Source organism: Ylistrum balloti, unplaced genomic scaffold, assembly GCF_031769215.1.
Source record: "Ylistrum balloti isolate Yb309-2 unplaced genomic scaffold, AGI_CSIRO_Ybal_v1 Utg372094, whole genome shotgun sequence".
NCBI lineage: Eukaryota > Metazoa > Mollusca > Bivalvia > Pectinida > Pectinidae > Ylistrum > Ylistrum balloti.
In genome coordinates, this window is record NW_026783006.1 from 1 (window position 1) to 50987 (window position 50987).

The following is a 50987-nucleotide window of genomic DNA, read 5'->3' on the forward strand; positions in this document are numbered from 1 at the left end:
TATATCTAACAACGTTGATCAGTCAACAATATCACTCTGTATATCTAACAACGTCTCAGTCATCAATATCACTCTGTATATCTAACAACGTCTATCAGTCATCAATATCAGTCTATATAGCTTACAACGTCTATCAGTCATCAATACCACTCTATATATCTAAGAACGTCTATCAGTCATCAATATCACTATATATATTAAACAACATCTATCAGTCATCAATATCACTCTATATATCTAACAACGCCCATCAGTCATCAATATCACTCTAAATATCTTACACCGTGTATCAGTCATCAATATCACTCTATATATCTTACAACGTCTATCAGTCATCAATATCACTCTATATATCTAGCAACGTTGATCGGTCATCAATATCACTCTATATATCTAACAACGTCTATCAGTCATCAATATCACTCTATATATCTTACAACGTCTATCAGTCATCAATATCACTCTGTATATCTAACAACGTGTATAAGTCATCAATATCACTCTATATATCTAACAACGTGAAACAGTCATCAATATCACTCTATATATCTAAGAACGTCTATCAGTCATCAATATCACTCTATATATCTAACAACGTCTATCAGTCATCAATATCACTCTATATATCTAACAACGTCTATCAGTCATCAATATCACTCTATATATCTAACAACGTCTATCAGTCATCAATATCACTCTATATATCTTACAACGTCTATCAGTCATCAATATCACTCTGTATATCTAACAACGTGTATAAGTCATCAATATCACTCTATATATCTAACAACGTGAAACAGTCATCAATATCACTCTATATATCAAACAACGTCTATCAGTCATCAATACCACTCTATATATCTAAGAACGTCTATCAGTCATCAATATCACTCTATATATCTAACAACGTCTATCAGTCATCAATATCACTCTATATATCTAACAACGTCTATCAGTCATCAATACCACTCTATATATCTAACAACGTCTATCTCATCAATATCATCTATATATCACTTATATATATCTCTATATATCTACAACGTCTATCAGTCATCAATATCACTCCGTATATCTAACAACGTCCATCAGTCATCAATATCACTCTATATATCTTACAACGTCTATCAGTCATCATTATCACTCTATATATCTCAAAAATTTCACTCTATATATCTATAAACGTCTATCAGTCATCAATATCAATCTATATATCTAACAACGTCTATCAGTCATCGAAGTCACTATATATAGCCAACAACGTCTATCAGTCATCAATACCACTCTATATATCTAACAACGTTGATCAGTCATCAATATCACTCTATATATCTTACAACGTCTATCAGTCATCAATATCACTCTATATATCTAACAACGTCTATCAGTCATCAATATCACTCCATATATCTAACAACGTCCATCAGTCATCAATATCACTCTATATATCATACAACGTCTATCAGTCATCAATATCACTCTATATATCTAACAACGTTGATCAGTCATCAATATCACTCTATATATCTAACAACGTCTATCAGTCATCAATATCACTCTATATATCTAACAACGTCTATCAGTCATCAATATCACTCTATATATCTAAGAACGTCTATCAGTCATCAATATCACTATATATATCATCAGTCATCAATATCACTCTATATATCTTACAACGTCTATCAGTCATCAATATCACTCTATATATCTAACAACGTTGATCAGTCATCAATATCACTCTGTATATCTAACAACGTCTATCAGTCATCAATATCACTCTGTATATCTAACAACGTCTATCAGTCATCAATATCAGTCTATATAGCTAACAACGTCTATCAGTCATCAATACCACTCTATATATCTAAGAACGTCTATCAGTCATCAATATCACTCTATATATCTTTAAATGTCTATCAGTCATCAATATCACTCTATATATCTAACAACGTCTATCAGTCATCAATATCACTCTATATATCTAACAACGTCTATCAGTCATCAATATCACTCTATATATCTATGAACGTCTATCAGTCATCAATATCACTCTATATATCTATAAACGTCTATCAGTCATCAATATCACTCTATATATCATACAACGTCTATCAGTCATCAATATCAATCTATATATCTAACAACGTCTATCAGTCATCAATATCACTCTATATATCTAAGAACGTCTATCAGTCATCAATATCACTCTATATATCTAGCAAAGTTGATCGGTCATCAATATCAATCTATATATCTAACAACGTCTATCAGTCATCAATATCACTATATATTTCTAGGCACGTCTAGCAGTCATCATTATCAATTTTTATGTCTAACAACGAAAACAGTCATCATTATCACTCTATATATCACTCTGTATATCTAACAACGTGTATCAGTCATCAATATCACTCCACATATCTAACAACGTCCATCAGTCATCAATATCACTCTATATATCTAAGAACGTCTATCATTCATTAATATCACTCTATATATCTATAAACGTCTATCAGTCATCAATATCACTCCGTATATCTACAACGTCCATCAGTCATCAATATCACTCTAAATATCTTACAACGTCTATCAGTCATCAATATCATTCTATATATCTAACAACGTTGATCAGTCATCAATATCACTCTATATATCTAACAACGTCTATCATTCATCAATATCACTCTATATGTTTTACAGCGTCTATCAGTCATCAATATCATTCTATATATCTAGCAACGTTTATCGGTCATCAATATCACTCTGTATATCTAACAACGTCTATCTGTCATCAATACCACTCTATATATCTAAGAACGTCTATCAGTCATCAATATCACTCTATATATCTAACAATGCCTATCAGTCATCAATATCACTCTATATATCTTATAATGTCTATCAGTCATCAATATCACTCTATATATCTAATAACGTCTATCAGTCATCAATATCACTCTATATATCTAACAACGTCTATCAGTCATCAATATCTCTCCATATATGTAACAACGTCTATCAGTCATCAATATCACTCTATATATCTAACAACGTCTATCAGTCATCAACATCACTCCATATATCTAACAACGCCTATCAGTCATCAATATCACTCTATATATCTTACAACGTCTATCAGTCATCAATATCACTCTATATATCAAACAACGTCTATCAGTCATCAATATCACTCTGTATATCTAACAATGTCTATCAGTCATGAATATCAGTCAATATAGCTAACAACGTCTATCAGTCATCAATATCAATCTATATATATAACAACATCTATCAATCATCAATACCACTTTATATATCTAGCAACGTTGATCGGTCATTAATATCACTCTATATGTCTTACAACGTCTATCAGTCATCAATATCACTCCATATAACTAACAACGACCATCAGACATCAATAACACTCTATAGAACTAACAACGACTATCAGTCATCAATATCACTCTGTATATATAACGTCTATCAGTCACCAATATCACTCTATATATCGAAGAACGTCTATCATTCATCAATATCACACTATATTTCTATAAACGTCTATCAGTCATCAATATCACTTTATATATCTAACAACGTCTATCAGTCATCAATATCACTTTATATGTCTTACAGCGTCTATCAGTCATCAATATCACTATTTATTTCTAGAAACGTCTAACAGTCATCATTATCACTCTATATATCTAACAACGTCTATCAGTCATCAATATCACTCTATATGTCTAACAACGTGAAACAGTCATCAATATCACTCTATATATCAAACAACATCTATCAGTCATCAATACCACTCTATATATCTAGCAAAGTTGTTCGGTCATCAGTATCAATCTATATATCTTACAACGTCTATCAGTCATTAATATCACTCTATATATCTAGCAAAGTTGGTCGGTCATCAATATCAATCTATATATCTAACAACGTCTATCAGTCATCAATATCACTCTATATATCTAACAACGTCTATAAGTCATCAATATCACTCTATATATCTAACAACGTCTATCAGTCATCAATATCACTCTATATATCTAACAACGTTATCAGTCATCAATATCACTCTATATATCTAACAACGTCTATCAGTCATCAATATCACTCTATATATCTAACAACGTCTATCAGTCATCAATATCACTCTATATATCTAACAACGTTGATCAGTCATCAATATCACTCTATATATCTAAGAACGTCTATCATTCATTAATATCACTCTATATATCTATAAACGTCTATCAGTCATCAATATCACTCTATATATCTAACAACGTCTATCAGTCATCAATATCACTCTATATATCTAACAACGTCTATCAGTCATCAATATCACTCTATATATCTAACAATGTCTATCAGTCATCAATATCACTCTATATATCTAACAACGTCTATCAGTCATCAATATCACTCTATATATCTAACAACGTCTATCAGTCATCAATATCACTCTATATATCTATAAACGTCTATCAGTCATCAATATCACTCTATATATCTAACAACGTCTATCAGTCATCAATATCACTCTATATATCTTACAACGTCTATCAGTCATCAATATCACTCTATATATCTAACAACGTCTATCAGTCATCAATATCATCTATATATATCATATCTATATCAATATCTTTATATATCTAACAACGTCTATGAGTCATCAATATCACTATATATTTCTAGGCACGTCTAACAGTCATCATTATCACTCTATATATCAAACAACGTCCATCAGTCATCAATATCACTATATATATTTAACAACGTCTATCAGTCATCAATATCACTCTAAATATCTAACAACGTCTATCAGTCATCAATATCACTTTATATATCAAACAACGTCTATCAGTCATGAATATCACTCTATATATCTAGATACGTTTATCGGTCATCAATATCAATCTATATATCTAACAACGTTGATCAGTCATCAATATCACTCTATATATCTAACAACGTCTATCAGTCATCAATATCAGTCTATATAGCTAACAACGTCTATCAGTCATCAATACCACTCTATATATCTAAGAACGTCTATCAGTCATCAATATCACTCTATATATCTTTAAATGTCTATCAGTCATCAATATCACTCTATATATCTAACAACGTCAATTAGTCATCAATGTCACTCTGTATATCTAACAACGTCTATCAGTCATGAATATCACTCTGTATATCTAACAACGTCTATCAGTCATCAATATCACTCTATATATCATACAACGTCTATCAGTCATCAATATCACTCTGTATATCTAACACCTTGTATAAGTCATCAATATCACTCTATATATCTAACAACGTCTATCAGTCATCAATACCACTCTATATATCTATGAACGTCTATCAGTCATCAATATCACTCTATATATCTATCAACGTCTATCAGTCATCAATATCACTCTATATATCTAACAACGTCTATCAGTCATCAATATCACTCTATATATCTAGAAACGTCTATCAGTCATCAATATCATCTATATATCACGTTATCAGTCATCAATATATCTATATCTAACAACGTCTATCAGTCATCAATATCACTCAATATATCTAAGAACGTCTATCAGTCATCAATATCACTCTATATATCTAACAACGTCTATCAGTCATCAATATCACTCCATATATCTAACAACGTCCATCAGTCATCAATATCACTCTATATATCTTACAACGTCTATCAGTCATCAATATCACTCTGTATATCTAACAACGTGTATAAGTCATCAATATCACTCTATATATCTAACAACGTGAAACAGTCATCAATATCACTCTATATATCTATAAACGTCTATCAGTTAACAATATCACTCTATATATCTAAAAACGTTGATCTGTCATCAATATCAATCTATATATCTTACAATGTTGATCAGTCATCAATATCACTCTATATATCTTACAACGTGTGGCAGTCTTCAATATCACTCTATATATCTAACAACGCCCATCAGTCATCAATATCACTCTAAATATCTTACACCGTCTATCAGTCATCAATATCACTCTATATATGTAGCAACGTTGATCGGTCATCAATATCACTCTATATATCTATAAACGTCTATCAGTCATCAATATTACTTTATATAGCTAACAACGTCTATCAGTCATCAATATCACTCTATATATCTAGCAAAGTTGATCGATCATCAATATCAATCTATATATCTTACAACGTCTATCAGTCATCAATATCACTCTGTATATCTAACAATGTGTATCAGTCATCAATATCACTCTATATATCAAACAACATCTATCAGTCATCAATACCACTCTATATATCTAAGAACGTCTATCAGTCATCAATATCACTCTATATATCTAACAACGTCTATCAGTCATCAATATCACTCTATATATCTAACAACGTCTATCAGTCATCATTATCACTCTATATATCTAACAACGTCTATCAGTCATCAATATCACTCTATATATCTAACAACGTCTATCAGTCATCAATATCACTCTATATATCTATAAACGTCTATCAGTCATCAATATCAATCTATATATCTAACAACGTCTATCAGTCATCAATATCACTATATATATCTAACAACGTTGATCAGTCATCAATATCACTCTATATATCTAACAACGTCTATCAGTCATCAATATCACTCTATATATCTAACAACGTGAATCAGTCATCAATATCACTCTATATATCTAACAACGTCTATCAGTCATCAATATCACTCTATATATCTAACAACGTCTATCAGTCATCAATATCACTCTATATATCTAACAACGTCTATCAGTCATCAATATCACTCTATATATCTAACAACGTCTATCAGTCATCAATATCACTCTATATATCTAACAACGTCCATCAGTCATCAATATCACTCTATATATCTAACAACGTCTATCAGTCATCAATATCACTCTATATATCTAACAACGTCTATCAGTCATCAATATCACTCCATATATCTAACAACGTCCATCAGTCATCAATATCACTCTATATATCATACAACGTCTATCAGTCATCAATATCACTCTATATATCTAACAACGTCTATCAGTCATCAATATCACTCTATATATCTAACAACGTCTATCAGTCATCAATATCACTCTATATATCTTACAACGTCTATCAGTCATCAATATCATTCTATATATCTAACAACGTTGATCAGTCATCAATATCACTCTATATATCTTACAACGTCTATCATTCATCAATATCACTCTATATGTCTTACAACGTCTATCAGTCATCAATGTCACTCTATATATCTATGAACGTCTATCAGTCATCAATACCACTCTTTATATCTAACATCGTCTATCAGTCATCAATGTCACTCTATATATCTATAAACGTCTATCAGTCATCAATATCACTCTATATATCTATAAACGTCTAACAGTCATCATTATCACCCAATATATCTATAAACGTCTCTCAGTCATCAATATCACTCTATATATCTAACAAAGTGTATCAATCATCAATATCACTCTATATATCTAACAATGTTGATCAGTGATCAATATCACTCTATATATCTAACAACGTCTATCAGTCATCAATAACACTCTATATATCTAAGAACGTCTATCAGTCATCAATATCACTCTATATATCTAACAACGTCTATCAGTCATCAATATCACTCTATATATCTAACAACGTCTATCAGTCATCAATATCACTCTATATATTTAACACGTCTATCAGTCATCAATACCACTCTATATATCTATGAACGTCTATCAGTCATCAATATCACTCTATATATCTAACAACGTCTATCAGTCATCAATACCACTCTATATATCTATGAACGTCTATCAGTCATCAATATCACTCTATATATCATACAACGTCTACCAGTCATCAATATCACTCTGTATATCTAACACCGTCTATCAGTCATCAATATCACTTTATATATCTTTAAACGTCTATCAGTCATCAATATCACTCTATATATCTAACAACGCGTATCAGTCATCAATATCACTATATATATCTAACAACGTCTATCAGGCATCAATATTACTCTATATATAACAATGTCTATCAGTCATCAATATCACTCTATATATCTAACAACGTCTATCAGTCATCAATATCACTCTATATATCTAACAACGTTATCAGTCATCAATATCAACAACGTTATATATATCACTCTATATATCTAACAACGTCTATCAGTCATCAATACCACGTTATATATCTATAAACGTCTATCAGTCATCAATATCACTCCATATATCTAACAACGTCCATCAGTCATCAATATCACTCTAAATATCTTACAACGTCTATCAGTCATCAATATCATTCTATATATCTAACAACGTCTATCAGTCATCAATATCACTCTATATATCTAACAACGTCTATCAGTCATCAATATCACTCTATATATCTAAGAACGTCTATCAGTCATCAATATCACTCTATATATCTTTAAATGTCTATCAGTCATCAATATCACTCTATATATCGAGCAAAGTTGATCGGTCATAAATATCACTCTATATATCTAACAACGTCTATCAGTCATCAATATCACTCTATATATCTTTAAATGTCTATCAGTCATCAATATCACTCTATATATCGAGCAAAGTTGATCGGTCATCAATATCAATATATATATCTAACAACGTCTATCAGTCATCAATATTACTATATATATCTAGCAACGTGAAACAGTCATCAATATCACTCTATATATCTAACAACGTCTATCAGTCATCAATATCACTCTATATATCTAACAACGTCTATCAGTCATCAATATCACTCTATATATCTTACAACGTTGATCAGTCATCAATATCACTCTATATATCTAACAACGTGAAACATTTATCAATATCACTCTATATATGAAAAACCGTCTATCAGTCATCAATACCACTCTATATTTCTAGGAACGTCTAACAGTCTTCATTATCACTCTATATATCTAAGAACGTCTATCAGTCATCAATATCACTCTATATATCTAACAACGTCTATCAGTCATCAATATCACTCCATATATCTAACAACGTCTATCAGTCATCAATATCACTCTATATATCTAACAACGTCTATGAGTCATCAATATCACTCTATATATCTATAAACGTCTATGAGTCATCAATATCAATCTATATATCTATAAACGTCTATCAGCCATCAATATCACTCAATATATCTTAGAACGTCTATCAGTTATCAATATCACTCTATATATCTAACACCGTCTATCAGTCATCAATATCACTCTATATATCTAACAACGTTGATCAGTGATCAATATCACTCTATATCTAACAACATCTATCAGTCATCAAAATCACTTTATATATCTAATAACGTTGATCAGTCATCAATATTAATCTATATATCTTACAATGTCTATCATTCATCAATATCACTCTATATATCTAAGAACGTCTATCAGTCATCAATATCACTCTATATATCTATAAACGTCTATCAGTCATCAATATCACTCTATATATCTATAAACGTCTATCAGTCATCAATATCACTCTGTATATCTAACAACGTGTATCAGTCAGCAATATCAGTCTATATATCTAACAACGTCAATCAGTCATCAATGTCACTCTGTATATCTAACAACGTCTATCAGTCATCAATATCACTCTATATATCTAAGAACGTCTATCAGTCATCAATATCACTCTATATATCTATAAACGTCTATCAGCCACCAATATCACTCTATATATCTAACACCGTTTATCGGTCATCAATATCACTCTATATATCTAACAACGTCTATCAGTTATCAATATCACTCTATATATCTTATTCCGTCTATCAGTCATCAATATCACTCTATATATCTAACAACGTCTATCAGTCATCAATATCACTCTATATATCTATAAACGTCTATCAGTCATCAATATCACTATATATATCTAGCAATGTTGATCGGTCATCAATATCACTCTATATATCTAAGAACGTCTATCAGTCATCAATATCACTCTATATATCTTACAACGTCTATCAGTCATCAATATCACTCTATATATCTAACAACGTCTATCAGTCATCAATATCACTCTATATATCTAACAACGTCTATCAGTCATCAATATCACTCTATATATCTAACAACGTCTATCAGTCATCAATATCACTCTATATATCTAACAACGTCTATCAGTCATCAATATCACTCTATATATCTAACAACGTCTATCAGTCATCAATATCACTCTATATATCTAACAACGTCTATCAGTCATCAATACCACTCTATATATCTAAGAACGTCTATCAGTCATCAATATCACTCTATATATCTAGCAACGTTGATCGGTCATCAATATCAATCTATATATCTAACAACGTCTATCAGTCATCAATACCACTCTATATATCTAAGAACGTCTATCAGTCATCAATATCACTCTATATATCTAACAACGTCTATCAGTCATCAATATCACTCTATGTGTCTTACAACGTCTATCAGTCATCAATATCACTATTTATTTCCAGAAACGTCTAACAGTCATCATTATCACTCTATATATCTATCAACGTCTATCAGTCATCAATATCACTCTATATATCTGAACAACGTCTGGCAGTCAACATTACCACTCTATATATCTAACAACGTCTATCAGTCATCAATATCACTCTATATATCTAACAACGTCTATCAGTCATCAATATCACTCTATATATCTAACAACGTCTATCAGTCATCAATATCACTCTATATATAACAACGTTATCAGTCATCAATATCACTCTATATATCTAACAACGTCTATCAGTCATCAATATCACTCTATATATCTAACAACGTCCATCAGTCATCAATATCACTCTATATATCTTACAACGTCTATCAGTCATCAATATCACTCTGTATATCTAACAACGTGTATCAGTCATCAATATCACTCTATATATCTAACAACGTCTATCAGTCATCAATATCACTCAGTCATATATATCTATATACAACGTCTATCAGTCATCAATATCACTCTATATGTCTTACAACTTCGGTCAGTCATCATTATCACTATATATTTTTAAGAACGTCTATCAGTCATCAATATCACTCTATATATCTAACAACGTTGATCAGTCAACATTATCACTCTATATATCTAAGAACTTCTATCATTCATTAATATCACTCTATATATTTATAAACGTCTATCAGTCATCAATATCACTCTATATATCTATAAACGTCTATCAGTCATCAATATCACTCTATATATCTAACAACGTGAAACAGTCATCAATATCACTCTATATATCTAACAACGTCTATCAGTCATCAATACCACTCTATATATCTAAGAACGTCTATCAGTCATCAATATCACTCTATATATCTTTAAATGTCTATCAGTCATCAATATCACTCTATATATCACTCAATATATCTAAGAACGTCTATCAGTCATCAATATCACTCTATATATCTAACAACGTCTATCAGTCATCAATATCACTCTATATATCTAACAACGTCTATCAGTCATCAATACCACTCTATATATCTAAGAACGTCTATCAGTCATCAATATCACTCTATATATCTATAAACGTCTATCAGTCATTAATATCACTCTATATATCAAGCTAATTTGAAATCATCAGTCATCAATATACATGTATATGTCATGCAGTTCACAAAAGCAACACATTATTGTCATAATTATCCACACTATGTTTATTAGCAAAGAATTAGAAAATGGAAGGGTGAAATAAAATAAAAGAACAAGATAAGAATTACATCTACACAAACGATTCTTTTTGTGAAATTCAAATTGAAACCCATAGTATTTCGAATTTTTTAGAGCTGTAACATTCACCATTTCATCCGGTAAATAATATCCATGTTATGTTTGTTTCATTAACAGTGACGCAGAGCGCCAGACTCTGTGAAGTGCATACGGTTGTGAAGACAGACTAAAAGAACCTTACTGGAAAGACATTAAAGTTGTCGTGAGTGCAGAAACATTAAGGTTTATGTTTGGTTATCGCCTATTGATCCCCTTGAAAGCATGTAAGTGCGTGTCGCACTTTGTTTAAAGCTTCCACTGACGGAAAACCAGCTAATTGTTTAACAACAGTCTGGTTACCGATCGTTTTCGTTGATATGTCATGTCAAAATATAATTATTCAAGTGCAAATAACTTCATCTAAATACATGTTTATAGAATAGAAAAAATACTTTTAAATTTTCTGATGAGTTTTTGATCTCTTTAAATTTTCTTTGACTGTTTAAAATAAATGAAAAGTATCGCAATTTAGAGTATTTCTTTTGGTACTGATTTACGACAATGAATATTACATCAATTTGATACATATGCATTACGACTATTTACAGTATTCAAATATTCGTCATCTGATAGATGTTTACTATATTGTGGTAGGTAGGGGATCAGAAAAAAGGAAACATGTTTGCTAAATTGTGGTGTGCATGGGATAAGATATAACGTGGCTATTTACAAGATTTTAGTTTGTATTGAATAAGAAACAGGGTAGATTTTAACTAGGGCGTTGAATGTAGGGGTCAAGAAATAGAGCAGATGTTAAATTGACAACGGTGCAAATAGGGTAAGAACCGAGACTGATGTTTAATAGATTGTCATGTTTATAAGGTAAGAAATAGGACGGATGGTTACTTGATTGTGGTAGGTATGGGATTAGAAATAGGATGGATGTTTACTAGATTATGGTATGTATTGGATTAAAATAGAACGGATGTTTACTAGATTGTGGTAGATATGAGATTAGAAATAGGACGGATGTTTACTAAATTATGGTAGGTATGAGATTAGAAATAGGACTGATGTTTACTTGATTGTGGTAGGTATGGGATTAGAAACAGGATGGATGTTTACTAGATTATGGTATGTATTGGATTAAAATAGGACGGATGTTTACTAGATTGTGGTAGATATGAGATTAGAAATAGGACGGATGTTTACTAAATTATGGTAGGTATGAGATTAGAAATAGGACTGATGTTTACTAGATTGTGGTAGGTATGAGATTAGAAATAGGACACATGTTTACTAGATTGTGGTAGGTATGAGATTAGAAATAGGACGGATGTTTACTAGATTGTGGTAGGTATGAGATTAGAAATAGGACTGATGTTTACTTGATTGTGGTAGGTATGGGATTAGAAACAGGATGGATGTTTACTAGATTATGGTATGTATTGGATTAAAATGATGTTTACTAGATTGTGGTAGATATGAGATTAGAAATAGGACGGATGTTTACTAAATTATGGTAGGTATGAGATTAGAAATAGGACTGATGTTTACTAGATTGTGGTAGGTATGAGATTAGAAAAAGGACGTATGTTTACTAGATTGTGGTAGGTATGAGATTAGAAATAGGACGGATGTTTACTAGATTGTGGTAGGTATGAGATTAGAAATAGGACGGATGTTTACTAGATTGTGGTAGGTATGAGATTAGAAATAGGACGAATGTTTACTAGATTGTGGTAGGTATGGAATTAGAAATAGGACGGATGTTTACTAGATTGTGGTAGGTATGGGATTAGAAATAGGATGTTTAATGGATTGTGGTAGGTATGAGATTAGAAATAGGACTGATGTTTACTAGATTGTGGTAGGTATGGGATTAGAAATAGGACGGATGTTTACTAGATTGTGGTAGGTATGGGATTAGAAATAGGAAGGATGTTTAATGGATTGTGGTAGGTATGATATTAGAAATAGGACTGATGTTTACTAGATTGTGGTAGGTATGAGATTAGAAATAGGACGCATGTTTACTAGATTATGGTAGGTATGGGATTAGAAATAGGACGGATGTTTACTAGATTGTGGTAGGTATGAGATTATAAGAAGGATGAAAGTGTGATGTTTGATTGTTAATGATAAAAAACAATAAACCTATCGTTGTGTCATTTATTAGTGCAACTAATTGCACAATTGTCATCCATTGACGATAGGTTTGTGCGCTTGAAATCATGCCAAGTTAATTTTCCCGCCATTAGAGTAATCGTCTGCTATCCGCTTCATGAATGGTATTTGATGGAGGATGTGTGGAATAATGTTAACACTTGATAAGACTTATCTCTTGGGTTTTGACTGATGACTAGCATAATTATAAACAGGTATGACGTGTTGATACACCCACCTAACAAGATCCGTCGGGATACAGGCGGTAAACGTATTCAGGAGTCATTGACTTTCCCTGTGATACCAAAGAAGCTCTGTACCAACCAGGGAACAACAGCACGAATAATAAAATGTAAACACTTAATTAACAAAATTCGACTCTCTTGTCTCAAACCTCAGTCTTAAATAAATATGTCACAAGTGACCAGCACTCTTGAAAGATATAAAAATGTCAAATGCACTAGTGAAATATATGACCGAAGACACTATTGAATATTCTATTTATCACATTTTCACAAGCATAGAACAGCTGTACAACGAGGAAGCTGACAAGGCGTTCTGAGGACACTGCTCACTCATTGTAACTAAGCAATAGGCGACAGAACATAGTCTATTTTCTAAAATTGTTATACATATGTAGACATAAAATATGTTCAATGTTAATTTAGTTTTCTATTCAAATAGAAAATTACTTATTTATTCATGTATATAACAATCAAATTTTGTTGTAAAACGTTCAGAGTTCATGAGACAAGTTAATACGCCTTAATATCACCTTGAAACGTCTAACGTGTTAGCTGCATATTCAAGACGTTCAGTTGGAGATTTGGTTTGATCTCTGATAAGGCGTTGCATAGTTTGCTAAATTCATGGAAATGAAAGTAAACCATGGGATTAAATATCGTATTAATAGTAAACAACCCCTTCAGGTTTATGGGTTTGGTTTGTACCGAGCTTTATGATTAGTTAATCTCATTTTTGTGTTCTCTCTTTTCATTGGCGTTAGTCTGCAAAAGTGATGGAAAATAACACTATGAGATAATTCTTTGTATTTCACTTTATGATAAATCAACCACGGTGAAAGACAGATATTATCCGAATGTGTCTATCATGGTATGAGGATGAGACCATCAGAAAGGTATCTACCATGTACGGTGGATGATATCTGAAAGGACACTGTCGTGGTATCAAGTGGATGACGTCCGAAATGTGCCTGTCATGGTATAAGGTGGATGACGTCCGAGAAGAATCTATCATAGTATCAGGTGGATGACGTCCGAGAGGAATCTATCATGGTATCAGGTGGATGACGTCTGAAAGTTGCCTGTCATGGTATCAGGTGGAAGACGTCCGAAAGGTGCCTGTCATGGTATCAGGTGGATGACCTCTGAGAGGAATCTATTATGGTATCAGGTGGATTACGTCCACGTGGCGTATACGCATGACATCGGAAGGTATTTATCATGGTATATGACAGAAGACATCCGAAATAAATGCCAACATGGCAACATAATCATAATTCAAACTCAGATCTCATAAAACTAGGGCAAAATAGCAACAAAAGAAATATTTTACATGGAAACTCCTGAAATAGTCCAAGGAGAATAAGACCAGGTGTGTCGGAAGAGTAGGCGTTTTCTGCTTCATCGACGACACCCGAAAGGCATCTATCAGCGAAAGTGGATGATTTATCATAGTGTGATGTTGATGGCATTACATATTAGAACAATCTCTGGTGACTATTTTTACACATTCTACACTGACTTTAACCTTACATATGGCAATGCATATAACCAGGGAACGTTTGCGAGTCATATGACGCGTTTTCATCAGATACTTTTACGCACTATCCTATTGAAGGTTGTGTAAACAAATGTTTTACCGTCTGGGAATTTATTTCAAGGTTGAAATCTAACAAGTTGGAATTTTCGTCTGTAGCCTTTTCACTATCGTTTTGGATAATCGTCTTCAATTAAATTTTGTTATTTATCGGTGTAAAACGCTTGCAGACGATGTCTGCATGTGTTAAAGCGACCATGATAAATCAAATTTAGCAATTGAAATAATATAACTGCATAATTTTGTTTTAGAATAACAAAATATAAGAAAAGTCTAGATTGCTAAATTTTATTTAGAATTATTTTTTCGGTGAAAAACAAATGTAGGCAAGTAGTTTTATCTTTATCCAAAATTAGAAAATCCGGTGCAGTGGTCAGTGGTTTTGAGGCCTGGTGAGGGAGAGATTTTAGTTAAGGGTTTCGAGTCTCGGCGAGGGAGAGATTATTGTTAAGGGTTTAGGGTCTCGGTGAGGGAGAGACTTTAGTTAAGTGTTTCGGGGCTCGGTGAGGGAGAGATTATTGTTAAGGATTTCGGGGCTCATTGAGGGAGATATTATTGTTAAGTGTTTCGCGTCTCGATGAGGGGAAGATTTTTGTTAAGGGTTTCAGGGTTCGGTGAGGGAAAGGCTTTTGTTAAGGGTTTCGGGGCTCATTGAGGGAGAGATTATTGTGAAGGGTTTCGGGTCTCGGTGAGGGAGAGACTTTAGTTAAGGGTTTCGAGGCTCGGCGAGGGAGAGATTATTGTTAAGGATTTCGGGTCTCGGTGAGGGAGAGACTTTAGTTAAGTGTTTCGGGGCTCGGTGAGGGAGAGGCTTTTGTTAAGGGTTTCGGGGCTCATTGAGGGAGAGATTATTGTTAAGGGTTTCGGGTCTCGGTGAGGAAGAGACTTTAGTTAAGGGTTTCGAGGCTCGGTGAGGGAGATATTATTGTTAAGGATTTCGGGGCTCATTGAGGGAGAGGTTATTGTTAAGGGTTTGGGGTCTCGATGAGGGAGAAATTTTTGTTAAGGGTTTCAGGGTTCGGTGAGGGAAAGGCTTTTGTTAAGGGTTTCGGGGCTCATTGAGGGAGATATTATTGTTAAGGGTTTCGGGTCTCGGTGAGGGAGAGACTTTAGTTAAGGGTTTCGGGTCTCGGTGAGGGAGAGACTTTAGTTAAGGGTTTCGGGGCTCATTGAGGGAGAGATTATTGTTAAGGGTTTCGGGTCTCGATGAGGGAGAGATTTTTGTTAAGTGTTTCGGGTCTCGGTGAGGGAGAGGCTTTTGTTAAGGGTTTCGGGGCTCATTGAGGGAGAGACTTTAGTTAAGGGTTTCGAGGCTCGGCGAGAGAGAGATTGTTGTTAAGTGTTTCGGGTCTCGGTGAGGGAGATACTTTAGTTAAAGGTTTCGAGGCTCGGCGAGAGTAAGACTTTAGTGAAGGGTTGTTAAAGGGTGTCCAGTAGTGGATAATCAAGCGAGGTAGTGTTGAAGACTTAGCGTAGAAACGGTTTTTAGTAGCGGATAAGCCTGTGAGCTACCGTTGAAGTCTCGACGTTGGAGGGATTTCTAGTAATAGTTAATCAAGTGAGGTAGTGTCGAAAGCACGAAATGTTAAGGGTTTCTAGAAGTGAAGTATCTTTGAGGCTCAAGAGATTTATTGTAGTAGATAAACCAGAGAGTTAGTGTTGAATGTTCGACGTTAGAGGTATTTCTAGAAGTGGATACTCACGTGTTGAATTCTTTCAAACGTGGAATGATTTCTAGTTTTGAATTATCCAGTGAGGTAGTGTTCAAGATTAGACGTTGATGGAATTTATAATCGTCGATAATTCATTGAGGTAGCGTTCAAGGCTCGACGTGGGGGGGGATTATTAGTAGTGAATAATCAAGTGAAGGTTCGACATGGAAGGGCTCTCTAGATAATCAAATGGGATCTTGTTGAAGGCTCGAAGTGGTAGGGATTTCTTGTAGTGAATAATCCAGTGAAGAAGTGTTGAAATCTTGGCGTGGAATGGATTTCTAGTAGTGGCTAATGAAATAAAGTAGTGTTGAAGGCATGTCATGGGAGGTGTTTCTGTTAGAAGATAATCAACTAATGTAGTGATGAAAACTCGGCGTTGAAGAGATTCCTTGTATTAATAGATGAAGAGAAGAAGTGTTGAATGTGAAAGGGAATGGGATTTCTATCTAGAAGTGGATATTGAAGTGAAGGTAGCATTGAAGGCTCGGCGTGAAAGGGATTTCTAGAAGTGGATAATGAAGTGAAGCTATGTCGAAGACTCGGTGTGAAACGGATTTCTTGTAGTGGATAATGATATGAGGTAGTGTTGAAGATTTGGTGTGAAAGGAATGCGCAATGAAGTAGTTATAATGTTTAATTAGTATTTCTAGAACTGTCTAGTATTTTTGAGTTAAAGGGCAAAGGAAAGATGTCGAGAAATAAATAATGTCGAGAAATAAATAATGCGGTGAAGTATTTACTATTTGTACAAATGGTTGTTATGGCTGTTCAGGACCGGTGGTAGTTACAAACATAACACGCGTTTCAGCCTCCAATAGTAATATGTTCACGCCACGGGAAACAACATGACCTTTGACCTACAGAGTATTAATTCATAAACACCCCGAGCTTTGAGGTAGGTCAATAGACTAGGGCTCGCAGATAGCAATGTACCGTTAAATAGTGAGCACAGCGAAGTGTTTTACTCCTTGTGTACAAAGACTGACGGTCACAACAAATTATTTACCGTTTAACAGAGATTACTAAAGAGAATAACGTTTGGAAAAAGAAAAACGGAAACCATTTTCTCACAGGCAGCTTATTAATACTTATACTTATTTTGCTTCAAAATTATTAGTGTATTGGAGAGGATAATTAGTTACCAACATTCCACAAATGAACTGAAATTAAGACAAAACGTGTGATCTATTAAAAACCTGAATTCAAGTGTTTCAGTGTCCATAAGTGAACAGTCGTCATGCTTGGACTAAGTAACACATGCGTCTTACAACTTGTGTGTGTTCACTTGCTTGTGTGTTACAGTGATCCGCCAATGACCACACCTATGGTCGATCTTGGAGTAACTGACCAGCCAACTACACCACCAGTAACAGCCAGCACTTCTCCACGTATTGACCTAGCTCAGCGCCGTCTCTACATGTTTGTATTTCTAAAGTAGCTTAATAATACGTTCCATTTCAGTGATTAATCAAGTCAAGCAGATAAATATGCATCCATTTATTAAGCTAAGACATTTTTGATGTACCTCAACCAAATCGGTTTCAGAAGTTGGGCATTGAAGTTATTTCTCAGTGGGAAATCGATCCTAAATCGATATAGGAAACTTTGGTTTTCTTTAAATAGGAAATTTATATTACTTAAAGGAACATTAATGCTATTTCTTACTGGGAAATTACTGTTTTAGTTCAGTGGAAAATTTAGGGTCTCTCCATAGCAAATTGATATTACGTATCCTTTGGAAACTGATGTCATGGCGCAATAGGAAATTGGTGTTTTAGTGAAACTGTAATGAATAAAATTGTGCAGCTGGAAATTAATATCAATACTTTAGTGGGATATTTATTTTTAGTGTAGTGTGAACTGATGTTTTAGGGAAATTGAAATGAATGTTTATTGTGCAGCTGAAAATTAATATCATGGATTAGCGGGATATTTATTTTTTAGTGTGAACTGATGATTTAGTGCAATTTGAACTTGATATCTCAGTGGTGTGGAAAGTGGATGGTTTAGCGTCATTGGAAATTGATGACATGGCTTAGTAGAATATTGATGAAAATTCAATAATCTTGCAATCATAAAAAATCATTTTTATCTCGCAGTGGGATATTGATTTCATATCAGTGGAAAATTAATGTCATGGTGCGATAGAAAAAAATGGTGTTTTAGCGTAGTAGGGACGTGATATCAAGGTGCAAAAAGAAATCGGCGTTTTAGTGTAGTAACGATTTGATGTCAAGGTGCTATAGCAAATTGGTGTTTTAGCGTAGTAGCCATTTGATGATATGGTGCAATAGGAAATTGGTGTTTTAGCGTAGCAGCGACGTGATGTGATGATGCAATATGAAATGGGTATTATAGCGTAGTAGCAATTTGAGGTCATGGTGCAATCGGATATTGGTGTTTAACGTAGTAGGGACGTGTTGTCATATTGCAACAAGAAAATGATGTTTTAGCTTGGTAGCAATTTGATATTATGATGAAATAGGAAATTAAAGTTTTAGAATAGTAGGTACGTGATGACATGTTGCAAATGGCAATTTGTATTTTAGCGTAATAGCAATTTGATGTCATGGTGCAAAAGGAAATTGGTGTTTTAGCATAGTTACGATTTGATGTCATGGGGCAATAGGAAATTGGTGTTTTATCGTAGTATGAAAGTGATGTCAAGGTGCAATAGGAAATTGGTGTTTTCAGCAAAATAGCGATTTGATGTCGTGGTGCAATAGGATATTCGTGTTTAAGCATAGTAGGGACGTGTTGCCATGATGCAATATGAAATTAGCGGTTTAGCGCAGTAGCGTTTGATGTCATGGTGCAATAGGATATTCGTGTTTAAGCGTAGTAATCATTGGATGTCATGTTGAAATAGGAAATTGGTGTTTGAGCGTAGTATGAATGTGATGTCACGTTGCAATAAGAAATTAGTGTTTTAGCGTAGTAGCTAATTGATGTCATGATGCCAGAGAAAATTGGTATTTTAGCGTAGTAGTGACTTAATGTTATGGTGCAATAGGAAATTGATGTTTTAGTGTAGTAAGGATTTGATGTAAATGTGCAATTGGAAGTTAGAGTTTTAGCAAAATAGCGAGTTGATGTCATGGTGAAATAGGAAATTGGTGTTTTAGTATAGTAGCCATTTAATGTCACGATACAATAGGAAATTGGTGTTTTGTCGTAGTATGAGCGTGATGTCAATATGCAAATGGAAATCGGTGTTTTAGCGTAACAGCGACTTGATGTCATGATAAAAGAGGACATTGGTGTTTTAACGTAGCAGCGATTTAATGTCATGGTGAAATAGGAAATTGGTGTTTTATCGTAGCATGAACGTGATGACAATGTGCAAATGGAAATCGGTGTTTTAGCGTTGCAGCGACTTCATAACATGGTACAATAGGAAATTAGTGCTTTAGCGTAGTAACGATTTGATGTCATAATGCAATAGGAAATTGGTGTTTTAGCGTAGTAACTATTTGATGTCATATTGCAATAAGAAATTGGTGTCTTAGTGTAGTAGCGATTGATGTCATGATGCAATAGGAAATTGATATTTTAACGTATCGGCCTCTTGATGTCACGATGCAATATGATATTGATGTTTAGCGTAGTAGGTACGTAATGTCAAGGTGTAATAGGAAATTAGTATTTTAACGTAGCAACGATTTGATGTCATGATGCAATAGGAAATTGGTGTTTTAGCGTGGTACCCATTTGATGTCATTGTGCAATAGGAAATTGGTGTTTTGGCATATTAGTCATTTGATGTGACGATGCAATATGAAATTGGTCTTTTATGATAGTATGAACGTGATGTCAAGTTGCAATAGGAAATTGGTGTTTTAGCGTGGTACCCATTTGATGTCATTGTGCAATAGGAAATTTGTTTTTTGGCATATCAGTCATTTGATGTGACGATGCAATATGAAATTGGTGTTTTAACATAGTATGAACGTGATGTCAAGTTGCAATAGGAAAATGGTGTTTTAGCGTTGCAGCGACTTGATGTCATGGTGCAGTAGGAAATTGGTGCTTTTGGCGTGGTAGCCATTTATGTCATGGTGCAATAGGAAACTGATGTCTTAACGAAGAAACAATTTGATATTATGATGAAATCGGAAATCGATGTTTTAGGGTAGTAAGAACGTGCTGTCATGATGCAATAGGAAATTAGTGGTTTAGTGTAGTAGCGATTTGATGTCACGATGTAATAGTAAATTGGTGCTTAAGCGTAGTAACCACTTGATATTATGGTGCAATAGGACATTGATGTTTCAACGTAGTATAGACGTGATGTCATATTGCAATAGGAAATTGATGTTTCAACGTAGTATGAACGTGATATGAAGATGCAATAGGAACTTAGCATTTTAGCGTAGCAACGACTTGATGTCAGGATGCAATAGGATATCGTTGTTTTAGTGTAGTAAGAATTTGATGTAAATATGCAATAGGAAATTTGTGTTTTAAAGAAATAGCGAGTTGATGTTATGGTGCAATATGAAATTGATGTTTTAGCGTAGTAAGGACGTAATGTCAAGGTATAAAAGGAAATTGGTGTTTTCGCTTAGTAGCGATTTGATGTCGTGGTGCAATAGGAAATTGGTGTTTTAGCGAAGTAGCCATTTGATGTCAGGGTGTAATAGGAAATTGGTGTTTTAACGAAGATGCAATTTGATATTATGTTGAAATAGGAAATTGATATTTTAGTGTTGCAGCGACTTGATGTCATGGTGCAATAGCAATTGGTGTTTCAACGTAGTAGCGATTTGATGTCACGATGCAGTAATAAATTGGTGTTTAAGCGTAGTAATCATTTGATATCATGGTGCAAGAGGGAATTAGTGTTTTAGCTTAGGAACGACTTGATATCAAGATGCAATAGGAAATTGGTGTTTTAGCGTATCAGCCTTTTGATGTCACGATGCATTTGGAAACTGGTGTTTTAGTGTAGTAAGGATATGATGTCATGATATCAAAATTAATGTGTTAGTGTAGTAACGATTTAATGTAAGTGTGAATTGGAAATTTGTGTTTCCTATTGCATCTTGACATCACGTCCCTACTACGCTAAAACCATGAACCATGACATCAAATTTCTACTATGCTCAAACACATATTTCCCTTTGCACCTTGACATCAAATCGCTACTACTCTAAAACACCAATTTCATATTGCATCTTGACATCAAATTTCTACAACGCTGAAACACATATTTCCCTTTGCACCTTGATATCGAATCGCTATTACGCTTAAACACCAGTTTCCTATTGCACCTTGTCATCACGTTCCTAATATGCTAAAACACCAGTTTAACATTGCATCATCAAATCGCTACTACGCCAAAACATCAATTTCTTATTGCACCTTGACATTACTACCTACTACGGTAAAACACCGATTTCCTATTGCACCATGACATCAAGTCGTGGCAACGCTAAAGCACCAATTTCCTATTCCACCTTGACATTACATTCATACTACGCTAAAAGACCAATTTCCTATTACACCATGACATTAAATTACTACTTTGTTAAAACACCAATTATCTTTTGCACCGTGACATCGAATTGCTACTAAGCTAAAACACCAATTTCCAATTGCACGATTACATCAAATCCTTAGTACACTAAAACAACAATTTCCTATTGCACCATGAGATCAAATCGCTGCTACACAAAACACCAATTTCCTATTTCACCATGACATCATATCGCTACTTCGCAAAAACACAACTTTCCTCTCTTTCATCTTGAAATCAAATGGCTACTACGCTAAAACTCCAATGTCCTATTGCACCGTGACAGCAAATTGCTACTACCAAGAAACACCAATTTCCTATTGCATCATGACATCAAATGGCAACTACGATAAAACGCCAATTTCCAAATGCGCCATGACATCAAAACGTTACTAAGCTAAAACACAAATTTCCTATTACACATTTAAATCAAATCCTTAATACACAAAAATATCAATTTCTTATTGCACCATGACATCAAGTCGCTACTACGTTGAAACAGCAATTTTTATTGCATCGAGACATCAAATGGCTATATTGCTAAAACACCAATTTCTTATTGCACCATGACATCTTATGGCTACTACGCTAAAACATCCATTTCCTATTGCACCATGACATCAAGTCGCTGCAACGCTAAAACACCAATTTTCAATTTTTATCATATTATCAAATTGTTTCTTCGTTAAAACACCATTATTCTATTACACCCTGACAACAAACGGCTACAACAATAAAACACCAATTCTCTATTGCATCATGACATCAAATCGTTACTACGCTAAAACACCAATTTCCTGTTTTACCATGATATCAAATCGCTACTACGTAAAAACACCCATTTCTTATTGAACCTTGACATCAAATCGCTACTACGCTAAAACATCAATTTCCTATTGCATCATGATATCAAGTCTCAACTACACTAAACACCAAATTCCTCTTGCACCCTGACATCAAATGGCTACTAGCTAAAACACCAATTTCCTATTGCATCGTGACATCAAATCGTTACTACGGTAAAACACCAATTTCCAATTTGCATCATGATATCAAATCGTTACTACGCTAAAACACCAATTTCCTATTGCACATTGACATCAAATCGCTACTACGCTAAAACACCAATTTCCTATTGCATCATCACAAGAAGTCGCTACTATGCTTAAACACCAACTTCCAATTGCATCATATCATGTTGCTACTACTCTAAGATACCAATTTAATATTGCAACTTGGCATCACGTCCCTACTACGATAAAACATCAATTTCCTATTTCATCAAAATATCAAATTACAACTACGTTTAAAGACCAATTTCCTATTGCACTATGACATCAAATGGTTACTACGCTTAAACACCAATTTACTATTACATCGTGACATCAAATGGAAACTGCACTAAAACACCAATTTCCTATTGCACCATGACATCAAATCGCTACTACGCTAAAACACCAATTTCCTATTGCATCGTGATATCGAATGGCTACTACACTAAATCATCAATTTTCAATTGCACCTTGACATCAAATGGTTACTACGCTAAGATACAAATTTCCTATTTCATCATGACATCAAGTCGCTACTACGCTAAAACACCTATTTCCTTTTGCAACATTACATGAAATGGTTACTACGCTAAAACACCAATTTCCTATTGCACCATGACATCTTATGGCTACTACGCTAAAACATCAAATTCCTATTGCACCATGACATCTTATGGCTACTACGCTAAAACATCAAATTCCTGTTGCACCATGACATCTTACGGCTACTACGCTAAAACATCAATTTCCTATTGCACCATGACATCAAGTCGCTGCAACGCTAAAACACCAATTTCCAATTTTTATCATAATATCAAATTGTTTCTTCGTTAAAACACCAATATTCTATTACACCCTGACAACAAACGGCTACTACAACAAAACAACAATTTCCTATTGCATCATGACATCAAATCGTTACTACGTTGAAACACCAATTTTCAATTTGCACCATGATATCAAATCGTTACTACGGTAAAACACCAATTTCCAATTTGCATGATGACATCAAATCGTTACTTCGCTAAAACACCAATTTCCTATTGCACATTTACATCAAATCCTAACTACACTAAAACATCAAATTGCTACTACTCTAAGATACCAATTTAATATTGCAACTTGGCATCACGTCCCTACTACGCTAAAACATCAATTTCCTATTGCATCATGATATCAAATGGCTACTGCGCTAAAACACCAATGTCCTATTGCTCCGTAAGATCAAATCGTTATTAGGCTTAAAAACTAATTTCCTCTTGCAACATGGCATCAAATCGCTACTACGCTAAAACACCAATTTCCTATTGCACCAAGACACCAAATTGCAACTACGTTAAAACACCAATTTCCTAATGCATCATGACATGAAGTCGCAACTATGCTAAAACACCAATTTCCAATTGCATCATGATATCAAATCGTTACTACGCTAAAACACCAATTTCCTATTGCACATTTACATCAAATCCTTACTACACTAAAACATCAAATGGCTACTCCGCTAAAACACCAATTTCCTATTGCATCATGACATCAAATCGTTACTACGGTAAAAAACCAATTTCCTATTGCACCATGACATCAAGTCGCTGCAACGCTAAAACACCATTTTCCTATTGCAACTTGACATCACCTTCATACTTCGTTGAAACATCATTTTCCTATTCCAATATGACATCACTTCCTTGCTACCTTGAAATATGAATTTCCTATTGCCCCATGACATGAAATGGTCACTACGCTTAAACACCAATTTCCTTTTGCACCATGACATCAAATCGCTACTATGTTGAAACACAAATTTCCTATTGCACCATGACATCAAGTCGCTGCAACGCTAAAACATCAATTTCAGATTTTATCATAATATCAAAATGCTACTACGCTAAAACAGCAATTATCTATTGCACCATGATATCAAATCGCTACTACGCGAAAATAGCAATTGCCTTTACATCTTTGCAACATGTGAATACTACAAATAAACACCAATTTCCGTGACATCAAATGGCTATTACACTAAAACATCAATTTCCTATTGCATCGTGACATCAAGTCGCTACTACGCTTAAACACCAAATTCCTATTGCACCATGACATCAAATGGCTACTGCGCTAAAACATCCATTTCCTATTGCACCATGACATCAAGTCGCTGCAACGCTAAAACACCAATTTCCAATTTATATCATAATATCAAATTGCTTCTTCGTTAAAACACCATTATCCTATTACACCCTGACAACAAACGGCTACTTCAATAAAACAACAATCTCCTATTGCATCATGATATCAATCGCCACTACGCTAAAACACCAATTTCTTATTGCACCTTGACATCAAATGGCTAATACGCGAAAACAGCAATTTCCTATTACTCCATCACATCACGTACCTACTACGCTAAAACACCATTTTCCTATTCCACCATGACATGAATTCGCTACTACGATAAAACATCAATTTCCTATTGCACATGACATCAAATGCTACTACGCTAAAACACAATTTCCTCTTGCAACATGACATCAAATGGCTAATACGCTAAAACACAAATTTCCTATTTCAACATGACATCAAATCGCAACTACGCTAAAACATCAATTTCCAATTACATCATGATATCAAATGGCAACTACGTTAAAACACCATTGTCCTATTGCACCATGACATGAAATGATTACTACGCTAAAACACCAATTTCCTATTGCACATTTAAAACATCAAATCCATCAAACTATTGCTACGCTAAAACATCAATTTCCTATTGCATGACATCAAACGCTGCTACGCTAAAACAACTATTTCCTGTTGCAACATGACATCAAATCGCCGCTACGCTAAAACACCAATATCCTATAGCAATATGACATCAAATACTACGCTAAAACACCAATTTCCTACTATGTTTAAACACCAATTTCAAATCGCTACTACGCTAAAACACACCATGCTATCAAATGGCTCCTACGCTAAAACACCAATTTCCTATTGCATCATGACATGAAGTCGCTACTACGCTAACACACCAATTTTCTATTGCATCATGACATCAAATCGCTACTACGCTAACACACCAATTTCCTATTGCACCATGACATCAAATCGCTACTACGCGAAAACACCCATTTCCTATTCCATCTTGACATTACTTCTCCCTTACCCTAAAACACCAATTTCCTATTGCATCATGATATCAAATACGCTAAAACACAATACGCTGAAAACAAACAACAATTTCCTATTGCACCACGACATCAAATGACTACTGCGATAAAACACAATTTCCTATTGCACCATGAAATCAAATGGCAACTACGTTAAAACACCAATGTCGTATTGCATCATGCTTTCGAATGGCTACTACGCTAAAACACCAATTTCCTATTGCATCATGACATCAAGTCGCTACTACGCTAAAACACCAATTTCCTATTGCACCATGACATCAAATGGTTACTACGCGAAAACACCAATTTCCTATTGCACCTTGACATCAAATTGCTCTTATGCTAAAACAACAATTTCATATTGCATCATGACATGAAGTTGATATTATGCTAAAACACAAATTTCATATTGCATCATGATATCAAATTGCTACTACGCTAAAACACCAATTTCCTATTGCACCATAACATCAAATCGCTACTACGCTAAAATACCAATTTCCTATTTCACCGTGATATCAAATAGCCACTACGCTAAAACACTAATTTCCTATTGCAGCATGACATCAAATCGTTACTACACTAAAACACCAATTTCATATTGCACCATGACGTCAAATCGCTACTACGCTAAAACACAAATTTCCTATTTCAACATGACATCAAATCGCAACTACGCTAAAACACCAATTTCCTATTGCATTATGACATGAAGTCGCTACTACGCTAAAACAACAATTTCATATTGCATCATGACATCAAATCGCTACTACGCTAAAACACCAATTTCCTATTTCATCGTGATATCGAATGGTTACTGCGCTAAATCATCAATTTCCTATTGCACTATGACATCAAATGGTTACTACGCTTAAACACCAATTTACTATTGCATCGTGACATCAAATCGCTACTACGCTGAAACACTAATTTCCTATTAAACCATGACATCAAATGGCTACTCCGCTAAAACACCAATTTCCTATTGCATCATGACATCATGATTATCAATTTCCTATTGCATACATGACATCAAATCGCTACTACGCTAAAACAGCAATTTCCTATAGCACCGTGATATCAAATGGCTACTACGCTAAAACACAAATTTTCTATTGCATCATGAAATCACATCGATACTACGCTAAAACACCAATTTCCTATTGCATCATGATATCAAATGGCTACTACGCTAAAAGACAAATTTCCAATTGCATCTCAACATCGAATCGCTGCAACGCTAAAACACCAAATTCCTATTGCACCATGACATCAAATCGCTACTACGCTAAAACACCAATTTCCTATTGCATCATGACATCAAATCGTTACTACGGTAAAGAAATAATTTCCTATTGCACCATGACATAAAGTCGCTGCAACGCTAAAACACCAATTTCCTATTGCACCATGACATCAAATCGCTACTACGCTAAAACACCAATTTCCTATTGCACCATGACATCAAATAGTCTGTACGCTAAATCATTAATTTCCTATTGCATCTTGACATCAAATGACTACTATGCTAAAACATCAATATCCCATTGCACCAAGCCATCAAATTGCTACTACGGTCGAACATCAATTTCCTATTGCACCACGACATCAAATCGTTACTATACTAACACACCAATTTCCTATTGCATCATGACATCAAATGACTACTGCGATAAAACACAATTTCCTATTGCACCAAGAAATCAAATTGCAACTACGTTAAAACACCAATGTCCTATTGCATCATGCTTTCGAATGGCTACTACGCTAAAACACCAATTTCCTATTGCACCATGACATCAAATCGCTACTACGCTAAAACACCAATTTCCTATTGCATCATGATATCAAATGGCTACTACGCTAAAAGACAAATTTCCAATTGCATTATGACATGAAGTCGCTACTACGCTAAAACATCAATTTCCTATTGCACCATGACATCAAATCGTTACTACGCTAAAACACCAATTTCCTATTGCACCATGACATCAAATCGTCACTACGCTAAAACACCAATTTCCTATTGCATCATAATATCAAATTTCTACTACGCTAAAACACCAAAAACATGACATCAAATCGCAATTACGCTAAAACACCAATTTCATATTGCACAATGACATCAAATCGCTACTACGCGAAAACACCCATTTCCTATTCCATCTTGACATTACTCCCCCCTTACCCTAAAACACCAATGTCCTATTGCATCATGATATCAAATCGCTACTACGCTAAAACACCAATACCCTATAGCAATATGACATCAAATCGTTACTATGTTAAAATACCAATTTCCTATTGCAATATGACATCAAGTCGCTAGTACGATAAAACACCAATTTCCAATTGCATCATAATATCAAATCGCTACTACGCTAAAACACCAATTTCCTATTTCATCGTGATATCGAATGGTTACTACGCTAAATCATCAATTTCCTATTGCACCATGACATCACGAACCTACTATGCTAAAACACCAATTTCCCATTGCATCGTAATATCGAATGGCTTCTACGCTAAAACACCTATTTTCTATTTCACCGTGACATCAAATGGCTACCACGTCTAAAACACCAATTTGCTATTGCACCGTGACATCAAATTGCTACTAAGCTAAAACACCAATTTCCTATTGCACCATGACATCAAATGGCTACTACGCTAAAACACCAATTTCCTATTGCACCATGACATCAAATCGCTACTACGCTAAAACACCAATTTCCTATTGCATCTTGACATCAAATCGTTACTACGCTAAAACACCAATTTCCTATTGCACCATGAAATCAAATCGCTACTACGTTAAAACACCAATTTCCTATTGCACCTTGACATCAAATTGCTCTTACGCTGAAACACCAATTTCCTATTGCATCATGATATCAAATGGTTACTACGCTTAAACACCAATATTCTATTGCACCATGACATCAAATCGCTACTACGCTAAAACACCAATTTCCTATTTCATCGTGATATCGAATGGTTACTACCGTAAATCATCAATTTCCTATTGCACCATGACATCACGAACCTACTACGCTAAAACACCAATTTCCTATTGCTATATGATATCAGGTCGCTACTACGTTTAAACACCAATTTCCTATTGCACCATGACATCAAATGGCTACTACGCTAAAACACCAATTTCCTATTGCATCATGACATCATATCGCTTCTATGCATAAACACCAAAATCCTATTACATCATGACATCAATTCGCTACTCTGCTAACACACCAATTTTCTATTGTACCATGACATCAAATCGATACTACGCTTAAACAACAATTTCCTATTGCATCATGACATCAAGTCGCTACTACGCTAAAACACCAATTTCTTATTTTACCTTGACATCAAATGGCTACTGCGATAAAACACAATTTCCTATTGCACCATGACATCAAATGGCTACAACGCTAAAACACAAATTTCCTATTTGACATGCATCATGACATAAATCGCTACTACGCTGAAACACAATTTCCTATTGCAACATGATAGCAAATGGCTACTACGCTAAAATACAAATTTCCTATTGCACCTTGAGATCACGTCCCTATTACGCAAAATCACCAATTTCCTATTATATCATGACATCAAATGGCTTCTACGCTAAAACACCAATTAATTATTGCACCTTGACATCACGCCCCTACTACGCTAAAGCACCAACTTCCTATTACATCACGACATCAAATCGCTACTACGTTAAAACACCAATTTCCTATTGCACCGTGATATCGAATGGTTACTACGCTAAATCATCAATTTCTCATTGCACCTTGACGTCACGTCTCTACTACGCTAAAACAACAATTTCCTATTACATCATGCTATCAAATGGCTACTACGCTAATACACCATTTTCTTATTGCATCATGACATGAAGTCGCTACTATGTTAAAACACCAATTTCATATTGCATCATGATATCAAATCGCTACTACGCTAAAACACCAATTTCCTAATGCATCATGACATGAAGTCGCAACTATGCTAAAACACCAATTTCCAATTGCATCATGATATCATTTCTATACTACGCTAAAACACCAATTTTCTATTTCACCATGAAATCAAATGGCGACTACACTAAAACACCCAATTGCTATTGCATCTTGACATTACGCTCTCTTACGCTAAAACACCAATGCTTTCGAATGGCTACTACGCTAAAACACCAATTTCCTATTGCATCGTGATATCGAATGGCTTCTACGCTAAATCATCAATTTCCCATTGCATCGTGATATCGAATGGTCACTACGCTTAAACACCAATTTCCTATTGCACCATGACATCTAGTCGCTACTACGCTAAAACACCAATTTCCTATTGCATCATGACATCAAATCGTTACTACAGTAAAAAAACAATTTCCTATTGCACCATGACATCAAGTCGCTACTACGCTAAAACATCAATTTCCTATTGCATCATGACATCAAATCGTCACTACGCTATAACACCAATTTCCTATTGCACCATGACATCAAATCGTCAGTACGCTAAAACACCAATTTCCTATTGCATCGTGATATCAAATGCCTACCACGCTAAAACACCAATTTCCTATTGCACCATGACATCAAATCGCTACTACGCTAAAACACCAATTTCCTATGGCATCATGACATCAAATCGTTACTACGGTAAACAAATAATTTCCTATTGCACCATGACATCAAGTCGCTGCAACGCTAAAACACCAATTTCCTAGTACACCATGACATCAAATCGCTACTACGCTAAAACACCAATTTCCAATTATTGACATCAAATGGCTACTACGCTAAAATCAAATTTCCTATTCCATGACATGAAATCCCTACTACGCTAACACACCAATTTCCTATTGCACCGTGATATCGAATGGTTTCTACGTTAAATCATCAATTTCCTATTGCACATTGACATGAAATGGCTACTACGCTAAAACACCAATTTTCTATTGCACCGTGACAGCAAATTGCTACTACCAAGAAACACCAATCTCCTATTGCACCCTGACATCAAATTGCTACTAGCTAAAGCACCAATTTCCTATTGCAAGGTGACATCAAATCGTTACTTCGCTAAAACACCAATTTCCTCTAGCAACATGACATCAAATTGCTACTACGCTAAAACACGAATTTCCTATTGCATCAACATCACTACTACGCTAAAACACCAATTTCCTATACTACGCATGATATAAATGGCTACTACGCTAAAACATCAATTTCATATTGCATCATGATATCAAATTCCTTATATGCTAAAACACCAATTTCCAATTGCACCATACATCAACTCGCTACTACGCTAAAACACCAATTTCCTATTGCACCAATGCTTCAAATCGCTAATACGCTAAAACACAATTTCCTATTGCTGCAATAGGAAATTGTGTTTTAGCGTAGTAGCGATTTGATGTCATGTGCAATAGGAAAATTTGATGTCAAGGTGAAATAGGAAATTGTGTTTTATCGTAGTAGCGACTTGATGTCATATTGCAATAGGAAATTGTGTTTTACCGTAGTAGCGATTTGATGTCATGGTGAAATAGGAAATTTGTGTTTTAGCGTAGTTACCATTTGATGTCAAGGTGCTATAAGAAATTGTTGGTTTAGCGTAGTAGCGATTTGATGTCATGGTGCAACAGGAAATTGATGTTTTAGGATATTAGCGACTTCATGTCATGATGCAAAAGGAAATAGGTGTTTTATCGTAGTAGCGACTTGATGTCATATTGCAATAGGAAATTGTGTTTTAGCGTAGTAGCGACTTCATGTCATAATGCAATTGGAAATTTGTCTTTTAGCGTATAGGGAATTGGTGTTTTAGCGTAGTATCGATGTGATGTCATGATGCAATAGGAAATTGATGTTTTAGCGTAGTAGCGATTTGATGTCATGGTGCAATAGGAAATTGTGTTTTATCGCAGTAGTCATTTGATATCAAGGTAAAATGAGAAATTGGTGTTTTAGCATAGTAGCGAATTCCTGTCATAATGCAATAGGAAATTGGTGTTTTAGCGTAGTAGCCATTCGAAAGCATGATGCAATAGGAAATTGGTGTTTTAGCGTAATAGCCATTTGATGTGATGGTGCAATAGGAAATTTGTGTTTTAGCTTAGTAGCGACTTCATGTCCTGATGCAAAAGGAAATAGGTGTTTTATCGTAGTAGCGACTTGATGTCATATTGCAATAGGAAATTGTGTTTTACCGTAGTAGGGTCGTCATGTCCAGGTGCAATAGGAAATTTGTGTTTTAGCGTTGTAGCCATTTGATGTCATAGTGCAATAGGAAATTGTGTTTTATCGCAGTAGCCATTTGATGTCATGGTGCAATAGGAAATTGGTGTTTTAGCGTACTGGCCATTTGATATCACGGTGCAATAGGAAATTGGTATTTTAGCGTAGTAACAATTTGATGGCATGGTGCAATGAGAAATTGATGATTTAGCGTAGTAGCCATTCGATATCACGGTGCAATAGGAAATTGGTGTTTTCACGTAGTAGCGACATGATATTATGATGCAATTGGAAATTGGTGTTTAAGCATAGTAGCGACTTCATGTCATAATGCAATAGGAAATTGGTGTTTTCGCGTAGTAGCCATTTGATATCATGATGCAATAGGAAATTGGTGTTTTAGCATAGTAGCAACTTCATGTCATGATGCAATAGGAAATGGGTGTTTTAGCATAGTAGCGATTTGATGTCATTGTGCAATATGAAAATGATGTTTTAGCGAATTAACGATTTGATGTTGAGTTGCAATAGGAAATTGGTGTTTTAGCGTAGTATAGACATGATATCATGATGCAATTGGAAACTGATGTTTTAGCGTAGTAGCGACTTAATGTCATGATGCAATAGGAAATTGGTATTTTAGCATAGTAACGGTTTCATGTCATATTGCAATAGGAATTTGGCGTTTTAACGTAGATTATATCAAGTGAGTCATTTGATGTCAATAGGAAATTGGTGTTTTAGCAATTTAGATGATAGGAAATTGGTGTTTTAGCGTAAGAGGGACTTAATGTCAAGGTGCAATAGGAAATAAGTGTTTTAGCATAGTAGCGACTTCATGTCATGATGCAATAGGAAATTGGTGTTTTAGCGTAGTAGCCATTTCATGTCAAGATGTAATAGGAAATTAGTGATTTCGAGAAGTAGAGATTTGTTGTCATTGGGCAATAGAATATTGGTGTTTAAGCGTAGTATGCATTTGATGTCATGGTGCAATAGGAAATTGGTGTGTTAGCGTAACAGCGACTTCATGTCATGATGCAAGAGGACTTTGGCGTTTTCGCGTAGTGACGATTTGATGTCATGATGCAATAGGAAATTTGTTTTTAGCGATTTGATGTCAATGCAATAGGAAATTGGTGTTTTATCATGGTGCAATAGGAAATTGTGTTTTATCGCAGTAGTCATTTGATGTCATGATGCAATAGGAAATTGTTGTTTAAGCGCAGTGAAGACTTGATATCATGATGCAATTGGTGTTTTAGTGAAGTAGCCATTTGATATCATGATGCAATAGGATATTGGTGTTTTAGCGTAAAAGGGACGTAATGTCAAGATGCAATAGGAAATTGGTGTTTTCTTGCAGTAGCGATTTGATGTCATGGTGAAAGAGGATATTGATGTTTTAGCGTAGTATAGACGTGATTTCATGATGCAATTGGAAATTGATGTTTCAGCGTAGTAGCGACTAGATGTCATGATGCAATAGGAAATTGGGTGTTTTAGTGTAGTCGCCATTTGATTTCATGGTGAAATAGAAAATTGGTGTTTTAGCGTAGTATAGACGTGATATCATGATGCAATTGGAAATTGATGTTTTAGCGTAATAGCGACTTCATGTCATAATGCAATAGGAAATTGGTGTTTTAGTGTAGTTTCCATTTGATATCATGATGCAATAGGAAATTGGTGTTTTAGCGTAGTAGCGATTTGATGTCATGATGCAATAGGAAATTGGTGTTTTAGCGTAGTAGCGATTTCATGTCATGGTGGAATAGGAAATTGGTGTTTTAGCGTAGTAGGGTCGTCATGCCAGGTGTAATAGGAAATTTGTGTTTTAGCTTTGTAGCTATTTGATGTCATGGTGCAATAGGAAATTGTGTTTTAACGTAGTTGCCATTTGATATCATGATGCAATAGGAAATTGGTGTTTTAGCGTAAGATTGACGTAATGTCAATACCCAATAGGAAATGGGTGTTATCACGCAGTAGCGATTTGATGTTATGGTGCAATAGGAAATTGGTGATTTAGCGTAGTAGCCATTTGATATCATGATGCAATAGGAAATTAGTGTTTTAGCGTAGCAGGGATGTGATTTCAAGGTGCAATAGGAAATTGGTGTTTTAGCTTAATAGCCATTTGATGTGATGGTGCAATAGGAAATTTGTGTTTTAGCTTAGTAAGGATTTGATGTCACGATGCAATAGGAAATAGATGTTTTAGCATAGTAGCGATTTGATGTCATGGTGCAATAGGAAATTGATATTTTAGCGAAGTAACGATTCGATGTTGAGTTGCAATAGGAAATTGTTGGTTTAGCGTAGTAGCGATTTGACGTCAAGGTGCAATTGAAAATTGATGATTTAGTGTAGTAGCCATTCGATATCATGATACAATAGGAAATTGGTGTTTTAGCGTAGTAGCGATTTGATGTCATGATGCAATAGGAAATTGGTGTTTTAGCGTAGTAGCGACTTGATGCCATGGTGCAATAGGAAATTGTGTTTTATCGCAGAACCCATTTGATGTCAAGATAAAATAAGAAATTGGTGTTTTAGCGTAGTAGCGACTTGATGTCATGATGAAATAGGAAATTTGTATCTTAGCGTAGTAGCCATTTGATGTCATGGTGAAATAAGAAATTGGTGTTTTAGCGTAGTAGCGACTTGATGTCATGATGCAATAGGAAATTGTTGTTTAAGCGCAGTGAAGACTTGATATCATGATGCAATTGGTGTTTTAGTGAAGTAGCCATTTGATATCATGATGCAATAGGAAATTGGTGTTTTAGCGTAGTAGCGATTTGATGTCAAGGTAAAATAGGGAATTAGTGTTTTAGCGTAGTAGCCATTTGAGGTCAAGTTGCTATAAGAAAGTGGTGGTTTAGCGTAGTAGCCATTCGAAAGCATGATGCAAAAGGAAATAGGTGTTTTATCGTAGTAGCGACTTGATGTCATATTGCAATAGGAAATTGTGTTTTATCGCAGTAGCCATTTGATGTCAAGGTAAAATAAGAAATTGGTGTTTTAGCGTAGTGGCGATTTGATGTCATGGTGCAATTGGACATTGAGGTTTTAGCGTAGTAGAGACATGATGTCATGCAATAGGAAATTGGTGTGCAATAGATGAAATTGGTGTTTTAGCGTAGTAGGGACGTGATGTCATGATTCAATATGAAATTGGTGTTTTAGCGTAGTAGCGATTTGATGTCATGGTGAAATAGGAAATTTGTGTTTTAGCGTATTAGCCATTTGATGTCAAGGTGCTATAAGAAATTGTTGGTTTAGCGTAGTAGCGATTTGATGTCATGGTGCAATAGGAAATTGGTGTTTTAGCGTAGTAGGGATGTGATGTCAAGGTGCAATAGGAAATTGGTGTTTTAGCGTAGTAGCGATTTGATGTCATGGTGCAATAGGAAATTGGTGTTTTAACGTAGTTGCCATTTGATATCATGATGTAATAGGAAATTGGTGTTTTAGCGTAAAAGGGACGTAATGTCAAGATGCAATAGGAAATTGTGTTTTAGCGCTGTAGCGATTTGATGTCAAGGTAAAATAAGAAATAGATGATTTAGCGTTGTAGCCATTCGATATCACGGTGCAATAGGAAATTGGTGTTTTAGCGTAGTAGCGATTTGATGTCATGATGCAATAGAAAATTGGTGTGTTAGCGTAGTAGCGACTTCATGTCAAGGTGCAAAAGGATATTGGTGTTTTAGCGTAGTGACGATTTGATGTCAAGGTGAAATACGATATTGGTGTTTTAGCGTAGTAGCGATTTGATGTCATGGTGAAAGAGGATATTGTGTTTTATCGCAGAACCCATTTGATGTCAAGGTAAAATAAGAAATTGTTGTTTTAGCATAGTAGCGACTTCATGTCATGATGCAATAGGAAATTAGTGTTTTAGCGCAGTAGCGATTTGATGTCAAGGTAAAATAAGAAATTGGTGTTTTAGCGTAGTAGCGATTGGATATCATGATGCAATTGGTGTTTTAGTGAAGTAGCCATTTGATATCATGATGCAATAGGAAATTGTTGTTTTAGCGTAGTATAGACGTGATTTCATGATGCAATTGGAAATTGGTGTTTTAGCGTAGTAGCGACTAGATGTCATGATGCAATAGGAAATTGGTGTTTAAGCGCAGTGGAGACTTGATATCATGATGCAATTGGAAATTTATCTTTTAGCGTAGTAGCCATTTGATATCATGATGCAATAGGAAATTGGTGTTTTAGCGTAAGAGGGACGTAATGTCAAGATGCAATAGGAAATGGGTGTTTTAGCGTAGTAGCCATTTGATATCATGATGCAATAGGAAATTGGTGTTTTAGCGTAGTATAGACGTGATTTCATGATGCAATTGGTGTTTTAGCGTAGTATAGACGTGATTTGATAATGCAATTGGAAATTGATATTTTAGCGAAGTAACGATTCGATGTTGAGGTGCAATAGGAAATTGGTGTGTTAGCGTAGTAGCGATTTGATGTCATGATGCAATAGGAAATTGGTGTTTTAGCGTAGTAGCGATTTGATGTCATGGTGAAACAGGAAATTGGTGTTTTAGCGTAGCATGGATGTGATTTTTAGGTGCAATAGGATATTAGTGTTTTAGCGTAACAGGGATGTGATTTCAAGGTGCAATAGGAAATTGGTGTTTTAGCGTAGTAGCGATTTGATATCATGGTGCAATAGAAAATTGGTGTTTTAGCGTAGTAGCGATTTGATGTCATGGTGTACTAGGAAATTGGTGTTTTAGCGTTGCAGCGACTTGATGTCATGGTGCAATAGGAAAGTGGTGGTTTAGCGTAGTATAGATGTGATTTCCTGATGCAAATGGAAATTGATGTTTTAGCGTAGTAGAGACATGACCTCAAGGTGCAATAGGAAATTGGTGTGTTAGCGTAGTAGGGATTTGATGTCATGGTGAAATAGGAAATTCGTGTTTTAGCGTATTAGCGATTTGATGTCATGGTACAAAAGGAAATTGGTATGTTAGCGTAGTGGAGACAGGATATCATGATGCAATTGGAAATTGGTGTTTTAGCATAGTAGCGACTTCTTGTGATGATGCAATAGGAAATTGGTGATTTAGCGTAGTAGCAATAGGAAATTTGATAGTAGCGATTTGATGTCACGGTGCAATAGAAATTGGTGTTTTAGCGTAGTAGCGACTAGATATCATGATACAATTGGAAATTGGTGTTTTCGCGTAGAAGTTTGTCCTCTATGAGAAAGTAGTACTGACTGGGATTACGGTTCTCTCAATGTGAATTTCATGTTTTCTCCCATTTGGGATTTGCTATCTCTCAATTGGATATTAACATATTTTTCTCTCGTTGGCAGAATGACGTTTTCCCTTTATAGGAATGATGCTATCTCTCAATGGAAATTGTTATCGCTCGTAAGGATCATCACATAATAAAACATTCTCTCTCTAAGAAATGATTTTCGATTCTGAGAAGAATACTGACATTGTGGTTGCTAAGTGGAAATTGAAAAATGTACACTTCAGTTGGGGATTAATTTCATATCTCAGTTGAAAATTGATGTCATATATCAATGGGAAATCGATGTCATATCTCAATGGGAAAGTGATATCATATCTCAATTGGAAATTGATGTCATATCTCAATGAGAAATCGATGTCATATCTCAATGGGAAATTGATGTCAACATCTCAATGGGAAAGTGATATCATATCTCAATGGGAAATTGATGCCATATCTCAATGGGAAAGTGATATATCTCAATGGGAAATTTATGTCATATCTCAGTTGGAAATTGTTGTCATATCTCAATGAGAAATCGATGTCATATCTTAATGGGAAATTGATGTCATATCTCAATGGGAAATCGATGTCATATCTAAGTGGGAAATTGATGTAATTTTTTAATAAAATACTTATGTCGTAGCGCAGTACGATGTTATTTTTTCTCACAGCGGAAAAAAGCTAAGAATAGATTTTACGGATAGAAATTGATACTTTGTATTAATGGGTAATTGAGTGATTGTGATACATTACTATCTGTTTGAACTTTTTTATTTAACATTTCAATAAATACACTTTCGTTATTATTTATTACACAAATGATCAATGTCACTTTTGTGTATTAAGGTAACGAGTGAAAAAATAAAGTCTGTTTGATAGTGCTGTACTCGTAATGTTATGATTCCTTAGTAAATGAAGGTATTTTATATGTCAATGTTACATTAAAGTTGTATTTCAGTATTATATTAAGAATATATTTCATTATAACAATAAAGACATATTTCAGTATTACATTCAAGTTATATTTCAGTATAATATTAAAGCTATATTTCAGTATTACATTAAGATTTTATTTCATTATAACATTAAAGTTATGTTTCAGTTTCATATTAAAGTTATGTTTCAGTATTATATTAAGAATATATTTCAGTATAACATTAAAGTTATATGTCAGTATTACATTAAGATTATTTTTCATTATAACATTTATATTAAATTTCAGTGTAATATTAATGCTATACTTTAGAAAATGTAATACAAAACGGAGCATTGTTAACGTGTAATATGCTGAACAATTATTGTGACGGCCTAAATCTATGTGTGAACTTTCTGATATCAATGTAGGACACACATTATACGCTGTGTTTACTCCAATGCCAGTGTGCGAAGATCTAATGTGCCATGTTTACACAGCTGCATAAAACCATAACATAACAGTGTGAAAATGTCAAATGTTTAAGTAATTATTTTGTGTACTGTAATAATTGTTACATTAAGCGTTGCGACCGTTACGCTTAATGTAATACACTTTTCTTTATTACATTGAGAGTTGCAACTGTTACGTTTAATGTAATATATTTTTTTTTCTGTTACGGAAGTACACTGCGTGTCGATTACAAGACAATATGGCAATAATATACTAAAATGGTGTATGCTCCCATCAAGGTTTGGAGGTGCCATTTTAAACGTCTTTGATATGACACGGGGCTGACGGGGATCATTATAATGTGTATGCATACAAAAAGTGAGGTAACTGGCATTTTAGCCACATGCAAGGTTTGATGTCATTCTAATCATTAATCTAATCATAACTGAAGCTATCATCGGAAAACAAAAGTGCTGACGTCCGTACATCCGGCTGTCCGGATGGACAGACGGACCGACGAACAGGGTGATTCGCATCTCGATGTGGGGCCTTAATAATACCCAAAACGACATAACAATACAAAACAAAAGATTCAATATGCCCCCTTCATTTCGGACTTTATTACACTAAGGACCTTCTTAATTTTGTCAATAGTACAGTTTCGGCGCTTAATTTAATAAAAACAAAAATAATTGTTACATTAAACGTAACAGTTGCACCGCTGAATGTAATAAAAATAGCGTTATTACATTAAGCGTAGCCCCTAACCATAACCCTTCTTTTTGGCTTTATCTTCCTTACCTGGGTTATCGTGTTTCTTTTGCCTTCGTTTTGGATTTATCCTCCTTATCTGGGTTCTGGAGTTTCTTCTTTTGCCTTCGTTTTGGCTTTATCCTCCTTATCTGGGTTCTCGAGTTTCTTTTGCCTTCGTTTTGGCTTTATCCTCTTATTTGGGTTTTCAAGATTCAATGTATTTTTTTTTTCAAGAGCCGAAAGAAAATTATGGACAAAAACGTCGACATCAACTATTCATTGTAATAACTCCAGATCAATTATTATCTGTAATCGAGAACACCTAACATCTATATCAACTATTCCTTGTAATATTTCCAGTTCAATTATTATCAGTACTCGTGTACACCTAGATCACACATAAAAAGTAATAACGTCACAGATATAAAAAAAATCCGAAGACAACAAAATTTCAGCATAATTTTTACCAGCAGAAGACCAAAGTCGTTAGTCATTATGCATACGATTACGCCATTAATTATTTATAACGTGATAAGAAAGAAAGGGATTTTTTTTGCAATATGGATGTAGTTTGATGATACACTAATAGCTGTAGTTGTCTGTTGGTAGTAAGTCTTTCTCGTTAGAGATACATGTATTGTGTCCTCATATATCCAAACCTACAAAACTGAATAAGAACTTTTTTCTGTCAGCCGTTACTCATAATTTGTAAGGCGGTTTACAAAAGCAACGATACATGTTGTAACTGGATATCCGAGCGTACATGTCTGTGTTAGAGATGTGTATTGTGTCAATAGATAGCACACGGCTAATTGGCATTTTTTTCTTCAATCTAATTAGGCCGTTGATAATGTTTGACATTACGGACGTAATAAAAATTGTTGCGAAATGACCTTGCATGGATCGCCTTTAGTACAGCACATTCCATATATTCACCTATCAAGGAATTAAATTGATAAACACACCCACAGACAATTCCGAACTTAAATTACATCGTTTAATATACCAAATAGTGTAGCTTTTATCAAAATGTAAATACTAATTCAAAGGAGGATTTTTGTATCAGAATTAAAAATATGGTTCTGTGAAAGGCTTATCGCCATAATCCTAGTTCTAAGGAGTTGTTATCAACAAAACAAATGTACTAGTGAGGAGTTTCCATTGAAGCACTAGATGACAAAAAAGGGTTTCCAATCAAAATTTGAAGAATAATTGTAAGGAGCGGTCACCATCACTTGTACTTGTGATAAAACTAAACCTTTTATAGAATTTGTGACTATAAATGGGACTTCAATAAAATCCATATAGTCAGTGATTTTTAAAATATTCATCTGAAGAATGAAGGGCTTCTAATCAACCGTCTGAGGAATGAGTGACTTCCAATAATTTATCTGGAAAATGAGTGACGTCAAATGGACGTGTCATGCCACTGCTAGTCACTGATGTTTAACAGACGATTGTGACGTTAGAATATGTGATGTCCATTGGTCGATCTTTAGAATCAGTGATGTTCATTGGGAGTTCTATAGAATAAGTGACGTCAAATAGATATGATTTAGTACAAGTGAAGTCTAATGGACACTTTTTAGAACCTGTTACCTCTATTGGACATTTTAAAATATCCGTGACCTCAAATGGACATTCTTTAGAACCTGTGACCACTTCTGGACATTTTTTAGAACCTGTGACCTCTAATGGACAATTTTTAAAAACCTGTGACCTCTTAGTAACATTCTTTAGAACCTGTGACCTCTTAGTGACATTCTTTAGAACCTGTGACCTCTAATGGACATTCTTTAGAACCTGTGACCTCTAATTGACCTTCTTTAGAACCTGTGACCTTTAATGGACATTTTTAAAAACTTGTGACCTCAGATGGACATTTTTTAGAACCTGTGACCTCTAATGAACATTCTGTAGAACGTGTGACCTCTAACGGACATTCTTTACAATATGTAACCTCTAATGGACATTATATAGAATCTGTTACCACTAATGTGCATTCTTTAGAACCTGTGACCTCTAAAGTGCATTCTTTAGAACACGTGACATCTAAATGACGTTGTTTGGAAAGCCTGTGACGTCTAATGGACGATGGTTATATATTCTGTGAAGTCTAATGGACGTTTGTTGTAGAACCTGTGACGTCTAATTGACGTTGGTTATATAATCTGTGACGTCTAATGGACGTTTGTTGTAGAACCTTTGACGTCTAATGGACATTGGTTATATGACGTGTGACGTCTAATAAACGTTGGTTGTAGAACCTGTGACGTGTAATGGACGTTGGATGTAGAACCTGTGACGTGTAATGGAAATTGGTTATAGAATCTGTGACGTATAATGGACGTTGGTTGTAGAACCTGTGACGTCTAATGGACATTGGTTGTATGACCAGTGACGTCTAATGAACGTTTGTTGTAGTACCTGTGACGTCTAATGGACATTGGTTATAGAATCTGTGACGTATAATGGTCGTTGGTTGTAGAATCTGTTACGTCTAATGGACATTGACGGTAGGGGCTGTGACGTCTAATGGACGTTGGTTGTATCACCTGTGACGTCTAATGCACATTAGTTTGCAGAACCTGTGACGTCTAAAGGACATTCTTTAGAACCTATGACCTCTAATGGACATTCTTTAGAACCTGTGACCTCTAATGGATATTCCTTAGAACCTGTGACCTCTAACGGACATTCTTTACAATATGTAACCTCTAATGGACATTATATAGAACCTGTTACCACTAATGTGCATTCTTTAGAACCTGTGACCTCTAAAGTGCATTCTTTAGAACACGTGACCTCTGAATGACGTTGGTTGGAAAACCTGTGACGTCTAATGGACGTTGGTTATATATTCTGTGACGTCTAATGGACATTTGTTGTAGAACCTGTGACGTTTAATAGACGTTAGTTATATATTCTGTAACGTCTAATGGACGTTTGTTGTAGAACCTGTGACGTTTAATGGACGTTGGTTTTATGACGTGTGACGTCTAATGAACGTTGGTTATATGACGTGTGACGTCCAAAGGACGTTGTTTATATATTCTGTGACGTCTAATGGACGTTTGTTGTAGAACCTGTGACGTCAAATGGACATTAGTTTGTAGAACCTGTGACGTTTAATGGACGTTAGTTACATATTCTGTGACTTCTAATGGACGTTTGTTGTAGAACCTGTGACGTTTAATGGACGTTCGTTTTATGACGTGTGACGTCTACTGAACGTTGGTTATAGGACCTGTGACCTCTAATGGACGTTTGTTGTAGAACCTCTGACGTCTAATGGACGTTGGTTGTAGGATCAGTGACGTCTAATGGAAGTTGGTTGTTCGACCTATGACGTCTAATAGACATTGGTTTTATAACCTGTGACGTCTAATGGACGTTGGTTGTAGGACCTGTGACGTCTAATGGACGTTCGTTGGATGACCTCTGACGTCTGATGGACGTTGGTTGTAGGACCTATGAAGTCTAATGGACGTTCGTTGTAGTAGCTATGACGTTTAATGAACGTTGTTTGTAGAACCTCTGACCTCTATTTCTAGTTTGTTATAGGACTTGTGACATGTAATGGACGTTCGTTGTTGGACATGTGGCGTCTAATGGACGTTTCTTGTATGACCTGTGACGTCTATTGGACGTTGGTTGTAGAACCTGTGACGTCTAATGGACGTTGGTTGTAGGATCATTGACGTCTAATGGAAGTTGGTTGTTCGACCAGTGATGTCTAATAAACGTTGGTTATAGAACCTATGAAGTCTAATGGACGTTCGTTGTAGTATATGTGACGTCTAATGGACGTTGGTTGTAGAACCTCTGACGTCTAATGGACGTTGGTCTTAGGATAAATGACATCTAATAGGCGTTGGTTGTAGAACCTGTGACGTCTAATGGACATTGGTTTTAGAACCTGTGACGTCTAATGGACGTTGGTTGTAGAACCTGTGATATCTAATGATCGTCAGTTGTATGACATGTGACGTCTAAATGACGTTTTTTATAGAACTTGTGATGCGTATTGAACTTGGGTTGTAGTACATGTGACGTCTATTGGATGTTGGTTGTATGACATGTGACGTCTAATGTACGTCAATTGTATGACATGTGACGTCTAATGGACGTTTTTTGTAGAACTTGTAATGCCTATTGGACTTGGGTTTTAGTACATGTGACGTCTATTGAATGTTGGTTGTATGACATATGACGTCTAATGGACGTTGGTTGGAGGACATGTGACGTCTAATGGACGTTGGTTGTAAGACCTGTGACGTCTAATGGACGTTGGTTGTAAAACCTGTGGCGTCAAATGGACTTTGTTTGCAAAATGTCTGACGTCTATTGGACGTTGTTTGTAGAACAATTTACGTCTATTGAACGATGGTTTTAGAGCATGTAGCGTCTTATGGACGTTGGTTGTAGAAACTGTGATGTCTAATGGACGTTGGTTGTAGAAACTGTGTCCTCTAGTGGACGTTGGTTATAGAACCTGTGATGTCTAATGGACGTTGGTTGTAGAAGCTGTGACGTCTATTTGACGGGAGTGGAAACTAGGACGTCTAATGGACGTTGGTTGTAGTACCTGTGACGTCTAATGAACGCTGTTTGTAGAACCTCTGACGTCTATTTCTCGTTTGTTGTAGGACCTGTGACTTTTAATGGTCGATGGTTGTAGAATCTTTGAAGTCTAATGGACGTTGGTTGTAAAATCTCTGACGTCTATTGCACGTTGGATATGGAACCTCAGACGTCTAATTGGCACTGGTTGTAGGACCTGTGGCGTCTAATGGACGTTGGTTGTATGACATGTGACGTCTAATGGACGTTGGTTGTAGATGCTGTGACGTCTTTTTGACGGGTGTAGAACCAGTGACGTCTAATAAACGTTGGTTGTAGAAGCTGTGACGTTTAATGGACGTTGGTTGTAGAACCTGTGACATCTAATGATCGTCAGTTGTATGACCTGTGACGTCTGATGGACGTTTGTTTTAGAACTTTCGACATATATGGACTATGGTTGTAAAACCTGTGACGTCTAATGGACGTTGGTTTTATGACTTTTGGCGTCTAATGAATGTTGGTTGTAGAAACTCTCTCGTCTAATACTAGTAGACGTTGGATATAGAACCTGTGACGTCTAATGTTCATTGCTTGTCTTCTCATTTGAGGTTAAAAATGGTATTTTACCATATAACGGCATAAAACAACAAAAATATTTACATAACAAATATTTAGTGAACCCTACCTTAGGTACGTGACAAAGGCCCAAACTAGGCAACATCGAAGGATCTCTTTGAACATTCTAAACATATTGCCAGAGCGGTCTTTAAGAGTGTTGTTGGGTCAATGTTTTTTTTTTTTTTTTAAATTATCAATTCTGAGATAAATCCTTATCTACAGAATGCTATATCAAAATTGCATAAGCATGGAGCAATAAAAATAAACGTCCGATAGAAATAAACGCGCGCTAAATAGCAAATACAGCATACGACGACTGGAGTTATCCCCCTTGATAAGAAGCCAACAGTATGTATCGTTAGAATCAATTTTGTATTTGAAGGACAGAACTGTGTGATCTTTGTGAATTTAGATTGCACATCTGTGGGACGGAGCCGCAAGATTGATGAATAATATAGTACATTCTTGTGTATATTGATGTGACTGTTTTATGATACTATCTAATATTTTAATGTTCGCCTATGTACTTATATCAGTTGTTGTAAGAGAGAGTTGTATGTCAGATGTCAACAATTAATATCCAACGTGTAAGACGGAGTTGTATGGCAGTTGTCAATAGCAAATATCCAATGTGTAAGAGGGAGTTGTATGTCAGATGTCAATAGTAAATTGTCACTGTAAGAGAGAGTTGTATGTCGGTTGTCAATAGTAAATATCCAATGTGTAAGAGAGAATTGTATGTCAGTTGTCAACAGTAAATATCCAATGTGTAAGATGGAGTTGTATGTCAGTTGTCAACAGTAAATATCAAATGTGTAAGACGAAGTTGTATGTCAGTTGTCAATAGTATATATACAATGTTTAAGACGGAGTTGTATGTCAGTTGTCAATAGTAGATATCCAATGTGTAAAAGGGAGTTGTATGTCAGTTGTCAATAGTGAATATCCATTGTGTAACATAGAGTTGTATGTCAATCGTCTATAAGAAATAGTCAATTGTAAGGCAGATTTGTATGTGAGTTGTCAATAGTAAATAGTCAGTGTAAGAGCGACTTGTATGTCAGTTCTCAATAGTAAATACTCACTGAAAGAGATAGCTGTATGTCAGGTGTCATTTGTCATTTTCTGAAACAGAATTGCATGTTAGGTGTCAGAAATCACTGTATGAAACAGAGTTGTATGTCAGTTGTCAATAATTAAAAGTCACAGTCTGAGACAGAATTCCATGTTACATTTAAATGTAAATAGTCATTATGTAAGGTAAAGTTGTGTATCAGTATCAATATTAAAGATGCAATGTGTATGTTAAACTTGTCAATAGTAAATATCCAATGTGTAAGACGGAGTTGTATGTCATTTGTCAATAGTAAATATCTAAATGTGTAAGACAGAGTTGTATGTCATTTGTCTATAATAAATAGTCAATTGTAATGGAGATCTTTATGTCAGTTTTCAGTAGTAAACAGTCACTGTGTAACATAGAGCTGTATGTCATTTGTCTATAATTAATAGTCTTTAGCTCGATTGGTTGAGCGTCAGACTAATTAGCCAGGGGTCCCGGTTTCGATTTCTAGCGGAGGCATTGAAATAAATAATGACCTCTATTACATACATTTGTAGAAGAAAGTTATATAACCATTACAAATAGGTTTTGGTTTCTTTTTTGATTTTTGTTCTTCATTCTTTGTATCTGCGTAATGAAAACAAAAATTAAACACACAGTTTCTACCCAACTTTTGAACAGTATATTGGCAGATCATTTGATTAACTACAGTGTATTTCCAGGTTACACAGAATCCGGCAAAACTTTATGAGAGAAATGGGATGGAACACTCTGCCAACAGTTGACAGTAGTCGTCTCGAAAGGCCTTATGACTACACTCGATATATACGAAATCTCACCATGGTAGAGCGCAGCTGTTATTCTGCATCATGTTAGTAGATTTTAAATGTATATGGAACTGAACTTTAAAAATTACACAGTAGAATTTCAGTCTGAAGTGATGGACAGATTTCTATAAACAACATTCTGCTCAAATATGACTCGGAAGTGAAACACAAGATCTTAACTTTAAAGTCATAGTTAATTGTTAGCCGTTAACAAATATTCCTTGCACTAGTTATCCGGAATATATAAAATATGTTAATATATTTATGTCCGTCTTGTCTAGAATATATCGACTTTAGGTACAGTGTATGTATCCGTCTTGTCTAGAATGTATAGACTTTAGGTATAATGAATGCGTCCGTCTTGTCTAGAATATATAGACTTCAGATAAATTGTATGTGTCTTTCTTTTCCTTTTTATCATTCGGAACAAAAAAAAAATCAATGTTTTGAATTTCCTTCTCTATAATATATTGACTATGAACATGTTGAAGGTGAGCTGCCAGACGCCATTGACAGAGACATGTGGGATCATCCTGATGACGATTCCATGCATCTGTTTTTCAACGTCGACACTTTTCCTGCTGGTGACGTCACAGCTAAGAACGCCACTCTGAGTTTGTTCGCCAAAGCCAGATCAGGTAGGTTGTAGTGTGTGGTATGGCGTGGCGTAATATCGACTGATTTCAGTGATAGGTGATGTTTGTGGCCTTTTCTTCCACTTGTATTAAATATTTAACATGTGTCTGTGATGTGTGTAACATCGTGTAATATCGACATATTTCATTGTTAGGTGATGTTTGTACATGATGTAATATTAACATCGTGTAATATCGACAGATATCAGTGATAGGTGATGTTTGTACATGATGTAATATTAACATCGTGCAATATCGACATATTTCAATGATAGGTGATATTTGTAGTAATTAAAATTTAACATTGTGAATATGGACAGATTTCAGTCATAAGTGACGTTTGTGGTGAGATAAATATTTAACATCGTGTAATGTCGACATATTTCAGTGATAGGTGATGTTTGTTCCTGATTACAATTTAACATCGTGTAATATCGACATATTTTAGTGATAGTTGATGTTTGTACGTGATGTAGTATTTAGCATCGTGTAATATCGACATATTTCAGTGATAGGTGATGTATGTACGTTATGTAATATTTAACATCGTGTAATGTCGACATATTTCAATGATTGGTGATGTTTGTAGTGAACGAAATTTAAAATCGTGTAATATCTCCAGATTTCAGTGATAGGTGATGTTTGTTCGTGATTACAATTCAACATTGTGAATATCTTCAGATTTCAGTGATAGTTGATGTTTGTTCGTGATGTAGTATTTAGCATCGTGTAATATCGACATATTTCAGTGATAGGTGATGTTTGTACGTGATGTAATATTTAACATCGTGTAATATCGACATATTTTAGTGATAGGTGATGTTTGTTCGTGATTTATATTTAACATCGTGTAATATCGATAAATTTCGGTGAAAAGTGATGTTTGTAGTGATATCAATATCTAACATCGTGTAATATCGACATATTTCAGTGATAGTTGATGTTTGTACTTGATGTAATATTTAACATTGTGTAATATCGACAGATTTCAATGATAGGTGATGTTTGAACGTGATGTAATATTTAACATCGTGTAATATCGACATATTTCAGTGATAGGTGATGTATGTACGTTATGTAATATTTAACATCGTGTAATATCGACAGATTTCAGTGATAAGTGATGTTTGTAGTGATATAAATATTTAACATCGTGTAATGTCGACATATTTCAATGATAGGTGATGTTTGTAGTGATTAAAATTTAACATCGTGTAATATCGACATATTTCAGTGATAGGTGATGTTTGAACGTGATGTAGTATTTAGCATCGTGTAATATCGACATATTTCAGTGATAGGTGATGTTTGTCGTAATGTAACATTCAACATCTTATAATATCGACCTATATCAGTGGTAGTTGATGTATGTACGTGATGTAATATTTAACATCGTGTAATATCGACATATTTCAGTGATGGGTGATGTTTGTACATGATGTAATATTTAACATCGTGTAATATCGACAGATTTCAGTGATAGGTGATGTTTGCATTGATGAAATATTGAACATGGCGTGATATCGACAGATTTCAGTGATAGGTGATGTTTGGACGTGATGTAATATTTAACATCGTGTAATATCGACAGATTTCAGTGATAGCTGATGTTTGTACATGAGGTAATATTTAACATCGTGTAATATCGATATATTTCAGTGATAGTTGATGTTTGTACGTGATGTAATATTTAAAATGATGTAATATCGACATATTTCAGTAATTTCAACATCGTATAATATCGACCTATATCAGTGGTAGTTGATGTATGTACGTGATGTAATATTAACATCGTGTAATATCGACATATTTCTTTGATGGGTGATGTTTGAACGTGATGTAATATTTAACATCGTGTAATATCGACCTATATCAGTGGTAGTTGATGTATGTACGTGATTTGATATTTAACATCGTGTAATATACATATTTGAACATGTAGTGTGTAATATTAACATCGATTTCAGTGATAGGTGATGTTTGTAGTGATTAATATTTAACATCGTGTAATATCGACATATTTCAGTGATAGGTGATGTTTGTACGTGATGTAATATTTAACATCGTGTAATATCGACAGATTTCAGTGATAGGTGATGTTTGTAGTATGTAATATTTAACATTGTAATATCGAATATTTAACATCGTGTAATATCGACATATTTCAGTGATAGGTGATGTTTGTACGTGATGTAATATTTAACATCGTGTAATATCGACATATTTCAGTGATAGGTGATGTATGTACGTTATGTAATATTTAACATCGTGTAATATCGACAGATTTCAATGATAGGTGATGTTTGTAGTGATTACAATTTAACATTGTGAATATCGACAGATTT

The 50987-nt window shown here is 34.8% G+C and overlaps 1 protein-coding gene across 1 annotated transcript; it reads left to right on the forward strand.

The window, feature by feature from the left end:
• Positions 1 to 18517: 18517 nt before the first annotated feature.
• Positions 18518 to 48645, forward strand: LOC132564240 (uncharacterized; the record flags this gene model as incomplete). The annotated part of the gene is made up of 3 exons (XM_060228909.1): positions 18518 to 18956; positions 47903 to 48051; positions 48499 to 48645. Coding segments are annotated over exons 1-3 (478 nt in total), but the record flags the coding sequence as incomplete, so codon positions are not given.
• Between the last annotated feature and the right edge of the window lie 2342 nt (positions 48646 to 50987).